The following is a 72,089-nucleotide window of genomic DNA, read 5'->3' on the forward strand; positions in this document are numbered from 1 at the left end:
ATTGAATGGTAAAATGCCATGATACAATGAATGTGGAGAGGATGTTTCCTATGGTGAGAAAGTCTAAGATTAGAGGACGCAGCCTCAGAATAGAGGGGCACCTTTTTAGGATGGAGATGATGAGGAATTTCTTCAGCCAGAGTGATGAATCTGTAGCTAAAGAAATTTCTGTGCTAGTGAGAGGAGTCTTGATGAATGTGAGGACAATGCAGAACAGACTACTATGCTGGAATATTTCAATGTTGAGGAAAAGGATACGGCAGAACTTTAGAAAAACATTAGGATAGATAAGTTCGCTTCCTGTAATAACCTGGGGTTGAGATTGCTGACCTTTTGGCATTGATCTTTGCATCCTCATTGGTCACAGGAGTAGTCTGAGGACACACAGTAAATTGGAAGTGGAAAATGTTACTCCTTTATTCAAGAAAGGTAATAAGGGCAATCCTGGAAATTGGGGACCGTTAAGTGCTAAGTGTGTGCTGGGCAAACTATTGGAGAAGATTCTTGGAGACATGATTTATGAGCATTTGGAGAAGCATAGTCTATGAGGAGAAGTCAGCATGGTTTTCTAAGGGACACATTATGCCTCACAAGCCTTGTTTAATTCTACGAGGAAATAAAACAAATTGATGAGGGTAGAGTAGTGGATGTGGTGTTATATGGATTTTAGTAATGTAGGCTCATTCAGTAGGTGAGGAAGCATGGGATCCAAGGAAATACGGATGTATGGATTTAGAATTGGCTTGCTTGGTGCTGTTGCTCCACAGGGATCTTCTCTGGGACCTCCTCTTTGTCATTTTATAACTGGCTCGTATGAGGAAGCGGAAGGGTAGGTTAGTACGTTTGCAGATGATGTAAAGGTTGGTGGTGTTGGTGATAGTATAAAAGGTTGCCATAGGTTGCAGTGGGATACTGATAGGGTGCAGAGCTGGGCTAAGAGGTGGCAGGAGGAGTTCAATTTGGAAAAGTGTAAAGTGATACAATTAGAAAAGTCAAACTTGAAGGCAGAGTCCAGTGTTGATGGCATGATTCATGTGGTGTGTTGGTGTTCATTAGGCATTGGACTATGTTCATCACCCATGAGTTAATGTTGCTGCTCTGTACAACTCTTGTTAGACCACACTTAGAGTATTGTGTTCACTTTGGGTCATCTCATTATAGGAAGGATGATCAAGTTTTAGAGAGGGAGCAGACGAGATATACCAGGATAGGGACCAGTTTAGAGAGCATGTCTTAGGCTTTTTTCTTTGGAGTGAAGGAAAATAAGAGGTGACTTGTTAGAGGTACAAAAGATAAGAGGAATGTAGTTAGTGGACAGGCAGCATCCTTATCATAGGGTGGAAATGACTAATTTTGAGGTGATTGAAGGTAAGTACAAGGGGATGTCCGAGATAAGTCATTTTTTTTTACACACCAACAATGGTGGGTGCTTAGAAGGCACTTCCTGGGGTGGGAATAGAGGCCATTTGAGAGCCTCTTAGATAGGTACATGAATGAAAGAAAAATCAAGGTCTATACGGAGGAAAGCGTTAGATTGATTTTGGAGTAGTTTAGAAGGTTATCACAACATTGTGGGCCAAAGGGCCTGTACTGTGCTATTCTATCTTTCTATCTTAAAGTGTTCTGACAATTCACATAAATAATAAACGATGTATTTTCTGTCAGCAGAGTTCGGGAGTAAAGCAATTTTAAAGAAAGGGGGAAAAAAATCACACAATTTAATTAATTTACGTAACAGTCTTCACAATCTGTCTCCATGACAAATTACCTAGAAAAGAGCACACGCTGTAACAATTATTCCGGGTATGGATTTAGATATTATAAATCATGCATGAAATAGTTGATACATTTCTGAGCTAATGGAAAATCAAGTCTTTAATTATTCATTCAAATATTAACGCATTTGTCTTTAAAGTATAGAAATCCACTCAAGTCAGTTTGAACATCTCATACAAACAGCACATTGTCCAATCAATGTAACACACATAAAATGCTGAAGGAACTCAGCAGGTCAGGCAGCATCTATGGAATCGAATAAAGAGTCCACTTCAAGTGGAGACTGTTCATCAGGATAGTCAATATAAACCATGCAGTTAATAAACCCAACATAGCAAATGGCTCAGCAATAATTACCTCCTGAAAGATTGCCGAAAAATAAAATGAGCCAAACTTACTTCAGCAGAATGCTTGGAGATGACCACCATTTGCTAGACAAAATGAACTAGCTATCTGGAAGATGTTGCTTGAGAAATTGTTGCTCTCTGATGCCATATTGACCGTAAGATAGACCAAATGTCCTAATTCTGCTGCTACATCTTATGGTCTAATCATTCTTTGTTTTTTTAGGAATCTAGTTTTCAGTCCTAAAATTGACTTGTACTAATTTGAGTCTATGCTGCAGATTCCCATTGTTGCTATTTAATTAAAATAACTTATTCCAAGCTTACCTGGAAATATTTCAGAGTGAAAGAGAATTCTCTTTGGATTATTCTATTTTAAGCGCAATTTATGTGCGCCTTCCTGGATTGTTCAGTCCACTAATTAATTGTTATCTCTCAAACATTTACTTTTGTATATATGGGGGTGATTTACTGCTGCAGTAGGCCATCCACTTCATGCTATGCATTCAGAGATAGTCTTTTTCACACCATTCTCTGTAAACTCTAAAGACTGTTGTGTGTGAAAATCACAGGAGGTCAGCAATTTCGGAGATACTCGAACCACCTTATTCCATGGTCTAAGTCACTTATTCTTCCCCATTCAGATGTTTGGTCTGAACAATAACTGAATTTCCTGACTATATCTATATCCTTTTACTTACTGATCTGTTGCACATGATTGGCTGATTAGATGTTTGCGTTAACAAGAAATGTACAAGTGTGCGGGTGTACCTAATAAAGTGGCCACTGAGTGTATGCTTTTCCAGAAATGAGTCAACATCATGAGACAAATTCGAAAAGCAAATCTGCAAATGCTGGAAATTGGAATTAAAAGCAGAAAATGCAGGAAATAACTGGTAGATCAGGCAGCAACTGTGCAGAGAGAATCAGGCGTAATGAGTTAGTCAATACGGAGGGATGGAGAAGGAGTGCAGAGAAGCTTTTACAGGACTGCTTTGAATCAATTGACGACCATATTCAGGGATTCATCTTCAGATTTGAATGAATATGCCACAGCTGTCAATACCGTGCCAAGATTCAAGATACATTTATTATTAAAGAGTGTATAAATTATACAACCTATTATATATATAAATATTTTTATTGAATTTTCAAATAGGTTACAGAAAGAAGATAATTTATCAACCCTTCCCCCCCCCTCCCCTTAACCCCTCCCCCCCAACATATCCCTATAGAAAAAAGAGAGAAGAAAAAAGGAAGAATGCCTGGATACTGGAAGATCCCCAGATGCTCCATGGAGTTCATAATAGCTTTAATATGTATATTTATTTCTTTCTCCAGATAACCAATAATTTTATCTTTGGAGCACCTTAATCCTATCTTAATCCTATCTTTTGTAAATAAGGCCACCAAATTTTCAGAAATACTTCATATTTATCTCTTAAATTATAAGTAATTTTTTCAAGTGGAATACAGCTAAAAGTTTCATTCTTCCAACTATCTATACTTAAGTATGAATCCGATTTCCAAATAACTGCAATAGCCTTTTTGGCTACTGCCAATGCAATTTTTGTGAATTCTTTTATTCAATTTGGATTTTGATTTTATCCCTTCAATATTGCCTAGTAAAAATAATGTTGGATTATGTGTAAGTTGTATTCCAATAATTTGTTCCAGTAAAACTCATAAATTTGTCCAAAAAGTTTGAATTTTAAAATAAGACCTAGTAGAGTGTAAAAAAGTACCAATTTCTTGATTACATCGGAAGCATTGATCAGATAAATTTGGGTTTAGTTTATTTATTTTTGTGGTGTAATATATAATTGATGTAAAAAATTATATTGCACTAGTCTTAGCCGGACACTTGTATTTGTCATACTGTCAAGACATAGTCTTGACCAATTTGTTTCTTCACTTTTAATATTCAAATCAGTTTCCCATTTTTGTCTTGACTTATGAATTCCTTGTTTAATTGCCTGCTTTTGAATCAAACTATACATACAAGAAATAAATGTTTTAATTTTTCCTTTTTGAATTAAAATTTCTATTTCATTAGGTTTCGGCAATAACATTGTTTGACCCAATTTATCTCTTAAATAAGCCCTTAATTGGAAATCCCTTCTGTTCTTCCGAATTCAATTTTGGAAGAGTTATTTGTGATAAAAACCTTTCTATCTCAACATTATCATTTTGTGATTCTGATTGATACAGTTCAGAATAAAAATTCTTAAAAATTTCATTAATTTCTAAAGGTTTATAAGTAATTTTATTTACACTTGTTCTAATTGCATTTATCATTTTGGAAGCCTGGTCTGTTTTTAACTGCCAAGCAAGAATCTTGTGTGATCTATCACCTAGTTCGTAATACCTCTGTTTAGTTCTCATAATTGCTTTTTCTGTTCGGTATGTCTGAAGTGTATTATATTGTAACTTCTTGTTAACAAGGTGTCTTCTTTTTTCTTCTGTCATACATCTTTGAGATTCTTTTTCTGATTTTGTAATCTTTCTCCAATTGATCTGTTTCTACCATATATTCCTTCTTAATTTTAGAAGTATAACTTATTATCTGACCTCTCAAATATGCCTTCATTGCTTCCCATCCTATAAATTTATCATCAACTGAATGTAAATTTGTATCTAAAAAAAACTGAATCTGCTTTTTCATGAAATCACAAAGATCTTGACGTTTTAATAATATTGAATTAAATCTCCATCTATAAATCGATTCCTCTTTATCCATCATTATCATTGTCATTATCAAGGGGGAATGATCCAACAATATTCTTACTTCATATTCCATATTTTTCACTCTGTCTTCAATATTCGTTGATAATAGAAAAAAATATATCCTTGAATAAGTTTTATGTCTATTTGAATAAAACGAATAATCTCTTTCTTTTGGATTAATTCTTCTCCATATATCAATCAAATTTACATCTTTCATCAATGATGAAGTTAATTTTGCTACTTTTGATTTTGTAACAACCTTTGTTGATCTATCTAAAACTGGGTTTAAACAAAAATTAAAATCTCCACCTATTAATATTTTGTCATATGCATCAGCCAAATTCAAAAAGGCCTCTTGTATAAATTTTACATCATTTTCATTTGGTGCATAAATATTCATAAGTCCACAGTTCTGAAAAAATTTTACAATGTATGATTAAATATCTCCCCGCAGAATCAATTAATACATTTTGTATTTTAATTGGTAAAGTTTTATTAACCAAAATTGCAACTCCCCTCGCCTTTGAGTTAAATGAAGCTGCAATAACATTTCTGACCCAATCTCTCTCTAATTTCTGATGTTCTATCTCTGTTAAGTGTGTTTCTAGGGAAAAAAAAGCTATATCTATTTTCGTTTTCTTAATATATGTTAAAGTTCTTTTTCTTTTCACTGGTCCATTAATCCCATTAACATTAAAACTTTAAAAATTCAGTAAATTAGTCGTTATTTTTAACAGGGTTACTCCAATCTAAAATAATACCTAATCTTTCAACTTTTGTAGTACCTTGGGGAATCTTTTTAAAATTCTTCATGTTGCTATGTGTCTCCCCATCGATCATCCAGGCAAAGAAAGAAAGATAAAAGAAAACTAGATTATAAAGAAAAAAATAACAAAATATCCCACTAATGTTGTGAATGAAAAAAAACACAACATTACCCCCCTCCATTGTACGGGTCATGGCAAATGCCATGAATACACACGTGAATCCCATAGCAAATGATCCGAAGATCCCCCAGCTCCCCGTAACATAAAAAAGTATATATAAGAGAAGAAAAAAATATTATCACTACTCTCGATTAATATTTCTCAAATTTTAATCTTTCTCCTCCTGTATCATATAATTAAGAATATATTTAAATATTCTTCTGTCCTTAAACATCCATCAGTTCCATTCACTGTCCCTATCTTCATCTTTAATCAGTTTCACTTTTAAATCTTTGACTGTAATTAGCAAATATTTGGGAGTTCTTGTGCAAATTCTTCTGCATTTTGATAATCAGTAAAAAATCTTCTTTTTCCGTCATCCAAAAAAATTATCAGGGTTGCCAGGTGGTGCAATATAAATTTATAGCCTTTTTCCCCATAAAACTTTTTTCGCTGGGTTAAATTCCTTCTTTCTCTTCAAAAGGTCATAACTTATATCAGGATAGAAGAGAACTGTTTTCCCTTCTATCATCAATGGCCTGTTTCTCTTTCTGGCACGTTGGGCAGCCGCCTTCAGGATCTTTTCTTTATCTAGATATCTTAAGCATTTTATCAAGATTGATCGTGGGTTTTGCTCAACTTGAGGTCTTGGTCTTAAGGCTCTGTGAGCCCTTTCAATTTCAGTTAACCGGGTTCCTTCTTCCATTTCCAAAATTTCCAGGATCCATTTTTGAAAAAAATTTATTGGATCCTCTCCCTCTATACCTTCTTTAAGTCCAACAATCTTAATATTGTTTTGTCTGCTAAAATTTTCAAGCACATCGACTTTTTCCAACAACTAGGCAGAAATATTATCTTCCATTTTATTTACTCTATCAATGGTATCTCCCATCGTTTCTTCCAAGTTTTTAATTTTCTTTTCCATTTTGTCCTGTCTGTTCATCATTTTATCAAACATAATCTTCATATTTTTAATATTTTTAAATTACTTTTAATGCTTTTAATTCATGCATTACTTGCACCAAAGTTTTTCTTATGTCTCCATCACCTCCAACCTCTTCCTGTTGCTCTTCTTTGTTTGCCTCTTCATCTTCATCTGATTTATCCAAAGAATCTGATTCCACCTCATCTTCACTTTCTTTCAGTTCCAATCATAGGTGGGATTTGTAGTTTGGGTTGCTCATGTTTGCGCATGCCCCTTCCTTCACGCATGCGCAATTCCTGTTGCTCTTTTTTTTTTTGGAAACGGTTGATGTTGCCGCAGTTTCCTGTTCTGTATTGCCAGAGGCAAAGTGCACTTGAGCCCGAGGCTCTTTCATAGCGACCAGCATTGATTCTTTTCCAACTTGTGTTGTCTTCAAAGTAGTAGTTTTCTTCTGCTTCTGTTTAGGAGGAATATCTTAAGACAATCCTGAGTAGCTTATAAGTAGTTTTTAAAAAGTATTTACTAACTTTTCTTCACAAACGTTATTTTACTGGTTTTTTATGGGAGAGCTGGATTTCCACGTCTTGATCCTATGTCATCACATGACGTCCCCCCAAATTATACAACCTTGAGATTTGCTTGCTCACAGGTGGCCATAAACCAAGAAACCTGAAAGAACACAATTAAAGAAAAAAAGAATAAAAATAAAAAGACCAGTACTCGATGCAGAAGAGAAGAAAATACAAATCATGCAAGAAATTGAAGCAAACAACAACATTCCGAACCAAAATTGAGTACTCAGATCCAAACCTCAGAGCAGCCTAGAGTAGGCCCAAAGCCTCACATCAGTTTATCATATTAGTGGGCACAGAGCACAGCAGCCAGGGCAGTCTTCACAGCCTCAGCACCATGGAGATAACCATCATGGAGAACAAGTGAAATTGGCTCTCATCCTGACTGACACCCTGTCTTTTCAGTCTATCTGGGCCAGCGTTTAAATTGACATAATGGCGGAACAAAAGCTTCACGCCCTGGAAAAAGGAGTGAAGATCACGGAGAGTGAGCAAAATCGGCTTTCGTCTCCAATCTGCGGCAGCATTTATTTTGACTAAACCTCGAACTAAGACCAAGGCACTGCTGCTGCAAAAGGCTCCAGGCCTAGACCACGCCACCCAACGACTTGCTGCAGGCCCAGATTTCACCACCCAGCCACTCACTCCAGGCCCAGATTTCATTACTCATCTTGAAGCCACTCTCAAGCTCTTCAGATCAGCTCCACACCCAGAGCTTTCCAACCTCACACATGAGCCAGTTGAACGAACATTGGAACTTCTCTGCTCGGGCCTCGACTTCTGTTTTCGGCACCCAGAGTGATCCAACCTTGCTCTCGGGCCAGCTATATGGGCACTGGAACTCCTCTTGCAAAGATTCTGCAACACACCATCTTGGCTCATCCCCTGAACTCCACTCGCCCTTGCTCACCTTTTCACTGTTTGTGACAGTAATTTAACACAATTTACCATCAAAAAGGTGTTTTAGTGACGTATTTAGTTGGATTTCTTAGATTTCTGACCACCAAAAGGCTGCTGCACATATTTGGTAATGCCATCTTAACTGGAAGGCCTAAATGGACAAGTGTGAGTTTTTCAGAATATATAAATTCTTCAAAACAAGGAGATTCAAGGTGAGGAATCCAGAACCTTTCAAGAAGTCTGGGGCATCTGAGAGTACACACAACAGTCCTCATTGAGGGGCCAGCTGAAGAAAGGGTGAGCAGCTACAAGTTCCTGCATGTCAACATCTCTGCAGATGTATCCTGGACCCAACACATTGATGTAATAAAAAAGATACTCCAGGGGCTCTACTTGAACCAGAAGACCATAAGGTATAGGAGGGAATTGGGCCATTTGGCCCATTGAGCTTGCTTCCCCATTTCATCATAGCTAATTCATTTCCCATTCGCCTTCTCCCCCTAAACTTTTATGCACTGACTAATCTAGAACAGCCTCCACAGCTGTCCGGCTGTCTGTAACAATGAATTTCACAGACTCACCATCTTCTCTGGCTAAAGATATTTTTCCTCATGTTTCCTATGCTGGGGGAGTCCAGGATCAGAGGCCACAACCTCCGAATAGAGGGGCATCCATTTAGAACAGATATCCCTCCATTCTGAGGTTGTGCCTTCTGATCCTTGGCTCCCCCTGCATAGGAAACATCCTTCAGCACAGCCACTCTATCTAGAATGTTTAACATTCAATAAGCTTCAATGAGATCCTCCCTCATTCTTCTGAGTTCCAGCGAATACAGTCCCGGAGCCATCAATCACTCCTCATATGATAACCTTTTCAGTCTCAGAATCATTCTCATGAATCTCCTCTGAACCCTCTCCAATGTCAGCACATCCTTTCTTAAATAAGGGGCCCAAAATGCTCACAATACAGCAAGTGTGGCTTCATCAGTGTTTTATAAAGCCTCAGCATTACATCCTTACATTTATATTCTGGTCCTCTCAAAATTAATGCATTTGTCTTCCTCACCACTGACTCAATCTGTAAATTAACCTTTGGGGATTTCTGCATAAGGACTCCTAACTTCCTTTGAGCATTAGATTTTTGATTTTTCTCCCTGTTTAACAAATAAACTATGCTCTTATTCCTTCTACCAAAGTGCATGACCATGCACTTCCCAGCACTGTATTCCATCTGTCATTTCTTTGCCCATTCTCATAGTTTGTTTAAATCCTTCTGCAGCCTCCCTGTTTTCTCAACATTGTTACATACTCGTGACACATGTCAGTGGGACCCTTGTCATGTGACTGGGGTTGAAGCTATACTGGACTTGAAGTAATGGTCTTGTGATGGTGGAGTGACGTCATTTTTCCGCCAGTAGGGATCATGTGACAGGTTTTATTTACAGGTTATAAAAGGAAGACCCCACCCTGTGAGGAGGGGCAGTTCGTGGCTGGATTTGCCATGTTGACTTCATGCCGCTGCGTGATTTAACGTGTTGACGCAGTTTAGTTGAAAAATGAAGTTTAATCTAATGCCTAAAGTTTAAAAGATCATTGCCAGCAGGTTCTTTACAATACTGATAGTTTGAGAAGCAGTGGAGAGTGAAGATCGGAGTTCGGGAGATAAAGATCGAGAAGAATCTATTTTCGACGGTGAAACGGGTTCGACCTTATTTAATCCTTATTTGAAAGGAATTCATTGACTGTTCTCGTGTTAATCTCTGTGGGATAGTAGAAGATTGAGGACAGTGTGATAAAGGAAAGGTCAGTGCCTTTAAGCCGTTTTGTCTCGTAAATTCTTTGTGGGAAGTTCGACGTCGGGGATCGAACCAAAACGACATGAAAGAGGATTTAAATCATCTTATAAAGTCTCTCCTTTTAAATGGACTGTGAGCATTTTTACCTTTTGGCAATACTACTTAAAAGAACTGTTTGAGCTGCATCGCTTTAAGAACTGTTTAAGCTGCCGCACAGCAGCTGATTTCTGGTTACGTTAGTGTTTGTTTCCTTTTGGGGGTTTGTTTTCTGTGTTTAATAAACGTGTTATTTGTTATATAAACCCTTGCTGAACTCATATATTTATTGTTGCCTGAATATGTAACACAAATATGGGGGCTGCGTCCGGATTGGATCGTTTGTGTTTATATGCTTGCTAACTTTTGCATCGGTGTTTTGGAAACAGGGAATACTCTATTCTTTTGTTTGATTGGCTTGTGTGTGGTATTCCGCAACAATGAATGTTGATGAGTTTCTGGCTTCACCAGATGCGGAGTTGTTGGCGAAGGCGAAAAAAACAGAGGTGTCTGAGATAGCTAGTAGATTGCAACTTAAAGGTATTTTGAAGACTACATCAAAGGCTCTAATACAGAGAAAAATCGTGTCACACTATGTGGGTTCGAGTGTTTTTGATTATTCGATTTTAGAGTCGTTTCCAATAAGTAATCTGGAGTTGCAGTTGCAAATCGAACAAATGATGTTAGAGCGTTGTAAATTGGAGGCGAATCAAAAGCAAAGAGAATTTGCATATGCAATGGAGGAATTAAGGTCTGGGAATCAGTCTTCTGGTGCCAAAAAAACATTTGTTGCTAGTCAAGAAATTAAATTGGTCCCTCCATTTAGTGAAACAGAAGTGGAAAGATATTTTCAACATTTTGAAACTATTGCTCGGATGTCAGAGTAGCTGAAAGATAAATGCTCAGTGTTGTTACAGAGTGTAATTAAAGGTAAAGCACAACAAGGTTACACAGCTTTAACTGCTGTGCAAGCACTTGATTATGATATTGTGAAAATGCATATTCTAAAGTCATACGAATTAGTCCCAGAAGCTTATAGGGAAAGATTCAGAAGTTTGAAAAAGTCTGTGGAAAAAACTTATGTGGAATTTGCCTATGATAAAGCTGTGTGTTTTGAGAAATGGGTTTCTTCTAAAAATGTAAATGGGGACTATGATACATTGAGAGAGCTGATTTTAATGGAGGAATTTAAAAGAAGCATTCCTGTTGAAGTAAGGGCCTACTTAAATGAGAGGGATACTGATAAATTGCAGGACTGTGCTAGATTAGCTGATGAATATGTTTTAATCCATAAGAATAAATTTCCTCAGGGCAGAAATTTTAAGAGGAAAAATAACATGGAGACTCAAGGTAAATTAGAAATTAAATCAGATGTTAATGAGAAAGGTAAGGAGGAAGGAAAGCCTGTGAAGGAAAGACAGTTTAGTCTTATTTGTTACTTTTGTAAGAAGCCTGGCCATGTAATAGCTAACTGTTTCAGATTGAAAAAGAAAGAGAAGGAAGCAGTTCCAGATACTTGTGTGCAACATACTGAAACACCTGTAAAGTTACAGGGTTTGATAAACACAAATGAGGCTTTGTTAGAGTCTTACCAGGTTAGAAAGGGATATGATCATTTTATAACTGAAGGGTTTGTATCCTTGAAAGAAGGATCTACTCTGGTGCCAATAAAAATCCTTAGGGATACTGGAGCTTTTCAATCACTGCTGTTAGACAGTGTATTGAAGTTTAATGAAGAGTCTGATGCTGGTGAGGTAAATTACATAAGAGGTGTTGGGATTGATTTTATGCCTGTACATTTACATAAAGTAAATTTAAATTCAGGGTTAGTTACAGGATTTGTTAAAGTAGGATTACAGCATAGCTTACCTGTGAAGGGTATTTCTTTATTGTTAGGTAATGACTTGGCAGGTGGACAAATTTTTCCTGAAGTGCATTTGACAATGGAGTCAGAGGAACCAGAGTTGAATTCTAACACAGATTCTTCCTGTGTTGTGACTAGAGCTATGGCTAAAAAGATTGATGTGCAGAATGAAGTTGTTACTCAGGACTTTTCAACTCAGGATTCGAGTTTTGAGGATGTGTCAGAGACTTTCTTACCTTCATTGTTTGAACAAGATTCTTGGAGTAAGTCTGACTATGAAGACTTATCTCTGTCTCGGAAGGAGATGATAGCAGAGCAGAATAGAGACCCTGAGATTATAAAATTAAGGGAACAAGCTCTACTAGATAGTGAAATTGAGAAGGTGCCAGTAGGATATTACTTGGAAAAAGGAGTGTTGATGAGGAAGTGGAGATCACCTACAATTCCTGCAAGTGATGAATGGAATATTGTTTACCAGGTAGTTGTCCCGAAAGTTTATCGAAATGAGATTTTGACTTTAGCTCATAGTGTTCCTTTAGGTGGACATCAAGGGGTAAGGAAAACTGTGGACAAGATTTTAAAACATTTCTACTGGCCTGGTCTAAGAAAAGATGTGGCGATGTTTTGTAAAACGTGCCATACTTGTCAAATTGTGGGTAAACCAAATCAGGTTACACCAGTAGCTCCATCACAACCTATTCCAGCATTTGGTGAACCGTTTTCTAAAGTTATTGTAGATTGTGTTGGTCCATTACCAAAGACAAAAACTGGTTATCAGTATTTGTTGACTATCATGTGTGCTTCATCTATGTTTCCAGAGGCAGTACCACTTAGGAATATAAAAGCTAAAACTGTGACAAAGGCTCTTATAAAATTTTTTACTTATTTTGGATTACCTAAGGAGATACAAACTGATCAAGGCAGTAATTTTATGTCTGGATTGTTTCAACAGATAGTTTATAAATTGGGAGCTAAGCAAATCACTTCATCTGCATACCATCCAGAATCGCAAGGTGCCTTGGAGAGGTTTCATTCTACCCTCAAGAATATGATTAGGACGTGTTGTGTGGAAAATGAAAGTGACTGGGATGAGGGTATAAACTTACTTTTATTTGCAGTAAGGGAATCGGTACAGGAATCTTTAGGTTTTAGTCCATTTGAACTTGTGTTTGGGCATAGAGTTAGAGGACCTTTAGCTTTATTGAAAGAACAGTGGATTAGTAAGGAAGTACACACTAATTTGTTGGACTATGTGTTGAAATTTAAGGACAGGTTACATAAAGTTTGTAGCTTAGCCAAGGAAAATTTAAAGTTGGCTCAGGAGAAAATGAAGACTTGATATGATAAAGAAGCTAGGATGAGGATGTTTAAGCCTGGAGATAAGGTGTTGGTTCTTTTCCCAGTGCAGACAAATCCTTTACAAGCTAGATTTCATGGTCCTTATGAAATTGTGTCTAAAATCAATGATGTGGATTACGTGATTAAAAACTCCAGATCGTAGAAGGTCAACACAACTTTGCCATATAAATATGATAAAACCATATTTTGAGAAACAATCTGACACTGTGACTGTTGTGGTTAGTGAGAATGAATTTGATTTAACTAGGAACATTATAGATGATTCATCTGAATTTCATTCTAAATCCAACATTGTTTCTGTAAGGTTACCAAATTCAACCATTCTGGAAAATATTGATGAGAAATTAGCACATTTACAGCTAGAGCAGAAACAACAGATGAAGGAATTAATTTTTAAATATAAGGAGTTGTTTCCAGATGTTCCGAGAAGGACTACTATAGCTTCACATGATGTAGATGTTGGGGATGCTAAACCTATTAAACAACATCCATATAGGATGAACATAGAAAAATGTGAACTTGCTGAGAAAGAAATTGAATACATGTTAGAGAATAATATTATTAGACATTCTAACTCGAATTGGAGTTCACCATGTGTTATGGTGCCAAAACCATATGGTAGTATTAGGTTTTGTATGGACTATAGGAAGGTGAATGCTGTAACGAAAAGAGATGCATATCCAATTCCTAGAGTAGATGATTGTGTAGATAAAGTTGGAAAAGCAAAGTTTCTTACAAAGATTGATTTATTGAAAGGGTATTGGTGTGTTCTATTAACGGACAGAGGTAGAGAGATTTCTGCATTTGTAACTCCATCTGGGTTATATGAGTATAATGTTCTTCCATTTGGGATGAAGAATGCCCCAGGTACTTTCCAGAGGATGATTAACTCTGTGATTCAGGGATTGAAAGATACTGATGCTTATATTGATGATTTAGTGACAGGAAATGATACTTGGGAAGCACACATTATTGAGATGAAGAAATTGTTTGAAAGGCTTTCAAAAGCTAACTTAACTATTGATTTAGCTAAGAGTGAATTTGGACATGCCACTGTGACTTACCTTGGTTTTGTTGTGGGTCAAGGTAAGGTAGCTCCTGTTCAGGCAAAAATTCGGGCAATTTTAGAGATTCCCACTCCAATGGGGGAGAAAAAACTCTCAGAAGATTTTTGGGAATGGTAGGATATTATCGAAAATTTTGTAAGAATTTTGCTAATGTTGCCCTTCCATTAACTAAGAATGTGAAGAATGTGAAGAATGCGGAAGAATGTGAAGTTTGTGTGGACAGTGCCTTGTCAAGAAGCATTTGAAAAATTGAAAACAATGATATGTCAACAACCTGTGCTTAAGGCACCTGACTTTGAAAAACCTTTTTCATTGGCTGTGGATGCTAGTGATGAGGCTGCAGGAGCAGTATTAATGCAAAGGAATGAGAGTGATGAGGTTGATCGTCCAGTAGCTTACTTTTCTAAGAACTTTAATAAGCATCAAAGAAACTATTCGACAATAGAGAAAGAATTGTTATCTCTTGTTTTAGCTTTGGAATATTTTGAGGTATATGTTGGTACAACTCAAAAACCACATTGTTTACACTGATCATAATCCATTAGTTTTTCTGAGTAAGATGAAAAGCAAAAACAGAAGATTATTAAATTGGAGTTTCATGTTACAAGAGTACAATATTGTGATAACTCATATTAAAGGTAAAGATAATGTGGTTGCTGATTGTCTATTTCGATGTTGAATGTACAATGCAATTTTTTTTTATGGAGTGTTTTTTTTTCAATTGTAACACTCCTACTGTATTCTGAGTTATAAGCTGTTATAAGATGGTATTGTATATTGAGTATGTTATAATATTTATATATTTGTTTTTCTTGTAAATAATTGTTAAAAATTTTTGTTCTTGTCAGACCAAAAATGTTTTTTTTTGGAGGGAGGTGTTACGTACTCGTGACACATGTCAGTGGGACACTTGTCATGTGACTGGGGTTGAAGCTATACCAGACTTGAGGTAATGGTCTTGTGATGGTGGAGTGACGTCATTTTCCCGCCAGTAGGGATCATGTGACAGGTTTTTTTTTACAGGTTATAAAAGGAAGACCCCACCCTGTGAGGAGGGGCAGTTCGTGGCTGGATTTGCCATGTTGACTTCATGCCACTGCGTGATTTAACGTGTTGACGCAGTTTAGTTGAAAGATGAAGTTTTATCTAATGCCTAAAGTTTAAAAGGTCATTGCCAGCAGGTTCTTTACAATACTGCTAGTTTGAGAAGCAGTGAAGAGTGAAGATCAGAGTTCAGGAGTTAAAGATCGAGAAGAATCTATTTTCGACGGTGAAACGGGTTCGACCTTATTTAATCCTTATTTGAAAGGAATTTGTTGACTGTTCTCATGTTAATCTCTGTGGGATAGCAGAAGATTGAGGACAGTGTGATAAAGGAAAGGTCAGTGCCTTTAAGCCGTTTCGTCTCGTAAATTCTTTGTGGGAAGTTCGACGTCGGGGATCGAACCAAAACGACGTGAAAGAGAATATAAATCATCTTATAAAGTCTCTCCTTTTAAATGGACTGTGAGCATTTTTACCTTTTGGCAATACTACTTAAAAGAACTGTTTGAGCTGCATCGCTTTAAGAACTGTTTAAGCTGCCGCACAGCAGCTGAATTCCGGTTACGTTAATGTTTGTTTACTTTTGGGGGGTTTGTTTTCGGTGTTTAATAAACGTGTTATTTGTTATATAAACCCTTGCTGAACTCATATTTATTGTTGCCTGAATACGTAACAACATTACCTATCTCTCCACCTATGTCTATATCATCTCCAAACTTGGCCACAAAGCCATCAAATCCGTCATCCAAATCATTGACACACCAGGTAAAAAGAAGCGATCCTATCACCGAACATTGCAGGACACCAGCTGCCAATCAGAGAAGCCTCCCTTTATTCCCAATCTTTGCTTCCTGCCAATGCATTATCCATTAGTACCTTTCCTGTAATAACGTGGGCTTTTATCTTGTTAAGCAACCTCATGTATAGCATCTTTTCAAAGGCCTTCTGAAAATCCAAATACACAACGTTTCTCTAATTCTCCTTTGTCTATCTTGCTTGTTACTTCCTCAAAGAATTCCAACAGATTTGTCAGGCAAGATTTTCCCTTAAGGAAACCATGCCGACTTGGGACTATTTTAGCATGTGCCTCCATGCACCCCGAAACTACATGCTCAACTAGAAATTCCAACATCTTCCCAACCACTGAGGTCAGACTAACTGGCCTATAATTTCTCTACTTCTACTTCCCTTCCTCCCTACTTGAAGCATGAAGTGACATTTGCAATTTTCCAGTTTTCTGGAACCATGCTGTTAATAATGCCTCCACAATCTCTTCATCTGCCTCTTTCAGAATCATGCAGTGTAATCCATTTTGTCCAGGTCACTTACCTACCTTGGGACCTTTCAGTTTCCCCAAGCACCTTTTCCCTAATACTAGCAACTTCACTCGCTTTTCCCCTAACTCTCTAGAACTTCCAGAATGCTGCTAGTGTTTTACACAGTGAAGACAGATGCAAAATACTTCTACAGTTCATACGTAATCTCCTTGTCCCCCATTACTATCTCTCCAGCGTCATTTTCCAATATCTACTCTTGCCTCTCTTTTACTTTTGATTTACCTGATAAAACTTTTGGTATCCTCTTTGATGTTGTTGGCTAGCTGACCTTCCTGTTTCATCTCCCCCCCCCCACCCCCTTGGCTTTTTCACTTGCCTTCTGTAGGTCATTACAACTTTGAGGAGATTTGATATGCCATCAAAGATTGTGACAAATTTCTACAGCTAAGAACATGTTGACTGCTTGCTTTACTGCTTACTCTTAAGTTTCTATGCACAGGATCATGAGGCTGTGGAGGGTTGCACACTCAGCCAGTTCCATCCGGTGTACAACCCTCCTGAGGATATCTTCAAGAGTTGTGTAGATGCTGCCCATTTATAAGGATTCTCTCCTTTCGAGAGATACTCTCTTCTCATTATCATGATAATGAGAAGAGGTATAGGAGCCTGAAGACACACCCCCAACAATACAGACTCAGCTTCTTCTCCTCTACCATCAGATTTCTGAACAGCCCATGAACAATACCTCATTATTTCTTAAAAATTGCAACAATAAATCATCATGCAGAAATTATGTCTTTGCACTACATTACTTCCACAAAACAACAAAATTTAGATCATCTTCGTAAATCAGTGAAAACAAACCTGATTCTAATTCTGAAAGCAGGCAGCCAGCTCCATTCAGCTCACTCTACCACTTTACCTTAACCCCTGACTTTATTTCCATTAATAATTAATTGATTATTAACAGTAATTAATCCATTTCCATTCTGAGTCACTTTAATGACTTGGCCTTTATCACTTGACAGTAATCCCATCACCAAACCCACTGTTAGGTGGATTAAACAGGGATTTGGCAATTTAATCAGTCACTAACTGTTGCTTTTTCCATGAGATATTTTGGCTTTTGACTAATTGATCAATATTATTTCTGTTCGTTTTCATCTACCTGAATTAAACACATACAGAGATGATTATTGGAGGAATGGCAGAGCAGACTCAATGGGCCAAATGGCCTAATTCTGCTCCTATATCTTATGGTTTTATAATTACATTTAAGCCCATTTTGAAAAAGGTTTATGTCTAGCTAATGAAAAAAAGTAAAATTAGGTACTTTTTTGATATTAAATGGAAATAAATGATTGATGGAGAACGAGCAACCCGGGCTAAATTAGATTTATGTATGATGCAAGTGAAGCATGCCCTGCGTGTTCTCCCTACTTTAAAAATGTGATGTCAGTGGTGATTTTTGTGAAAATTCAAGGATTGCAGTCAAGAACTCTTACCTCTGCGTTTGAATGGAATACGAGCCAAGGCATTGAGTCATTTCATTGAGAGAAAGGTTACTGCAAAGATAGTGTTTTATTGCAGAATAAGTGTTGCCACATATTCCGACATAATATGCCCTCATTTTCAATGTGAAATCAACATTCAACAAGCAATGACAACAAAACAAAGCCCCTTTCTCACCCTCCCCTACCCACACTGGCGAGCTAACCCAGGCACATCCTCAGATTGCGTTGTTTGTTAATGTATACAAAGCATTTCACAATATATTTCAATGTACACGTGATTAATAAATATTCATAATATATAGAAAACCAAGACACACAGCATATCCACAGAGCACAATATAACATGAGGAGGATAATCTTAGAGTCTATTGAAAGAAGTAGAATGACTGATAACAGTAACCAGAAGGAGGAACGCAGATAATGACAGCATGATTTGTCTCCTGGTGTAGTTAAATAATTAAAGACCTTCTCAACCTGAATCTAGAAACCTGTAGCTGACCTCCTGAGCAAACATCAGCCATCTCATATTTGTTGGCTTTGCTGTGCTTTCTTCGTGATACTGGATAGGAGATCTTTCATCCCTGTAGGCCGTCTCATCATCCCCTCTGATCAGGCCAATCACCATGGTGTCATCTGCAAACTTGGTTATGGAGTTAGAACCATGTACAGGAACACAGTCATAGATGAAGAAGGAGTACAGAAAGGGGGTTCAGCACACAGCCTTGAGGCATGCCGGTGTTCAGGGTGAGGATGGAGGAGGAGAAGTTGTTTAACTTAACAGATTGGGGTCTTAGCCAGAAAGTCCAAGGTCCAATTGCAGAGGGATGAGCTGATACCAAGCTGGTGAAGTTTGGCAATCAGCTTGGAGGGGGTCACAGTATTGAGTGCCAAACTAAGGTCAATGAACAGCATTCTGACATAAAAGTTGGGGCTGTCCAGGTGGGTCAGGGCAGAGTGAAGTGCTGTGGAGATGGCGTCCTCTGTTGACCTGTTGGCATGATGGGCAAATTGATGGGGGTCCAGGGTAGTGGCCAGACAGGATTTCAGATGTGATAGAACCAGTCTCTCAAGTGCTTTGCAATAACGGGGGTGAGTGCAACTGGGCAGAAGTCATTCAGGCCTGTGGCAGTGGAATGAAAGGTGAAAAGTTTGAGAGATGAGCAGGGCAGGAACTTTTTTTAAGCAGAGCCAGGTACAGGCTGGCAGGGTAATGGTGGAAGTAGGATCCATAGTGGTGTTTAAGAGGGTCTTAGATAAACAAATAAAATGCAGTGATTGAAGGGATATAGAACAGATTGTGTGTTGGTCCAGACATTGTGGATTGCAGGGCCTGCTGCTTTGTTCTAAGTTTCACATGTTTCATCAGAAGAGCCAGAGAATTTAAAATTAGATCATGAATCATTAACATTTGGGATACAAAGCTGGTATCAAGTATGATGAATAGTTGAATAGCTGGTATGATGAATCTACTGGATTGTCATAAAAATCCAAGTGTTGTGCTCGCCTATCCCAAAAGCAGAAATCCATCGACATTGTCTGGACAGGCTGTTTAGCTGTTAACTTTCCACAGAAATTTCCAGCCAAGTCAATCAGTTCAAGGAAATAAGGAAAGGAAATAAACATACCAGTGATAATAACAATCCATGAATAAGGAAAAATATATAGATCAATCTTTTTCATCAGATAAAATAGAGTAAATATTGTTCAAAGCTATAATTAGTAATAATGTTGAATTGGTCTATATATAACAGTGGATTAAGTATGCTCATCTGGCTTTATTTTTGCCTTGATTATCTTTTTTCTTTATCCACTCTACCAGTAGTTCCAGAAATGCATCACTGGAAGTAACCCATTGAAAAATTCTTCCGCAACAAATGGCCTGAAAAATGGATGAGTTATTTATTAGATGATCTGATTTGTAGTGGATACTGTATGTTTCTATTACACACTCTTAAAACGATTACCATTGATCCATCAATAAATCTGAAAACAAGATGAACTCGCATTGGATGTGATTACCAGTATTTCATGCATCAGACAGCCACTGCATCGATCCCCAAGCAGGACACAGTTCAATGATTCTCTTGCAAATTGTTCAGCGCTCTGAACCATCAATCCAGGATCAGATTTTGACATTTGACTAGCCACACCGTAGGGCATTAAACACTGAAAAACAGATAATAAAAAGGATCACCCATTTTCAGAGTATTACCATGCTCCAGTAATCCAGGCACGAGCCTAACCTTCTGTGCTGTCTGTGTGGAGCTTGAACATCTTCTCTGTGACAGTTTCCCCCAGGTGTCCCAGTTTCCTCCTTGGTCAGTTAATTAACCAGTTAAATTACCCCTAGAGTACAGATGAGTGCTAGAATCTGGGGGCAGTTTGGAGGTAGTGTTAATGCAGATGTTTCGAGAAAAAACATTAGGAGGGATACTGATAAATTAGTGCACACTAGTTCAGTATGAACTAAGTGAACCAATGGACCTGTTTCTGTTTTGTATCTCTCTTTATGACTTTAAGATTTGAGACTCAAAATTAGAGTGAGACTTCAAATTAATTACGAGGAAATGTATATCTCCATCAAAAAATGGGCACAGAAGAAATTCCTAATTCTCAATGCATGGACTTGAACCTTGCTTAACCTTGGGCATCTTATATCTAATTGTTATCTTCGAACAGCCTGCTTGGCAAGAGGCTTGAAGATTGGGGACATATTGTAGCAAATTCTCAAAGGGAACAAAAAGTTGGAGACATCTGGGAGAGGAGATGATTATGAGGGGCGGGTAGAAGTTAAGGTCATAATGGGAAAGTGCGGTAGTTGTGGGGGGGGTTGAGGTGGTTTAGCAGAAATGAGTCTTAGTAAGCCTTGGTCCCACTGTTTCATGCAGGACACTGCATGAGAAATATTGCTGCCCTTGCAGGCTTTACATGCAGCTAAGTATTTTCAGCATTATTATATATTTGGATGGGATCTACCATGATTTTTATATTTCATGTGGATTAGGTTTTCCTTAATGCAATCGGCTTCAATACAATCTTCCTCAAGGCAAAGTAACTACTCTATAGATCAACAAATGTAAAATATTTCCGATGCAGGAAATCTAAAATAAATAAGAAAATGTTGAAAACACACAGCAGGCCAGACAGTGCAAATGGAGAGAGATGCACAGTGGGCATTTCAAATGTATGTCCTGTCATCAAACTGGCAAAACTTCTCTTTGCCTCTCTTCCATTTTTCTGGAAGTTGAATCTTCTTTAATCTCTATCTTTTTCTCATATCTAATGAAAGGTCACTACACTACAATGTAAGCTTTTTTTTTCTATCTATAGTTGCTATCTGTTCAGTTGAGTATTTCCAAAATGTAATAGAGTCAAAACGTTATGCGACAAGAAAATAGACCCTTTGGTCCAACTTGCTCATGTCAAGATAGATATCTATCTGAACTAGTCCCATTCCCCCGCAATGCACCCATAACCCTCTTAACCCTGTCTATCCACTTCTTTTAAACATTGTAATTATACACCTTCCCTGCACCTCCTACTTCCTGAAATTACCACACAGATCTCTTCTAAATCTCAGCTGAAACTTATGGTCTCTTGTTTTAGATTCCTCCTTCCCTAGGAAAGAGTGTAAACCTATTAAAGTCATTATTTTATAAAGTGAAACATAACTCAATATTTTATTGACCTATTAATGATTTGACTTCTCCTTTAGCTAGTATCAGGAGACCACCAGAATACTACACATTACTTCAGAGGCATTCCTGCGCAACGTACTGTACTTCACTGGTTCTGCACACATGATAAAGAGGAGCAGGCAGACAGCATGTCTGATCAAATCTTGATCTCAACACAACTTTCTTGCTCTCTTTTCCCATACCCTTTGAATTGCTTGTAGTTAAAATATCCGTCAATCTTCTCTTCTGGTAAGAGGCAGTGCACACAGACACAGTGGCCTCTTGGGGGCCACCCAAAGGTGTATTTTTTTTAATGTCTTGTTTACAATTGCAAGACAATGCTGGACTCCAAGAACTTCAGGTACTCCAGGTCTATCCCATCAGTGAGCTGCCCATTGGGGAAGAAGATAAACCAGGTGAAGATCGTGCTGCTGCTTGCTACAGGAAGGCATCGAAGACATTGGAATTAGAGGGCGAAGACAGCGTGCAGTATAACCATAGGTGGTAGTTTTAGGCATTTTTCTCTTGTGATTGCAATACCCTATTGGACATAGATAATGTAAGATACCACAGGCCTGTTTCTCTTGTTTGGTGACACGATAGATGGCAGGTGAACTGTCTGACCTGATACTTAACTGGGACTGGGCCTCAAGCTGCGGTCTTGGCTGCTACTGTAGTGCAGGAGAGGAGACACAGGAGGCAGTGTAGTGTGGTGACTACGCTCAGTTGGAGGATGGCCTCTCCCATTGGTGCTGCCGTCCAGTGCTCAATCAGTGGATTACAAGCATGTGTTTGTCTACGGACTGCCGAGAACTGCACTATCAATTTACAGGACATGTCACCCTGGGACTCGGACTGTATATATAATTTTTTTTTGCATGACTCTATGGGTGCTTGCTATCTTGATTATACTGTACACCTTGTGCTGTGTATGTTTTGCACCGTGGCCCTAGATGAATGCTGTTATATTTTGGTGTATTTATGTATAGTTGAGTGATAAGTGAACTTGAAATTGATTTGATTGATTTAAACATTCATTCAGTAGCCTCTTACCTTGGTACACCTGCTCTTGATGCAAATATCTAACCTGCCAAACAGGTGACAACAACTAAATGCATAAAAATATGCAAACATGATCAAGAAGCTGAGTGTTTGTTCAGACCAGGATGGGGAAAAATATGATCTAAGTGACTTTGATCATGGAGTAGTTGTTGGTACTAGATGGGCAGGTTTGAGTATCTTAGAAACAGCTGATCTCCTGGGATTTTCACGCATAACAGCCTCAAGAGTTTACAGAGAATGGTGCAAAAAAAAACAAAAGCATCCAATGAGTGGCTGTCCTGTGGGGAAAATGCCTTGTTAATGACAGAGATCAGAAGACAATGTCCAAACTGTCCCAAGCTGACAGTAGGGTGACAGTGACTCAAACAACCGGGTGTTACAACAGTGCTGTGCAGAAGAGCATCTCTGAATTCACCACACATTGAACCTTGAAGTGAATGGGCTACAATAGCAAAAGACCATGATCATACACTCAGTGGTCACTTTATTAGGTACAGAAGGTACATAATAAAATGGCAACTGTATGTATCCAATAATTTTGTCTCATAGCTTTCCAGGGGTGGAGTCCCAAAGATTCAAAACCTAGAGAGAAGAAACTCTTCCTTATCTCTGTCTGAAACGGGGAACTCCTTACTCTGAAATTCAGCCTGCTAGCTCTAAACGGTCACAGAAGGAGAAACAGTGTTTCAGCAAGTTCCTCTCAGAACCTGCTTACATACTATCACCTCTCATTCTCCTAATCCCCATTGAGTGCAAGTCCATTTTGCCTAATCTTTCTTCAAAGTGAAATCCTTTTATTCCAGGAATCAATTGCATGAGCTTCCTTCTAACACTAGTATACCCTTCCTTAACTACGGAGATCAAAACCAGACTCAGTATTTCAAGTGTGGTCTCACCTGCACCAGGTACGATTGCATCAGAATTTCACATTTTTAAACTCCACACACCCTGCAAAAAAAACTAACATTCCCTTTTTCTTCCTAATCATAAGCCATTCTTTAAAGTTTTATGCATCATAAAATACAGCAGATCACTTTGAATAACATATATTCCATTGGATAGCAACTTCCTATAGCTCACTCTTTAAATATTTGTGTTTTCTCAATCACTTCGCCAATGTAGATGCTCATGTTTTCCCACATTATATTCCATCCACTATCTCTTTACCCTCTCAATTATATCTATCATCAGGCTACATCTGTCCTCTTCACAACTTTTTTAAACATCAGAACTTTGTATCATAAGTAAATTTGGCTATAGTACTCTCAGTCCCTTCATTCAAGTTATCAATATAGACTTCAAGTAGTCAAGGCCACTGCAGAACTCACTAAGTACTGACTACCTATCTAAAAATGATCTACATATGCTAACCTTTTTCCTATTAGTTAGGCAATCCCTAATCCAAGCAAATGTATTCCCCCAATACACTTGGCTATACAGTAGCTTTTTATGGACACTTTATCAAAATGCCCCCTGGAAGTTAAAATAATGGTTCCCCTTATGTATGTGACTACAAGACATAGGAACAGAACTAAGCCATTTGGCCCATCAAGTAGGCCACACATTCAATCCTGGGTGATTTATTTTCACTCTCAACCCCATTCTTCTGGCTTCTCTCCATAATGCTTACTAATCAAGAACCTAACAGCCTCCACTTTAAATATACCCAATGATCTAGCCTTCACAGATGTCTGTAATAAATTCCACAGTTCCACCACCCTCTAGCTGAAGAAGTTCTTCATCATCTGCTGTAAATGGACGTCCCTCAATTCTGAGGCTCTGCCCTCTGGCCCTAGACACTTCCACGAATGGAAACATCCTCTGCACATACACTCTATCTCGGCCTTTCCATGTTTGATAGTTTTGAGAAGATACCTCAACTACATCAAGGTAGAGCATCTGTTTTGGATTATCCAGCCTGCTTGGTGCATCCTCAAAATCAAATTTGTTAAGCAGAGTTCAGATTCATAAAATTATGCTAACTTGGTTCGATTGCTTTATGATTTTTCAATTCTTCATAATGGATTCCAGAATTTTCTCAATCATAGGCCAAGTAGTTATTTTCATTTCTGTACTTTTTTAATCATGGTATTGCATTTGCATGGGAACCCTCCAGTATCTAGGACACTTGGACAGATTATAATCAATACATTCACTATCTTTGCAACTAGTTAAAGCCCCAGGATGCAGAACAAGAAGTTCAGGGGATTTGTTGAACCTAGTGTATAGAAACACTAGTTTGCCTGCTACTTCTTTCTCTAGTCATAGAAATTGTATTAATTTGTATTAATTTCTTCCCTTTCAACAACTCTTAAGTATTGGGATGTATTTAGTGTCTTCATCTGTGAACATCAGTCTAGATAGTCCCATTATTAATTCCGTACTTGTCTCATTTTTTAAGGCAGCAAAAATTATTTTAACCGCCCTCTTTTAAAATACAATATATAGTGGATTCTGGTTAATTGGGACACATCAGGACCAGTACATTTTGGCCTATTTAAGCAGTTACCCCAATTAGCCAAAGTTTCATATTTAAAAAGGTATAAAAAATACAAACTGAGTAACAAATTATGTATTACAATGAAATTAAGAACAAATTGGAACACTACTTATACTACTGCAGTACTATAAAACTGTATTAGTTCCTAATACGTGTACTTATCAACAGAGGAATTCATCCACACGGTGTTCTTTTTACTGTAAATTAACAAAATCAGCACAGGCACCTAGTGCAGGTAATGGACTGCCTTCATACAACGCTGTTGACAATTGCATCTTCCAAATCTTCATTTTTATCATAACATTCCAGATAATTGCTATTGCCTTCAAATCCTTCATAATTTCTAACTTGTTGCAGTAGGGAAATCCAATCCAGGCCATTTCTGGCATCTCTAAGCCTGAATGTTTAAAACCGCAGTGAGCAGAATTGTTCTGAATTGTCTTACTCCTTATTTCTGGTCAAATATCAGTGACCAAAATCAGAGCTTTTTGAACACAAAGGCATGTAACTGATACTATTTTAAAACTGTTTGCTTGAAGCAAATCATATATAATTTCTTCCTCTTCTCTTGCCAATCACTAATCTTTGCAAATTGTTTGCCTTTGCTTTCAATCCAATGCGTCCATTCTTCCTTAGTTTGGCACCATGATACATCCTTCGAGTTTCTTTCTCACTGGAAAATCGATTCCTTGAGGTTTATGAAATGTTTTGTTAAACATCATTCTTTTTACTTTATAAACTATTTCCTTGGTCCACTTTGACTAAATCATAGTCATGTAATTACCTTTATTTAAGTTAAGGGAGACAATTTCAGGCCCAACTTTCTTCTCTCAAGTTATACTTGGAAATTTTACCATATTATGATCACTCATTACCAGATGATTCTGGATGAGAATTATTAATTTAATCTGTATCCTTTCATAATAAGAATGTAACAAGTCTGGATTATGAGCACAACCTCAACGCTACAGTTGCCATTTAGATTTCTCTATAAGATCCAAGTTCAGAATTGTTCTGTGTAGAGTTTTAAAGTTCTCTGTATGACCGTGTGAGTTTTCTCCATATCCCAAAAACCTGCGGGTTGGCGGGCTAATTGGCCATTGTAAATAGCAACTGAATGTACTTTGTATCTGTATATCAATGCAGTAGTGAGTTGAATGGGAAGTCCAAAAATGGAGACGAATGACTGATGAGCCAGCACCCGATAACCAGCTCTGCTTATACTTCCAAGTGTGTCCACACATGAATATTACTCTGAGAGAAACAGAACCCTTGGGTGTTGGCACATAGTGTTTTGTCACAGAAACATCAGCAACAAGTAAACTTAATTCAAGCCAAAATAAGGCCAAAATCTTGTGCATTACTGTAGCTCTGCAGGGATGCTGAAGACAAACTGTTAAATTATCAAATAGAATGGAGCATGTTGCAAATTAATGTTTCTTTGTATGCTCACTGGTGCACACTGAGGCCAACCCCTTTTTACAAATTCTTGGGCAAGAAAGTGACCTCCAGTCATTGAGTTCTATATAGTGTCTTAAGTTCTAAGTTCTTGAAAAGAGAGTTTTGGTCATAAGCTCTTCAATAGAGAGTAGATGGAAATGAAGAACATACTTCAACAAATTGAAGGACCAGTCTTTCCAACTGGTACTAAACTACAGCATGGATTATCCTTCACCCTGACTGCCAGAGTAACTTCATGCTTTCTTTTAGCCATCCTGATCTCTTTCTTAAGTATTTTCTTACTCTTTTTATACTCCTCGAGCATCTTATTTCCCCCCATTGCCTATACATGTTGTACCTCTCTCTCTTCTTCTTTATCAGAGTTCTAATATCCCTCGAGAACCAAGGTTCCTTATTCTTATTCATTTTGCCTTTAACCCTGACAGGAAGATACAAACTCTGCACTCAAAATTTTTCCTTTGAAGGCCTCCCACTTACCAATCATATCCTTGCCAGAGAACAACCTGTCCCAATCTACACTTTTTAGATCCTTTCTCATTTCTTTAAATTTGGCCTTTTTCCAGCTTAGAACTTCAACCAGAGGACCAGATCTATCTTTATCTAATATCAAGTTAAAACTAATGGAGTTATGATCACTGGAACCAAAGTGTTCCCTACACACACTTCCATCACCTGCCCTAACTTATTTCCTAATAGGAGATCTAATATTACATCCTCCCTAGTTGGTACATCTATATATTGACTTAGAGAACTTTCCTGAATACATTTTACAAACTCTAACCCATTTAGACCTTTAACAGTATGGGAGTCCCAATCAATGTGTGGAAAATTAAAATCCCCTACAATCACAACTTTCTGTCTCCTGCAGTTGTCTGCTATCTCTCTGCAGATTTGCTCCTCCAATTCTCGCTGACTATTGGGTGGTCTATAATACAACCCTATTAATGTGGTCATACCTTTTCTGTTTCTCAGCTCCGCCCATATGTCCTCAGTAGACAAGCCCTCTAATCTGTCCTGCTAAAGCACTGCTGTAATATTTTCCCTGACTAGCAAAGCCACCCCCCCCCCACCCTTCATCCCTCTGCCTCTATCACGTCTGAAACATTGGAACCCTGAAACATTGAGCTGCCAGTCCTGCCCCTCCTGTTGCCTAGTTTCAGTAATGGCTATGATGTCATAACTCCATGTGTCAATCCAGGCCTTCAGCTCATTGGCCTTCCCCACAATACTCCACGCATTGAAATATACACACCTCAGAAGATTATTACCACCACACACAACCGTACTATTTGTGACTTTGCATGAACTACTAACATAATTTATTTTTACCCCTGTTCCACTATCTACTCTGGCACTCTGGTTCCCACCCCCCTGCAAATCTTGTTTAAACCTTCCCCAATAACACTAGCAAACCTCCCTGCAAGTAGATTGGTCCCCTTGTAGTTCAGGTGTAACCCGTCTCTCTTGTACAGGTCCCACCTGCCCCAGAAGAGGTCCCAATGATCCTGAAATCTGAAGCCCTGCCCCCTACACCAGTTCCTCAGTCACATGTTCATCTGCCAGCGCATCCTACTCTTACCCTCACTGGCACGTGGCACAGGCAGCAATCTGGAGATTACTACCCTCGAGGTCCTGTTCTTCAACTTCCTACCAAACTCTCTGTACTCACTCTTCAGGACCTCCTGACTCTTTCTACCTATGTCATTGGTACTGATATGTACCACGACATCTGGCTGATCACCCTTCCACCTCAGAATGCTGTGCACGCGATCAGAGACCTCCCTGACCCTGGCACCCGGGAGGCAACAAACTATCCAGGAGTCTCTGTCATGACCACAGAATCTCCTGTCTGTACCCCTGACTATGGAGTCCCCTATCACTACCACTCTCCTCTTCTTCCTCCCTCCCTTCTGCACTGCAGACCCAGACTCAGTGTCAGAGATCCGGCTGCCACAGCTTGTCCCAGGTAAGCCATCCCCCCCCCCCCAACAGTATCCAAATCAGTATACCTGTTTTGGAGGGGAATGGCCACAGGGGAACCCTGCACTACCTGCCCTTTCCCCTTCCCTCACCTGACAGTAACCCAATTACCTGTGCCCTGTTCCTTAGGTGTATCTACCTCCCAGAAGCTACTACCTATAAACTGCTCAGTCTCCCGAATGATCCGGAGGTCATCCAGCTCCTGCTCCAGTTCCCTAATGTGGTCTGTTAGGAGCTGCAGCTGGATGCACTTCTTGCAGGTATTGCTTTCAGGGACACCGGAGGTCTCCCTGACTTCCCGCATCCTGCAAGAGGAGCATTCCAACATTCTGCCTGGCATATTCTCTAGTCTGAACAAAGAAAAAACAAAACAGAAACTTCCCAGACCCTACCCTCGCCTCTGCCTGTTTCTTGCCGAAGCCTGATTGAGCCAAAGCCGTCCCACTCCGACTCAGTCCACTCCAACGATGGCCGCTGTATATGGTGGTCTTTCTTTTAAACCTTCGCGTGCTACGTCATGTGCCTGCACAGTCTAGCCTCTTTTCCCTGAGCTGTTAAAGAAAAATGACCTTCTCTCCGCGCTGCCTTGTCTTCCACTCACAAAATTTGTCTTGTAGCAGCTACAAATATACTGCTGAAATTTGGAGGCTTCCTTGAAAAAATATGATATAAAAACATCTGGAATATTTTTGGACCCAGACCTCTGCACAAATTACATCCTGTTGATTGGTGAACTCAATTAGTCCTTCTCTCAGCTGTGTTCTCAGCAAGTGCTGGCAGTAGAGGTTATAATCCATGTGGGAACGATCTCTGGCACTGATAAAATGCCAGAGATTTTATCAGGCAAGATAAAATTCTTGCTGAGACTCCTTTCAGATAAGGAATCGCACCTGGATGTGTTAGCCAGATGGTTTCTTTCATCATTTGTAATTATTTCAGAGAAGAATCGTGAAATTGTGAAAATTAATCATGGTAATAAAGTTTGAAGTTAATAACTCATCTTTCTACTGTAGGTTACAAACTTATCAATCACCCCGATGCGTTATTAATTGATGAGTTACTAACTTCAAACTTTCTGCATAATCACTCAAAGAGTTGATCTGCATGTGCATGTAACATGTAACTCATCTCCTTCTACCTTAAGGCCACAAACTTATCAACCACCCCTGCTGTGGACACTTTCTGGAGGTCGGAAGATCTGTATGCTTCATGACCGCTGGACTAAGTGTGTAATTGTAGGAGGGGACTATGTTGAAAAATAAATGACTCCTTTGACCTTAGGCCACGAACTTATCAGTCAGCCCTGGTATGTATTTGTCTACGGAGATGGAATGTGTGAATGGCACCAATACAAGGTAGGACACAACTTGTCTGAACTCAAGTCCACAGAGGGTGCGAACTGAGAAGCAAGGTGAGATAACATTGGAACAGACTGTTTCAGAGATAGTGCCCATATGAGGGTACCATTTCATACGAGGGTTCAAAACAAATTTGAGATTGGAATGTAAATAGCATTGTTATGTATAGTAACTGGAAAATCACCCGAGTCAAACATTTCACCATATATGTGAACAATTTGATTTGATTTCAGGTGTTTGTGGTAAGAAGGATTGATTCAATGCTGGGGCCTGAAAACAATTCCTTCAGTCATTTGGAAGGAGCTTCCAGCATCCACTCCTGGAGGTCAGATAGGGAATCTGACATTTTAAAAGTGTGGAGGGACCAAGGCTGGTTGGGAGTGGTGCTGTGCTGTTGGAGTACAAGCAGAAACTCATATTGTGTTGCTGAAGGCAACGTGTATAAGCAAAACAGAAGATAGTCACTTCCTCGGAGTTATCTATGAAACAATTGCACTGAATTTTCCTTCATAAAACGGGGGCTTCAGTATTATTTCCTATCTCACACCTGGGTTCTTAAAGGAAGATTTTTATTATGAATTTTGATTAATAGCCACATTTGTTTTTCTGAGTTGAAATTGTAGTTTTTGAATTGCCGTCTGTCTGATTGGGAAGTTGTTCAAGGGAGACACGTTCTTGCTTATCAACATTTCCCCTGTCATCCACCTCTATGCTGTGTCCAGTCTGTTAGTCTGAGGGATCAAATAGTTTTTGTTTTAGATTGAGCTCTCATTTCTCTGGGCCAGTACGATAGCTAAAGCAGAAGACGGAGCTCTGAATAGCACAGCACAATGTGGGGCTTTCAGTCCATAATGTTGTGCCGACGTGCACTCACTTTATAAGGTACACCTGCTCATTAATGCAGATTTCAAATCATCTAATCCTCTGGCAGCAACTCAACACATACAGACATGGTCAAGAGGTTCAGTTGGTGATGTTTGGAATGGGAAAAAAATGTGATCTAAGTGACTTTGACCAGAAACCGCTGATCTCCTGGGATTTTCACACACAGTCTCTAGAGCTTACAGAGAATAGTGCAAAAAAACAAACTTGAAGTGGATAGACAATAGAAGCAGAAGAGCACACCAGGTCTGCTCCTGAACACATTAAAGTGGCCCACTATATAAACCTACCCTACAACCAATCTAACTATTTCCTCCCACACAGTCTATACCCTCCATTTCTTACATCCATGTGCCCATCTCAGAGTCTCTTAAATGTTCCTCTTGTATCAACATCTATCACCAGCCTAGGCTTTGCATTCCAAGCACCCACCACTCTGTAAAACACCTACCTCCGACATCTCCCCTAAATTTTCCTCCATTCACTTTAAACACAATGTCCTCTGGCACTGGTTGCTGCCACTTTTTTTTTTGAGTTTGATCACTTAAAGCTGAACACAAATATAATTTCATACCACTTGTATCACATAGGAGTTTGCAGAAACAAGAAATTAACTATTACTGAATATAATGCATTTAATTGCATTACAGTGCTAACGATTTGCAATAGTTCAACTAAAATAATAATGTTTTGTAGATATTTTCATTTGTGCTCAGTATCTCAGGCTTCTCGCTTAAGTGTCAAACGATAATCAGCCAGCATTGATAGATTCCAGTTGCCCTGATACTTTCTCTATGACTGCAATGTCCTGGTGAAACCTTTCACCATGCTCATCACTAATAGTGCCAAGATTTTCAGGGAAGAAGTCTAAATGGGAATACAGAAAAAGGATCTATAGTGACATGTTGCACTTCATGGATTTGTATGCCTGAAGCATATTGTCAACCAGCTGCATGTAGTTTAGTGCTCTGTAGTTGCCATGGAAATTTTCAACAGTATCCTTGAACACCTTCCATGCGATTTTCTCCGGTCCCATTAGAAATTCTTTGAATTGCCTGTCATTGATGACCTGTTTGATGTGTGCACCAACAAAAATCTTAGCATCAGTTATTCTGGGAAACATCTGTCTCAAATATCGAAATCCTTCACTGAAATTTTGTGCCTGGTGGCTGTAGATTCCATCCTTGCAGACTTGATGGGCCAAATGGCCTACCTCTGCTCCTATATCTTATGGTCCTATAATCTTGCTCAGGTAAGCATGTTCAACAAACTTATCATTTTGGCAGCCATCTTCTTCAATCCCTGTAGGAAGCATTAGCCAGGGTGCATGCATGCCTTAATATGCATTCAGGCAGTCCAACCTTAAAGGGCTCAACATCTGTTTCAGAGTTGAAGTTTCATTCTCTGCATTTATCAACATGGTGGGTGAGGCACCAATGGTGCAGAATGGGAATTTGTTTGCCACCAAGCATCCTGTCTATTTATAATATGTATACATCAGTTAATTTCTCGGCTACAAGGTTCAGATTGTACACATTGCTGAAGGAGCTACGAATCAATATATAGAGAAAGTTCCAGAAAGATTGCTTTACTTTATGCACTATATTACTAAAGGCAGAATTGAAAACATCAATACAAAACAATTAAATTTAATCAATTGATTATGGCCAATAGTACAAAATTGTGGATAAATAAAGCAAGGCACATTTTTGTTGATTTGCCTCTGGATGAAACAAATTAGAAAATAGGGTTTTAAAATGGATAATGCTCAATTATTTAAAAACTAAATTCCAGATAAAATATAACTTTTAGTAGAAAATAATGGCTGCATTCTTGTTTCACATTATAACTCTCAGCTTCTAAAGTTGCAAAAGATATTGAAATTTGTCAGATACTGAGCAATTACATTCCAATGTCTGAACTTGCAGCAGGGAGAGAAATTATTAAATCAGCAGAACCAGTCTTTGCCAATATGTAGAAATAGAAGCAATGCCATCACCAGTATTACACAATCATCAATGTGCCCTCAACTGCAACTCCTCCATTTCCTGCACTTCGGCCCTCACCCCATCCTCCCGTCACCACAACAGGGACCGTGTTCCCCTTGCCCTCACCTACCACCCCTCCAGCCTCCGGATCCAACATATTATCCTCCGCAACTTCCACCACCTTCAACAGGACCCCACCACTAAGCACATCTTTCCCTCTCTACACCTCTGCTTTTCACAGGGATCATTCCCTCTGCAATTCCCTCCCCATAGATCTCCCACCTGGTACTTATCCCTCTAAGCGCAAGTGCTACACCTGTCCCTACACCTCCTCTCTTACCACCATTCAGGGCCCCAAACAGTCCTTCCAGTTGCAGAAACACTTCACTTGTGAGTGTTGGGGTAATCTACTGCATCCAGTGCTCCCGGTGCAGCCTCCTCTACATCGGCGAGACCCGACGCAGATTGGGGGACCGCTTCGTCGAGCACTTTCGCTCCGTCCGCAACAACAGACAGGATCTCCTGGTTGCCACCCACTTCAACTCTGCTTCACATTCCCATTCGGATATGTCCATACATGGCATCCTCTACTGCCATGATGAGGCCAAACTCAGGTTGGAGGAGCAACACCTCATATACCGACTCCAGCCCCTTGGTATGAACATTGAATTCTCCAACTTCCGGTAATTCCCTCCCTCTCCCTTCCCCCATCCCACTTTCACTCTGTCATCTTCTAGCTGCCTATCACCTCCCTCTCATGATTTTGCCTTCATAGTGCACTACCCATAGTGCTTTCCCCTTAGATTCCTTCTTCACCTCTCCTGCCTATCCCCTCCCTGCTTCCCCTCCCCCACCCCTTGATCTTTCTTCTAATTGGTTTTCCACCCTCCCCCCACCTTCTTTATGGGGCCCCTGCCTCCTCCTCCTTCAGTCCTGACAAAGGGTCTCGGCCCGAAACGTTGACTGCTCATTTCAACGGATGCTGCCCGACCTGCTGAGTTCATCTGGCTTGTCTGTATATATTGCTTACACAAGCAGATTAGCTGCTCAGAGATTGTGCAATTGTATTCAACAAACAAAGACAGAAATCAGCAAAAATTTACCAGTTGTGATGCCTCATACTTGTAAGGTATTAAGGCTGCAGTTCATTTAAGATTTGAAGTCAAGATGGCAAAAGTGACCATGAGGTAGCATTGACAGACAATGTAAAGGAGAATCTTACAAGATTCTGTAAGAATATTAAGAGCAAAAGGTGAGAATAGTACCCCTTAAGAATCAATGGGCGGAATCACAGGGGATGGGTGAGATCTTAAGTGAATATTTCTCATCAGTATTTACTATGGAGAATGACATACATGCTAAAGAATTAAGGAATTTGAATTGCGATGTCTTGGAACATATCCACATTATATAAAATAGAGTAGAGTCAGTCTTAATATCACTGATATGTTTTGAAATTCGTTGTTTTGCAGCAGCAGTACAGTGTAATACAATACATCATAAACAAAACTATAAATTGTAATAAGAATTTCAAATTAACAAATAAGTGGTGCAAAAAGAGCAAAAATAGTGAGGTAGTGCATATGGGTTCATTGTGGGTTCAGAAATCTGATAGTGGAGGAGAAGAAGCCATTTCTAGAATGCTGAGTGTGGATCTTTGGGCTCACATACCTCCACCATATTGGTAGCAATGAGAAGAGGACGTCCTAGGTGATGGAGATCCTTAACGATAGATGCTGCCTTATTGAGGCATCACCTTTTGAAGATGTTCTTGATGCTGGGGTAGCTAGTACCTATGTCAGAGATGGCTGAGTTTGCAACCTTCTGCAACTTTATCTGATTCTGTGCAGAGACTCCTCCATACCAGATGGTGATGTAACCAATTACAATGCTCTCCATGATACATCGGTAGAAATTGACAAGTCTTTGGTGACATACCAAATCTCTCGAAACTCCTAATGAAATATAGCCATTGCTGTGCCTTCTTTGTTATTGCATCAATATGTCGGGCTGAGGATAGACCCTCAGAAATGTTGACATACTTGGAAACTGCTCACCCTTTTACTGCCGAACCCTTGATAAAGGACTTCTGTGTGTTTCCTTGACTTCCCCTTCCTGAAGTTCATAATCAATTCCTTGGTCTTGTTGATGACATGTGGAAGATTGCTGCTGCAACACCATTCAACCAGCTGATCTATCTCACTCCTCATCACCATCTGAAATCCTGCCAACAACAGTTGTGTCATCGGCAAATTTATAATGGTGTTTGAGCTGGGTGTATAGTGAAAATAGAGAGAGAGTGGGTTAAACATTCATTCTTGAGGTGCATAAGGAGGAAATGTTATTTCCAATCCATGCTCTGACTGTAGACTCCCGATGAGGAAGTCAAAGATTCACTTGCAGAGAGATGTACAGAGACCCAGGTTTTGGAGCTTGTTTATTAGTACTGAGAGTTTGATGATGTTAAGCAACAAGCTGTAACCAATAAACAGCAGTCTGAAGTAGGTATTACTATTGTCCAGGTGGTCCAAGCACAGGAGCTCCACTTTTCATAGACATCTGTACCAGTTACATCAGCATGACAGACAGAATGCCAATGTTGAACAGAGTGATCATGATGAATATGCAACTATGGTTCAAAGACTGGAAATCAAAAATATCTCCATGATCCTCTCTGAAGTTGAAGAAAAATAGAAATGAAAATGGGGAGAACACATAGACCTCAAGGGAGAACACCAACAACAGTTCAACACAAACCAACAAGAGGAGTTGCAATCTCTGATACGCAGCCAACAGAAGGAGCATTATGAATTGAGACAGAATCAGTTGGAACTTGGGCAAAGACTCACTGATCACATGAATGTAGTCCAGGACTCCATTATGAGGCATGTAGAGCAAATAAAGGTCACACAGCAAGATCGAAAATAGAGACGATCAGATATGATCTTGGCAGAAGGGTGTGAAAGAAAGGAATACGTTGATCAGAGTTCTCAGAAAGACACTAATATTAACACAGCAAATGAAAGCAAGGCATTTATGGAAACAAATAGCAAACCAAAAGGGATTAAACCACCACAGAGAAAGATTAGAAGTAGTTGAGTGAATAAGGGACTATGGTTGCTCATTACAATTGGTTGATGTAAGTGTCTTTGTTGGAAAGCATTGTTGTTTCTTGCAGGTTTGAGGATATAGTATTGTATTTGATTTTTCTTTAAAGGGGACTATGTATTATTCTGTGTGTAATAAATAATAAATAACTGCAGTTCCCAGTGGGCGATGCAGTCAGTTCACCCAGAGCCGGAAGTGAGGTTGGTAAGGTGGGGTTGCATGTGCTCATATTGAGCTGGAAGTCTTTAACTGTAAATAAATATGTTAGTGTTTTTGCTCGTGATGTTTGTCTTTATTAAGACAAACAACAAAACACCAACCTCTAGGCATTTACTGTCACTGTCTGCCTTACATGGGCAAGCCAATTCCAAATCCATGAAGCCAAGTTTCCCCCGATCCAATGCCCCCTGGCATTCTGAATGAGCTCACCATAGGGAACATTGTTGAATACTTTACTAAGTCCATATATACCACAGCCACTGCTCTACCTTCATAAATTATTGCCTGCAATAAGTGGTTAAGTCCATTACCTACTAGGAATCCACCTGAGTAGGATTCTATCTGTTGCTTCTATGACCTTGGACCTGGTTAGGCAGGTTTCCTTTGAGTTCCATTAAAGCAAATCTCACATTCATTGCAAAAGTCTGTTTCTTAACACATGTGACATAATGCTGAGGAAGAAACATTCAAACAATTTGGGTGCCACTGAACGTGATCAAGTGCCCTTGTAGATAAGTATACAATATATGTAAAGCACCAGAATTAATTTGCTGACCACAGCAAAATAATGGTAAGTTTTCAATCACCTTTTGTGATTGTTTTCCCAGTTAATTTCTGTACTATCATGCACGTAAACATTCAACTGCATAACAGAGTCTCTAGCCCTTTGTGTTCTAATAAAATTTATGAGGAATTATATGAAATTATCTGGAATATATAGTTGATATGTCAAAACATTTTCTGACCATATTTGACTATGTCTAGAAAAATACTTCAAGGTACACTGAATATCCCAAATATTGTCCTGCAAACCAAAATGCTAAGAATTCACATAGTGAAAATTAATCAGGTATAGATTTTATGATTTTTCATTTTTAAAGACATTCCAAAAGACAATCTATTCTTACCTGTATAATAATGTCCTTTGATCCATATTCTGCTTGACAGCCTCTAGAAAATCTTTCGATAAAGATCTAGCAAATAATTTAATAAAAAAGTGATGATTTATTAATTTTAAATTATCCAGAATTCTTGGAACAGAAACTATTTTAAAGATCTCAATTGATTATAATTTTAAGACATCTTTAAAAATTTACAATATGCATACTACTATACATTCAGGCTCAACATTCACAAGGACATAAAAGGTACAAGCCTGATAACTCATTGTTTTTTTTAAATTAACATTACAGCAAAGATAATAATCATTTTCTGCAGTATAGATTAGCACCTTCTGAATCTCCTTTTCACTAATTCATAGTATCTTCAATTCACTGTTCACTGAGCTAAAAAATGATCATTAAGACGAAAAGATAATTTGTTTAAAGGCCACAGACCTCATTAAAAATGCTTGGCATCATTTCATTCTTGGCCCAATTTGCATTAAGGGAGACTTCAACTTTTCCATTATTAAATGTGATGGAAACAATGAATGAGGCATTTGTTGATTATATCTTTAGTGGTCAGGTAAGACAACTAATGGTAGTAAATTCTACATCTGATTTTCAATAATGATTCTGATATACAATTTCCTTGCAGCTGATGAGTCCAAAGGAATGGCCAAGACCAATACAGTTTGGAACCAGTGGCGTTGCAGGAGTTGCCCAATCAGCTTTGAACTCAACATAGGACTGCCTTAGGGACTCCTGATCCGTACTTTTCCCTTGTGGTTAATCCCAAAGCTTTTCCAGTGGAGTTGGTACAGCCGCAAGACAGCGGAGGTTGGAGATCAGAGTTTTCCTTCTCCGAGGTGTGCTGCCAACCACAGCTGATGAGCCCTGACTGCCCAAAGTGTCTGGTTTTAAGGTGCCAGTAACACACCTTTGCCCCTTTTCCTGTTAGAAATGGTTCCACTTGGCCTAGTGGCAAGCTACACATGAAGGTCAGGAGCTGGACTTGAGGCTATTTGAGATGCATGTCATAGAGAGCATTTAATAGGTAGCGGGAGGTTATCCCCACTACCTCCCCCAGCTATGACAATCTTAAGGAAGCTAACTACAGTACAATAAAACTTATTCCATTCAGAAATCCTGATGATTCAGTGTCTGGCTCATAAGGTAACATTTGCTGTACTGCCTTCCAATTCACTATTTCCGAGTCCCAAATTTGAATCTAATTCACTGTAGCCCAATTTCTCATGCTCCCTTTCAACTCTCCAGGGATCTAGTTCCCCCAGTTCCTGTGCTCTATTTCCACTCAATAAAGTTCCATTTCCCAGTTTCCGGTGACATCATCATCGAGAATGGCAGCTTAAGTCACTAACTCCTCTGGAAAAACACGTATTAAGCCCCATTAACCTGTCAAATATAATATTTTTTGAAAAATATTTGAACTGAAAAGAGGGGCAAAAATGGGGAGAAGAAATGGAAATAAAAAAGCGACACTGCGGAGCCTGCGTCCAAGAGGAGTGCAGCGAGCGGCTCTCCAACCCGATCGCGTGCTGGCGAGGCAGCTGCTGGGCCTCGTTCAGTCGAAGCAGCGAATGTCTTTGCAATCCTGAAAGAAATAATGGAGGTTCAGAAAGAAATAAAGCAGCAGCTCCATTTTAAATCAGAGCTTGCCAGCGTTAATCAAGAAAATAGCGGTGGCAGAGACTCGCATTGAGAAGGTGGAAGATCGCGTTCAGAACGTGGAACGGATACTGAGCAAGACAATAAAAATATTACATCACCAGGAAGGTAAACTGCTTGACCTGGAGGGAAGATCACGGCGGAATAATATCAGAATCTACAATGATCCCGAAAGAGCGGAGGGCTCGTCTAATAAGGAGTTTGTCCGAAAGTTACTGTGGGATGCACTGGATCTTCCCCCGGCTATGGAGCTGGATATTGAAAGAACGCATCGCGTCTTAGTCCCGAAACCTACCCAGCATAGAAAGCCATGCTCAATAATAATTAAATTCCTTCGGTACAGCACCAAGGCGGAGATTCTACGAAGGGCCTGGGGTAACAAGAGAGTGTTTTTTGGTGATAAATTAACATATTTTGACCAAGATTACCCCCCCCCCGCAGTCCTCCAGAAATGCAAAGAATACTTTGAAGTAAAGCGAGTACTAAAGCAAAATATGATTAGTTTTCAAACTCCATACCCTGCTAAACTTCGAGTGTTTTATGACAACGGGACACGGTTGTAACAGACAGTGGAAGAGGCGACTACAGACATGAAGGCCAGAGGGTTGCCCGTCAGCATGACCAAAACGAAGGAAAGTCTGACTTAGGAATTATCTCGTTCCGCTTGGGAAATAGTGCGAGAATCGAGAAGGCAGGAGACGGGAGGCCGAGAGAAATATATCAGGAAGGGACCAGGGGTTTCCCAAAGACAGTCCTCACCCCCTTCAGAAGAGCCACGAGGTTTGGCTAACTTTAAAAATGTTGAGAAGCTAAACAAAAGTACATGGTGATATACCTATCTCGAGAAACACTTATTATCACACACACACACACACCTTTTCTGTGTAATGGATTTGTTCACTGACTTTTATGAATACTGCAATGGGGGCCCTCAACTCACAAGTAGGAGGGGTTATCCCCCACTGCTAGACATTTCCTCTAGCTCAACGCAGGGTCATCTACTAGAGACCTCAGCCTTGGAATCACACATTCGTTGCCATTTTTGTTATTATTTGCGTTTCTTGGTTCTTATTTGCTCAGGGAGCAGATCTATTAAGTTTTATTCTAATTTCAATGACACATTGACAGATAAATACAGATGGCTAAGGACAAGGTAAAATTCATTTCTTTTCATGTAAATGGGCTATTAAATCCAATCAAACGCAAGAGAATTTTATCCAAAATGAAAAAAGAACAAGCCCATGTAGTATATTTACAGGAAACTCATTTCAGTGATAATGAGCCTAAAAAATTAAAGAGAATGGGCTTCACTAATCTGTTTTTCTCCTCATATAAATCAGGGCATAGGAGAGGAGTTGCTATTCTTATCTCAAGTAAGTTAAATTTTGAAAAAGTATTCGAAATGGGAGATAAAGAGGGCAGATATATTCTGGAAAGGGGGAATATAGACAGCAATTCAGTTACTCTATTGAATATATATGCACCACTGGGAAGTGATATTGGTTTCTTTCAGAAAATTACTGATATTATGGTAATGGAAACAGAAGGTCTCCTGATATGTACGGGAGACTTAAATTTACAATTACAACCAAACTTAGACTCTTCCAATAGAAAAACCTATGAAACAAAATCTTTACACAAGGAAGTTAATACACTTTTTGAAGATGTTGGTTTAATTGATATATGGAGGGACCTTTTCCCTGACAGAAGGGATTACACTCATTATTCTGCTCCCCATTCTGTATATACAAGAATAGACTATTTCTTAAAATTTGGAAAAGACAAAGACAAAATAAACACCTGTGGAATTGGGACAATAGATGCAAGTGACCATGCACCTATATATTTATCTGTTGATTTTGACCTACAACCAAAGAATACTATTTGGAAACTACATTCAAGTCTACTTAATGATCTGTACTTTAAGGAACAAATTAAAAAAAGAAATTGGTCTCTACTTAGAATTTAATGATAATGGAGAGGTTTCATCTCCCATGTTATGGGCTACTCTGAAGGTGGTCTTAAGAGGGAAAATTACAGTGATATCTTCATATAAGAAAACAAATAAAGAATAAAACATTAGAGGAATTACAAAATAGGCTGAAGGAACTAGAGAAAAAACACAAATTGAATTTGGCACAGGATACATTAGGGGAAATTAAAAGAATTGGGGATGAAATAAATAATTTGGCTACGCAAGAAATCAGGAAAAACTTAATGCTTCTGAAACAGAGACATTATGAAAGTGGATCAAAATCTGTGAAAATACTGGCGTGGAAACTGAAAAAAAAGATAGTAGAAAATATAATTCATTGAATTAGGGACCAAAGAATGAAAATGATAAAAAATAAGCTAGGTGAAATTCAAGAAGCTTTTGAAGTGTTTTACAAAACTCTATATTCCGAAGTTCCAGGGGGAAGCATAACCCAAATTGACACCTACTTGAATTCTCTGGAGTTACCCACTTTAAGTGAAGAACAAAATAGAACGATGACTGCTGATATAACTGAAGTTGAATTAAAAGCTGCAATTAATAGGCTTAAATTAAGCAAGTCACCAGGATCAGATGGGTTTACGGCAGAGTGGTACAAAGAGTTCAAAAATGAGTTAATACCTGTTTTACTCCCCACACTGAACTGGGCTTTTTAAAAAAAAAGGCACAAATGCCACCCAGTTGGAAGGAAGTGATAATCTCAGCTATACTGAAAGAAGGCAAGGATAAAATGGAATGCAATGGCTGTTCTTAATGTAGATTATAGATTATTTACCTCCATCATGGCCAAACAATTAGAGGAGTTTGTACCCGTACTGATACGTAATGATCAGACAGGTTTTATACAACAATGCCAGACACAAGACAATATACAAAGGACACTTCACATTATGGATCATATACAAAAAAATAAAATCGAAGCAATAATAATAAGCGTGGACGCTGAAAAAGCATTTGATTCAGTTAATTGGAATTTTCTTTGCCGAGTTTTACATAGATTTGGTTTCCAAGACAATTATTAAAACTATACAGACATTATATGACAATCCTACTACTAGGATTAAAATCAATGGATATTTATCAAATAGTCTTACCCTAGAAAGGGGCACGAGACAGGGTTGTACATGGTCACCACTACTCTTCGCATTATATCTGGAACCATTAGCTCAATTACATCAGACAAAATGAAGATATCAGGGGAATTACTATTACATTGGCTTATGCGGATGACATCTTGATCTATCTAGGGCAACCAACATACTCTTTGCCTAAATTGATGTGTTATGAGTGATGAACAGACCTGATGGACAATGGGGTACAGAGTTAACTATCCCCCCCCCCCCCGAGAACCACGAACTATTACTGTTGCTATGCTGTCCATGAGAAAGAGAGACGAAAAACAGGCAAGAACATCTGCAATAGATAAGAGAGAGGGAGATGGCTGATTAACTGGATTGTGACTCCTTTTGAATTATTTACTGTTTCACTGCAAGGACAATAGTTTGCTCGTTAACATTCCTCAGTGGACTGTAGGAGTGGCATGATTTAATGGACACAGTCATTCAGGAGTGATGGATAGCTGAAACCCCGTGAGTTGGGATAAAAAGACAGGTCTGGAGAGACACCCTCCAGACACGCCAGTGGACACTGTGAGTGTTGGAACCCACAAGAAAGGTGGGAGCTTCGGAGACCGAACCAGGAGATCGGTCAGTAAAGCTCACAGTGTTACAGCAGGGCCAGTGGGGACTTGTGTGTGTGTCTACTCATGCCAGAATGATGAGTCCACCACAGAAGAACAGCCTAGCTGAAGGACGGAGGGGTCATAGCTGAATGACCACAACGGTGCAACGGAATCGAAAGGCAACAGGAAGGTTTGTTGACTGCAGCTGCTTAATCTCTCGCTCTCTCTCTCTCTAATGATTACAGCTCAACAAGCATCAACAAGTTCTCAGCACTCATGAACTGAACTTTATATTCCATGACAATTCATTTACCTCTAGACATCGACAGAGTTTGTTTATTATTCCTACACTTTTAGGTTTATTAATGCTACCTTGTGTTATATGTATATTTGCATTATTGATATAGTTTTACTTATTTTTATTAATAAACACCTTTAAATATTGTACCACCAGACTCCAAAGGATTCTTCTTTCGCTGCTGGTCAGACACCCAGTTACAGGGTACGTAACAAATTGGGGCCTCGTCTTGAGATTTGATTACCAAATTAGAGGGCCAGTGAATTGGGATAAAAGTCCCTTATCTGATCTGGTTGTGAGATGAACCAGACGGGAAACCAGCAGAGATGGAGATTGTCAAATTTTTTAAAGACCCAACTTCAGGGGCATTAGAGTTTGCCAGGAAGGCTGAATTGGTGAATGTTGCGAAATGATTAGATCTCCCAGAGGTGAAATCGTCAATGAGAAAGGTGGATATACAGGGAGAAATAGCTATGCATTATGTATCCAAGGGTGTGTTCACACCAGATGTATTGGACCTGTTCCCTGAGAGGAAACCAGCCGAGGGTGAGGTTCAGTTAGAGATAGAAAAATTAAGGTTGGCTGAGAAGGAGAAGAGGGAGCATGAACTTTGGATAAGGTGGCTGGAACCAGAGAGAGGAGCTGCAGGGAGAAAAGAGGATGCTGAGAGGGAGGCTGAAAGGAGGAGAGAGGAGGCTGAAAGGGAGAAGGAAGAAGCCGAAAGGCAGATGGAGGAAAGGGAGAAAGAGAGGCAGCAGGCGCTGGAAATAGAGAGGTTAAAGGTACAGCAGGGAAGAGACCAGGTGGCAGACCCAAATGAGGGGTTCAAGATTGGTTAGGAGATCCAGTTGGTACCTCCATTTGAGGAGATGTATGTCGATAAGTTCTTCCTCCATTTTGAGAAAGTGGCTGTGAATCAGAACTGGCCTGAGAGAAAATGGGCTGTTCTAGTACAGAGCATACTTAGGGGGAAGGCTCAGCAAGTGTATTCGGCATTGTCCATGGATGAGTCTAAGGATTACGAGGAAGTAAAAAGGGCTGTACTGAGGAGTTACGAGTTGGTGCCAGAGGCATACCGGCAGAAGTTCCGGAACTTGAGAAAGCCCTGGAACCACACGTATTTAGAGTTTGCCCATGAGATGTAAATGTATTGTGAGTGTTGGTGCGCTCACAAAGGGTTTGATGAAGATAATGATAAACTGTTACAGTTAATTCTGATGGAGCAATTTAAAAGTTGTATCCCCGAGAGTATGAACACATGGATGAGAAGGAGACAGAGACTCTGTCTGCAACTGCCAAGTTAGCAGACGAGTATGCTTTAACCCATGAATCAAAGTTTTCCTCAAACAAGAGCTACCAGAGAGGCAGTAGGGATGGTAGAGAAAGCCCACCGGCTAAGGCAGAGAATAAGCTGGGAGCTAGTGGTAAAGGTAAGGAGGAGGAAATGCAGGCTGGCAGGAAGGTTCCTAGCTTTACCTGTTATAATTGTGGGAAAGCTGGTCATATCGCATCTAAGTGCTTTGTTCCAAAGAAGGAGACAGGAAAAGGGAAAACAGCAATCCCCACAGGTTGCATTGAGTCGGTCAGCAGATCGATGAGGAAGGCAAAGGTAGATAGAGCACAAGAGGGGCGTGAGAAGTTTATCTCGGAAGGGACGGTGTCTGTGAAGGAAGGAGAAACCCCAGTTCCAGTGCGGATCTGAAGAGATACTGGGGCTGATCAGTCATTGATTTTAAGGAAGGTATTAGATTTTGGTTCTGAGACCCAGACTGGGGAGGCTGTGTTAAGAGGTATCGGAAGAGGGACAGAGGCTGTACCTTTGCACGGGATATTTCTGAAATATGACCTGGTATCTGGACCTGTCGAAATAGGGGTGCGGTTGAAACTAGCGATGGACGGCATGGACGTCCTACTTGGTAACGATCTGGCAGGTGGTGACGTATGTTCAGCAGTGAAGCTGACAAGCAAGCCTGTGAGTGCTGAGGACCCGCCCGTAGATTCCAAGATTTATCCCGCTTGCGCAATCACTCGCAGCATGTCTAGAAAGGCGGCTGAGAAAGGAGCCAGTTTAAATGAGTCCAGTGTTGATTTGGCGGAGACGTTTTTACCGACCCTGTACCAAGAGGGGTTAAAGGGTGGTAAAACAGAGGATAGTGGGGTGAAAGAGAGTAAAGGAGAGGAAGTAGATCTACCCTTAGCCAGGAGGGAATTTATAAAGGAACAGAGGAGGAGCTTGTGGCGTTGAGAGTCAGCTCTTTCTGAGGCAGAAATTGATAGGGAACCAGAGGGCTACAACCTGAAGGAGGAAGTGTTAATGAGGAAGTGGAGGCTGACCACGGTGCCAGTCAATAAGGACTGGGCGGAGGTAAACCAGGTGATGGTTCCGATGGTCTATCGGAATGAAATTTTTAATTTGACTCACAAGATACCCCTAGGTGGACATTTCGGAGTGAGGAAGCAGGTTATGGAGGCACAGAGTAAAGATGAGAAACAGATATGGCAGTTAGCAGGTCCAGGGTTGGACACGGATGAGGGATAATTATATCTGAGGAAGAATGAACAACAATATGAAGATATCAATGGAAGTGTACCAGTTCACAGAAATGGAGGGAGTTTGGATGGAAAAACTTGATAAGATATTTTATTACACCCTCTCAGAAATCCCATTATGATAGTAACCTCCGTTTGCTGGAGAAATTGTGGAAATCAAAATGCAAATCATTATCATATTTTTTGGGACTGCCCTGTTATCAAAAACTATTGGAGGGGGATACACAATGCCCTACAAGACATCCTTAAATGTGAAATACCCTTAAGAGAGTAAGACCATACATTTTGGATACATACCTCAAGAATGGTTGAAAAGATAAATATTTAATGAATATACTGTTGGTGGCTGGTAAAAAGACTCTTACTAGGAAATGGTTATCACAGGAGAGCCCAACTTTAAATACATGGATGGAAATTACAATGGACATTTACAAAATAGAGAAGATAACAGCATCTGTTCATCACAAGCTGGAACAATTTGATTCATACTGGGGAAAATGGTTTAACTACATAATGCCTCATAGGCCCAATTTTATTCTCACACATCAATGAATCTGTTGTAAAAAAAGATCACTCCCTACTTGTACATAGTTCCTTCCTTTTGCTTGTTTTTTTCTTTCCACTCTTTTCTATAAGTGTATACCCCAGATAAATACTTTGTGATCTATGATATATGATATATATGTACAATGTCTGAAATACATCATATGGAAATGTTTGTTTGATGATGAATGTCAATAAAAAAATAAATTACAAAAAAAGGTTCCATTTCCCAATCTCCCAAATCACAGAGTCCCCGATCCCTATACTCGCTCTAAGATTACTAGTTTCAATGGCAAAATCTATTATAATACTGTGTAAAAATAGTGAATTAAAATGTGTTTTAATAACATCTAATGATCTGATAATCTGTTATTTTGACAAGTCAAGAGCATGAAGTCTTCGAAGTATTATTTAAGTTTCATGTGATATTTTTCATCAGTCCAAAGCTGCAGTCAGATTTTGAAATCCAGGAAACAGTTTCAGCATGTCTTTCAGAAAGACTGAGTTAGTTTTTGTTTAGAGCAAAGATAACTTAATATCCTTAAAAGTAATGTTGGTCTAACTAATTAGATGGGCTGCTTCTGATATTAGAATACAGTTATAAAGAATGATTTTACCAAATTGATTTTGGGATTTTTCTCATCTCTTTCAGGAGATTATATGGCTGGGATGGCAGGGAAGGGGAGTGAAATTAGCATTTAATTTATCCCAAACTGGGAAAAAAAATGGAGAATTTGTTTTAAAACTAGAAACAAATTACCAATTTTACATTTGGTTTTGCTTACACTTCCTGTATATTTCTGAATCAAAATAACTTGAAATCAGAACCATTAAGTTCTTCAGAGCTGTTTCTGTTCCACTGTCACAGATTGACCAGTAGAATATCTAATTACCTGGTGATAAAGTTACCAGGACAGAGCAGTAGATTTCTGGAAAACTCAGCCTTAATTACGCATTCTATATTCTTGCGTGAATGACCACACCAAGTTCAAAACAGAGGAATGCAAAAAAAAAAACCACAGCTCATTTTTGAATAAAAAGCATGGAGTAAACTGTGTCAAAGTGATAAACGTACCTTTGTAGATGAGTACAGACAGTAGTAAGGACATGGGAAATTAGCAGTTCCAGATGAAATGTTCAGGATCAAACCCTTTTTTCTGAAAGTATAATATATCTGAATATACAATAGTTACATGTACTTTTACAGGAATATTTCACTGTGTTTCAAAATATAAAAAGGCTAACATCAGATGGGATGTGGAATATCTGGTTATCTGCTGTAAAGACTTTTTCAATCCCTATGGAGGGGGGGAGAGGGGGGGACTGCTTGAAAGATTAATGTTATGGTTTCTTCTGCCAGCTTGTTTACCTTTTCCCCAAGGACACTTTGCCTGCTTGTTAAGGTTCCTGCAGAAAGAGCAGGGCAGAGCTGGTTGATGGAAAGCCTGTGTCCAGCATGTGGAGATAAAAAGCAGGTCCACTGTGACACAGACAGGCACACCACGAGGCACACACAGTGTTGGACACTGAATGAGCTTTGTGCACCCATGTGAAGGTGGGGTTTTGGAGGATCGAGTCAGGGAAATCGATCAGTGGCTCACAGTGTGAAGAAGTGCGACTGGTGGGGAATTATTTGTGTGTCCTCCCTTGCCTGGGTGATACTTCCACCACTGAAGAACAGTCATACGTATCATGGTCGTAGTTGGTGACCACACCAGTACTTCGGAAGACAACGGGACAATCGACGGCAACGGCTCACCTCTCATTACCTCTCTCTCTTTCTTTCCCCAACATCACTCAACAAATTACCTTGACCTGAATTGAACTCCCTTCATCATATCGTAAGACTGTATCCATTTACCCCTCGGTTTGAAAGAGCCTGATTTTAGTTCCTATTTCCACACTTCTGTATATTATTGCTAACCTGTTTCATATGTTTGCATTTTATAGTACTGTATTGTGTAGTTTACTAATAAACACTATTAGTTACTAGTATTACCAGACTCTAAAGTTCTTTCCATTTCTGCTGGTTCTTTAACCTGGTCATGGGGTACATGACACATGATAGTCTTGTTGGATTTTGTACTGCTCCACTAAGACATGAACTCTTATAAGAGTTTAAACTTTAACAGGAATCTTTCACTGTGTTTCAAAATATAAAAAGGCTAACATCAGATGGGATGTGAAATATCTGGTTACCTGCTGTAAAGACTTTTTCAATCCCTATCTAGAGCAAATCCCTACCTCCTTTCACTCCACAGCTTGTTTCTCAACACAGCTACTTTGGCTAAAAATTCACTTCTCTGATGTTGCCTGATCTGCTGAATTGCTTCAACCTGTTCTCTATTTTAACATTAAATTTCCAGAATCTGCTGTATTTGACTTTGCAAAAACACTGGTGCAGGTCTGGCCATTAAAGCTCGAGACCCATGCAATGTGCTTGGATCTTCTCTCTCAAGCAGTTTGGAAAGCCAACAAGTTGCACTCTGGCTCTGTGGCAAAATACAACAAGCACAAAACAATCCAGCGTTGAAATGGGCAACCCATTCAGACACGGGCAAAGATATATCCAGTCAAGTCCAATTCTCTATAATATTGTTCAAAAATTACAAAAGCTCTCCTGTCAATTAATCAAGCATTAGCAATATTCTTGCAGAATTATATCTTTTAGTCAATATGCCAGACTCCACCATCATCATCCATAGATATATCCTATCCCACTGCCAGAGATGGTAGCAATGACTATTTACATTTATACAACACTTTTTAACAGCATAACATTCCAAGTCTGTCCAGCTAAATTATTTTGAATAACATATGGAGACTTCGGACCAAAGATTTGGATAAACAAATAGTTTTCAAGTAGAGATTTAAAGTAGGAATAAGAGATAGAGAAGTTTTAGGAGGCAGTTCCAAAGTCTACAGCAAGAGTGGAGCAATTAACTCTGGATAAAAAGAGAGCCAAAGAGGAGGAGTATTATCATCTTAAAACTGGATTATGTTATACAGATTAGGAAGGATGAACTGATTTAAAAGCATGGAGTAAACTTTAAAACCGGAAGCAATCCTTAACTGGGCCCAGGATAGTGAGCATAGGATGAATGATCAAACACAAGTTGGGGAATAGGGAACAAAGAGAAAATCTGCAGATGCTGGAAATTCAAGCAACACACACAAAATGCTGGAGGAACTCAGCAGGCCAGGCAGCATCTATGGAAAAGAGTACAGCTGATGTTTTGTGCGGAGACCCTTCAGCAGGACTGAGGACTTAGGGAATAGGGAGAGTTTTGAGTGGTCTCTAGTTTTCAGAATACATAAACAGAAATAACTTAGTCACATACCACCATGGGAAAATGGGCCAAAAAGCACTCAACATTGACTCAGGACCCTGTGAATTCTCATGATATCAGGTGAATTCAGGCAAGAAAATCCTCCTGCTAATATTCACTGAATACTTTATTTAGCCCCATCAAAGGACTTGTGCTATTGATTAATTAGACCCGTCAGCTTACGTTTGAAGTTTTTGGTCTTACCGTTCTCTCATCTTTGGCAGGACAATTTGAGTCATCTACAAATTACAGAAAGATATGACTACATAGTTACACTTGATTATTCCAGTTTAAAGAGTACAACTTTCTACCTTGTTCACCAAAAACTCAAACTACAAAAGTACATGCTAGTGATATTAATTTTTGTCCAATGAATATTAATATGTGCAGTTCAGTGGGGCTGATACCTCACAGCTTCGGTGAGATGGGTTAATTTCTGATTTACAGTAACAGTTGTGTAGAACTTGCATCTTTACCCTGTTTTCTCTGGGAAGACTCAGGTTTCCTTCACAAAACCCCATTGCAAATGACTCCTTAAGCAGGTGGCTGAGAGGAGGGTTAGGAGATGTTAGTGGACAAGTGTGAGAGAACCAATTACAAGGAAATAAATAGGGAAATGGGACTGGTTGGTCTGTTCTGAGAGACCAGTATAAGCTTACTAATCTAAATAGCCTCCATCTATTTCATGAATAAATATATAACATTTACCTTATTCCAAAAGTATATGAGATGGGCTAGGAATTTAGAAGGGAGATATATATTGTCACATGTACAAAATAAAGACCATAAGACATAGGAGCAGAACTAGGCCATTCAGTCTGTTCTGCCATTTGATCATGGCTCGCTTATTTTTCCTCAATCCCATTCTCCTGCCTCCTCCATATACTCTTTGAAGCCCTTACTAATCAATAACCTATCAAACTCTACTTTAAATATACCCAATGGCTTGACCTCCACAGTCACCTGTGGCAATGAATTCCATAGATTCACCACCCTCTGGCTAAAGAAACTCCTCTTCATCTTTTTTCTAAAGGTATGTCTTTCTATTCTGAAGCTGTGCCCTCTGCTCCTAAACTCTCACACTAATGGAAACATCATCTCGATGTACACTCTATCCAAGCCTTTCAATATTTGGTAGGTTTCAACAAGATCCCATCTGCCCATTCTTCTAAGTAAAGACCCAGAGCCATCAAACGCTACTCATATGATAATCTTTTCATTCCCAGATCATTCTTGTGAACCTTCTCAGGGTCCTCTCCAATGTCAGCACGTCCTTTCTTTGATATGGGGTCCAAAACTAGTCACAATACTCCAAGTGCGGTGTGACCAATGCCTTATAAAGCCTCAGCATTGCACCTTTGTTTTTATATTGAAAAAAAATGGCAGCATTGTGTTTTCCTTCCTTACTACCAGCTCAACCTGCAGGTTTTCCTTTAGGGGATCCTGCACTCAAACTCTCAAGACCCTTTGCATCTCCAGTTTCAGAAGTTGCTCCACATATAGAAAATACTAAATGTCTGTATTCCTTCTACCAACATGCATGACAATACACTTCCTTTTCAACTGCCACTGTTTTGCCTTCTTTATTCCCACCCTCTGCTTTCTGTAAGTCAGCCAATTCTGGTATTTCTTCTTAAATACCATGGGTTCTTATCTTGCTCAGCAGCCTCATATGCAGCAGTTTGTCAAAGGCATTGTGAAAATCTAAGTAACGTCTATTGACTTTCCTTTGTCTATCCTACTTGTTATTTCCTCAGACTTCCAGCAGACTCCAAAAGACCTATTTCTACGCAGTACGATGCTATTTACTCAGATACTACTTTCATCTATTCTAGAGTCATGCATTCATTTATAAAATAAATTTACCAGTGGAAGATTACATACCTTGACCACAGCCACCACATTAACAGAAATCATATCATTGACGGTCTAATGTACAAAGACAAAATAATATTACTAATATTGTAACAGCAATAATAAGTTTCTTGAAACAAGTTTTAATTATCCATACAACAAAACTAACTTTGGGTTCTCAAAATTATACTGTATAAAATTAGTTATAATACATAGTTGGTTTGAAAGTAGCCTTTCCATGGTGAAACTACACTCCATTTAATATAATGGCCTGAGGGCAGAGGATTAGAGACAGGGAGGTGATACAATTCTGCCACAAAGCAGGAAGTCAGCAGTTATGCTGGTGGTCAGTTTAACAATTTTCAATGTAATGATTGTGATTATGAAAAATCAGATAGTGCATTCGGAATATTATCAAAAATATTTATTTTTTTTAATTTAAAAATAATTAGATAGCAACATGAAAAGAAACCAATTTACATTGGAGTCTGCTAATACTTTCTCCTAATGTAGATCATATTAATGTAATTAATAATATGGTCCATTTTCTCCACTTAAAGTTCACTCCCCTTAAGATCTCGATCTGTTGGGGCATGGGGCCACTGGTATCAGTGGCCTTCCATTCCCTCACAGAGTTCATTCAATTTATGGCATCCTGTCAGCAAGTGGTGAAATTGGACCAGGGGAAAATGCACAGGAGCAAAGGAAGCTCAGATTCTTCCACTGGCACGCTGCCAGGAATTTACCTCTATCCATTGCCACGTCTGCCTCTGCCAACATTCCAGGCTCCAACCTTGATGTCTCATTAATATTGGGGATTGCAGGATGCCTTCTATATCAAGTACCAACGAATTTGAAGGAGGGGTAGTACTGTATATTGCAATTGCTAACAAGCTACTGAGAGCAAATATTGGAGGAAGAAAATGAGCTCTTGAGAATCTCTCCTTCTTTACAAGACCTTAATTTCTGGACCGATGGAAGTTTGGTAAGAATCTCTTTTTGACTTGAAGATCACATATTATCTTTGCTATTTGAGCTATCATGTATTAGTATATTCAGTGATTATACATATATAAAAAAGAGAATCTCTGCTTTTAAATACAGTCATTTTCTGTATACTGAATAAAATAGTCATTTACCTTATCCAGATCGTTCATTTCGAGAAATTTACATGGGTGTGATTCCTGTATAATTCCAACATTATTTACTGTAAGAAAAAAGTAGTGTTTTCTTTTAAAATAGATACAGATCATGCAATTTTGTATGTACATCTATCCATCCATTCAGCCTCAAAATAGGCCTTTGTATCCCACCTTGCCCATGTTGACCACGATCCCCATCTGTGCTAATCTCACTTGCCTGAATGAGATCTGTATCCCCTGCACATTCCTTATCCAAGTACCAGTCCTCTTAAATGTTGTAATATTATCTGCCTTCACTGTCTTCTTCAGCAGTTCTTCTCTCTAAATGCAAAACTTAGTGTTCAGATCTTTAACTTTCTCCCTTCTCACCTCAAACCTGAGCCCTCTAGTTTAAGGGGAATACCTTTGTATAATTTACAAACTCAAAATCATTCTCGACAGAAAGTGTGCACAAACTAGGACACTAACCAGCCAGTTTATGATAGAGCCAATCACCATGTTAGACAAAGCTGAATCATTGTACCATCACTTCCCTTAATCACAGCATGTACCTCACCCTGAATAACAGAACTGGCAAACATGGTTCACTTTGCACACCTCAAGATCCATCAATGTGCTAGTAAAGCCTTTGGCTAACTGAGGAAAAGGTATTTGAAGATCAAGGGCTCAGACGTGGAGCAAAATTTATAGTCTACAGCGCAGCAATGATCTCCATCCTCCAATACCTTTCTAAGGCTAGGACTTCCTAGAGCAGACATCAGATGGCTCTGGAAAGATACTACTAACATAATCTCCACAAAATCCTTGAGCTCTGACAGAAACAGGCAATATCATTACAGAACTCATCAATTATTGGCGATCAATTATGGGGATAGTGAGATGGTTATCAGCATCTTTTGGGTAGATAGATCAATCATTTGCAGCGTCAGAAAGCAATTACTTTACAGTATTGTGTTGAGTTTTGTGTACTGAAAATGAGAGTTGCTCTGGCCACGTCACAAACTGAACCACTGACAACTCGTTCTCATTTATGAATTACACTTTATTTACTTGTGCACAAGGAGAACAGCTCAGACAAGGTCACTGAACTGCTCTGAAGCTTGAACAAAGAAATACCATTTTTATACAGAAATTGACTAGCTGGTTGCAGATATTGACCAATTGGGAACCTTGTGTATGTTCAAATTCATTATTTGCATCATCAATGACTATTCACTCTATGATAATACGGGTGTTACTAGCCAAAGGAAACTACAAGCTACTAGCCAATAATGCCTCAGAGTTGCCCAATAGTCAGTGTATGCCTTGTACTTCTGTTTGCATACTTATCTTGGAACGTCAAATGGCATTGCATCCCATGCTATGCAAAGGGGCACTATGGTCTCAAAAGACCTTTCTCACATTTGTTGATCCACACAGTCTGTAAGCTATCCTTGCCTGCATATTATCTTAACCCTTGCCTTGCCACAGCATCCACAGCCTCAGAATTGCTCATCTTCACCAAGCTCTTCACAAATGAAAAACCCAGTAAATGGATGCGATAGAAGGTTGTGATTTGTCACCCAGTACAAATTTTACCCCAGTTTCCATTTGACCTATGCAGTCGTTTTCATAAATATCTGTGCTACAACTGAAATCAAGAATAACTTCCACCTTCGGACTCTAGTTTCTCCATGAAATTCTAAAAATCACTTCTCCACTTTCTCACTTCCATTTAAAAAAAAATGATAAACCACTTAGGTCACTCCTCTTAGCTCTAATTCCAGTTTCTAGTAACATACATGAATTCACAATATGAAGCCAATTTTGTACTGCAATTTTGTACTGAGAATCAGCACCCACAATCCAAAGCAAGACAGTATCGTGTCAAAGAGTAAATTGTTTTAACTTACTCAGGATCCCAATATCAAGGCCTCTCAGATTTTTTTCAATGTGCTGATAGATGTCCGTATTAATAAAGTTTGCCTGAATTATTTTTACATTTCTTCCTGTGGCTTGCTCTGTCAAGAAGATGGAAAAATAAATCATTGAAATAAAGTGATAAAAATCACTCTGGACTCAACCAAATTTTATTAAACACAACATTATCATATTACTTGATTCCATTGCAGTAATCAATTTTATATTGTCAGGATTACTCATGATGGCACGCACTTGTTAGCAATTTTTACATTCTTATAAACAAGTGTCTTAATGGTAAATACTTGTTTTCAAATATTTCATGTTGATAGTCTGAGAAGCCTGTTGGTTATCTTTCAAAGAAATACCTTCTCTGTTCTATATAGCTACTATCAATGTATTCCCATCATTTCCAATCAATATACTTCCTATCTCAGCTACAAAACACCTTCCAATCAGTAACCATTTCCTTTGATGTAATTTCTGAATAAAAAGTTAATAGGCTATAAATTCTATGGCGGCCTGCAGGTGCGCTATGAACTGTTTTTTAGTTTAAATTTTTTTTTTCAGTTCTCAAGTGTATGTTGGAACATGCTTGTTGTAACTGCACTCTCCTTTCTTGGGAAGATGCAATGCTTCAAAATCTGCTCAGTCCCCAGATTTCATATTCTACCATCCAAAAATACTCCAGTCCAAGGTCTGTTAATCAGTTATCTCCAGGTGTTTTTTTTTTGCCTGACCGAAATATGATGTGGATCATCTGTTGTACCATCCTGATGATGCAGCTATGCCAGAAGTCAGGAGCAGTACCTTCCGTGATTATATTTTTGTTCCAAACACTGGACCAGAATAAGTACAAGCTAAGCTTGTAAGCACGGAATGACGAAGAAATACAGCATCATAAGCAAATGAAAAGGCAATATAGGCTCTGGGATGATGCCAAAAATTATTCAAGGATTACTGGAAGGTTGCTTAGATTGAATGCAGGGGCACAGGGATGGGAGAACCATAGAACATCACAGCACAGAAACAGGCCTTTTGGCCCTTCTTGGCTGTGCCAAACCATTTTTCTGCCTGGTCCCACTGACCTGCACCTGGGCCATATCCCTCCAAACCCCGCTCAACCCGAGAGTTTCTGGTTGTGCTCTTACTTGTAAAAATTAAGTAGAATTTATATTTGTTTTTCTTGTGCAGGTTGCCTATCTAATCTTATGTGCCTGAGATATTTCTGCAAGTACGTTTTTCATTGCACCTGTGCATACATGTACCATTATGTAAACTGAGGTTAAGCCCAATTTTTGTCTGTCTGCTTAGCCTTCTATCCCAGCCAGCCAACAGTGGGAGTTCTGAATCAAAAGGCCATTTCCAGTATAATTTTGAAGTTGTCGAAAGCTATGCGACTTTTTCCAAAGCAGTTGATGCTCAGATTTTCAACCCACAAAATATTCAGTTATTAAGTGGGTCCTCCTATCAAGCTGGCAAATGTTCTTACTCACAAACAAGAGAAAATCTGCAGATGCTGGAAATCAAAGATTTCAATGTCTTCCAAATATATCACAGAATTTTGAACAATATGATTTTTAAAGTTCCTTAAAATAATCCACAATTGTAAATATATCAAAGAAGAACTAGAAGGCTTTTGATCTGGAATGTTAACTCTTTTTTCTTCCATGGATGATTCCTGATCTGCTGAGTGCTCTCTGCTTTAACTGTCTACATCTCAGATTTCCAGCATCCACAGTTTTTGATTTTCAATAAATTCATTATGATCCCTACTAGACATAACTAAGCCTCGACTTTCCCATGGTTTGTCCAGAGTTTCTGTCACTCATTCATCACAGTTGCAGAGAAAGACTAAAAAAAATTCCCAATGTTGACAATTGTAAAACTGAAAATTGTGATCTTACCTATTTCATTTGCAACCTTTTGTAACTTCTCTGTAGACCTGCTTATGAGTAATATGTTTAAACCACGCCTGGCCAACTATAGCAATGAGAGAACAAAAATAAAATCATCCCACTGTATTGTAAAAAAAAAGATTAAAGTTCTGTTAATATTGATCAGTTATAGATGGATAAAAATTGATAGAAATTCTGTCTGAAAGAGCCATGCTACAAGGATTCAGAAGTAAATACCCAAAGGTAAATCAGGATAGTAGCGTAGAAATTAGCCTAATGATATTACAGAACCAATGACTGAGGTTCAATTCCTTCACTGTCTGTAAGTAGTTGTTTGTTTTCCCTGTGACCATGAGTTTTTCCCTCCTGTTTCCTCCCACATTGTGAAGATGTACAGGTTACTAGGTTAATTGGTCATATGGGTATAATTAGGCAGCACGGGCTCAAAGGCTGCAAGGGCCAGTTACTAGGCTGCATCCCTAAATGAAATAAAAATAAATTATTCACACAATCAGTTCTTTCAGTGACCTAGGAGTGCATTGCTAATTAGAGAGGAAAAGTGCATGCAAGGGAAATTTTATATTTCCATTCCATTTAAATTGAATTGGAGCATAATAATTGTAGAACTATAATTCAGAAAGCTCCTGGAGACTGTTTGTCATCTCCAATTATCTGGACTCTTACAACTCATGCTCATCCATCAATCACATTTCACTTACTTGTGCACCAGAGAGGACAGTCCCTGTCACTGGACTTCTCTGAAGTTTGAACAAAGCTATTCCATCTTTATACAGAAGTTAACAAATTGAATATAGATATTGACCAATTGGAAACCTTGTGCATAATCAATTAACAATCACACTACAATAATACAGGATTCTATGGCCAATAGGTGGAAGAAAAGTTTCCAAGTGTCTAGTTTCTGTCCACACAGTACACAGATTCATTTATTTATCCCATGTACATCAAAGTATAGTGTTTGCATGAACAACCAACACTGCCAAAATAGAAACTACAAGCTAATGACCAATAATACCTTGGAGTTAGTGAAGTGATTATCCAACAATTAACAAGTCAGACAGTATCTATGGAGAGGAATAAGCAGACAACATTTCAGGCCAATACCTGTCTTCTAGATTGGAAAGGAAGGGGGCAGGCACCAGAATGAGAAGGTGGGTGGGGGGGGGGGGAGAAAGAGTAATACAAGCTAGCAGGTGATACCAGGGACCAGGTGAGGGGAAAGGTGGATAGGAAAAGGAGGGCATGAAGTCAGAAACTGGGGGAGGGGAGGTGACATATGGAACAGGCAAAGGACTGAAAATGAGGAATTTAACAGGAGAGGGCAGTGGACCATAGAAGAAAGGGAAGGAGGAAAGTAACAAGAGGGAGGAGATGGGCAGGTGAGGAAAAGAGAAGTGCTGAGAGGGAAGGCTTCTGCCCTTTCTTTTCCAGTCCTGATGAAGGGTCCAGGCCTGAAATGTCAACTGTTTATTCACCTCCATAGATGCTGTCTGACCTGATGAGTTCCTCCAGGTGTGTGTGCGTGTGCACGTGCGCGTGCACACACGCCTTGCATTCTTTGTTTGCATCCTTATCTTGTGTTGTTAAGTCAATTGATCACATATCTCATGTTCTGCAAAGGGTGGCTGGTCTCCTCCAAGAATTTGTCTCACCTGACGTAATCGCACACTGTAAACTATCCTTATCACAATCAACTTGCCAAAATATGAACATGCTAAACAGCTCGTCTGGCCTTCGGATCATTAGACAAGACTGAAAAAGCAGGCTAGAATAAAGATAAGTGGAGCTCTTTACAAATAGCTCTCCAACACGAGTCCCTCCATGTTTAGTGGGCAATATCGTCAAGTTGCACTTTCCATATTTTGAACTAATCCACATCAACCATGACATTTCTCATGGTTCAGTCAGGGTGATCTGGACCTTCACTCATAATACAGATTCTGAATGCAAATCATCCTCAGTCTTATGAAAAAAGGCATTGACTCAACCTTAATGCATCTATTTATGAAGAAATGGCCTAAAATCTTTGCACACAAATATAATCAGGGAGTAATCAGAATCAGAAGAAATATACAAAGATTTACATATTATAAGATGTGCATTATTAAGAAGTCCTGGCAATATCTTACCTCATGTGCATATGCTTTTCCAATACCATCTGTTGAGCCAGTGATAACTGAAAATAAATATAATTAAAAGCCATGTATAGTAGGTGAACTTAAATACCACTTTCCTGAAACTACTTTTGTCCCAAAAGGCAAATAAACTGACTGATAACTCACAATTAACAACTAAGGTAGGAGAGAATCACCCACCTTCTTGATTCTTAACATTGATTTGTCCCTGTGGAGTTCTGCATAAAGTGAGCATTAGGAGGTGACATTGTGATGCAAAGGAGTTAGAGGCTGTAAGTTTCTTTGTAAAATATAACTTCCCCTTATTTGCTGCTTTTCTTTTTGGTTATTTAGGTGTTGAGTTAAAACTTTATGGTGGAGCTTTTCCCTAAATGAATTTTATTTCCACATAAAAATGTTTCGATTATCTACAGCTCCCTTTCTATTCGGGCTGTGATCCATCATTTTGTGCTCTTTTCTGCCCGATTTATTCACTATTTTTTTTTTAATTTCTCTAAGTGGAGCATTCGCATGCAATTCTAAAAACTAGTACTGCAGCACAGCTTTCACTAATCAGGGAACTTGAGCTAGCGAGAAACACGGCGAGATTGGTGATGTGGATCGTTTTATTATGGAATGTGCTGCATTTTTCAATGAGTCCGGTAGTCGTTGAGAACTTGCTCAGGTCTCTCTGAAGCTGGGTTTCAGTGTTGGGGATTCAGTCACCAAACTGAACAGGAATTAGTTATACTTTTTATTTGTGGTATTTGCTATATAGTCAGAAAAGTCTTAGAACGGCACAAAATCTAGTTATAAAATCATGTTTGAATATCCGTGAATTATATCAGGTAAAATAGTTATTTATCATTAACAAGTTTGGCATTGTACTACCTTCCCATAGCAGTTCGTGTACTTCCGTAATGCTTTCTAGCAAGGAGCTGAACATTTCGATTGTGGTAATGCCTGATCAGAACGTATTTCCTACACAGTATCTTACATGCCTGTTGTCCTGTTAGTCAAGAAAGTGGATTTATAGATGGCCGTGAGGGTGAACATCTCAGGCAAGTGTTTAAACTCCAGCTGGAGATAGTTTTGAGTTGGTTTTCATTTATATGACACATTTCAATCCCAGAATATCCAAATGCAGTCTACAGCCTGCTAAATTCTTCTGTTCTGAAGTATAGTACATCTGAGGCACTCTAGGAAAAAAGAGGAAGGTGACTTGCGGTACAGGGATACCAGATGCGCTCCTAAATCCCGAAACGCGCGCAACCCGACTCCAGACCCCGCATCGCGACGCGGAAGTTCTCAGAACCAAAAAGCCAGCTAAGTACAACAGTGCGCGGAGATAATGGTCGATTGAACAATATGAAGAATGCTTCTCCCGGTACCCTTTGCTGTTCTTCTGTCACTGCCGGGCCCCTAGCTCCGCAAAAAAATAATAACACCGTATCTGCCGTAGCACAACACAAGAACGCTGTCAATCCAAATCCCACCACTGTGAACACTTCCCTAAAGAGGAAAGCACCATTTCGGATCTTACTGCCCCAAGATTAAATGTCACCAAGAAACGCGATTGCTGTCGCCGTTAGTGGTAATCCCCCCCCCTTGTCCATTCCCAAACAAAACGTGAGAATTTCCTAATGCCACAAGGACGACAGATCTTTCAGTAACTTTGCTACCATTTTGCAATGCTGTGTTAGATTAACAAGTATTCAACCTTCTTTTAAAAAAAAATTCTGCTAATCTTACCTGCCCATTCCCCCATGGAAGTGAAGAAAGAGTTTGGTACCCCATGCCATTTGGTGAGTAGGAAATACCTAAGGCATTTCAGAAGGGGTATTAAAATAACTAGAATCCCGATGAGAACCCAGAGCTCTTCCATCTCAGCAGTGAATCAACGCAGGCACTACTAATTGTTAGACAACTTCAAGGCGAGTTGAAAATTCTCGGATTACGTAAATCACCCGTGGCCTCGAACGAACGTTTGGGAGAATTCAGTGCGTCAGGTAGCACGCGTGGAGGAAAATGTACTGTCGATGTTTCAGCTGGAGCATAAAGGAGGGCTGGATAAAACGATAAGTACCTCCAGGCGAGGGCGAGTGATAGCAGATGGAGGAGTTAAGCAGATAGGAGAAGAGTGAGTGGGCAGAAGTCAAAGGTGACAAAGGGCTGCCAATGATGGAATCTGACCGGAAAGGAAGAACGTGGAATCGAGTAAGGGAGGTGACATGGGCAGGTGGGAATACTGCGGCCCGGGAGAAATGAGAGAAGTGAGTGGGTGAGGAGACGAGAGAAGCTGAATGAGGACGTATCCGAGGTTTGCGTGCAAAGAAGTCTGCAGAAAGTACTGGATACAGCCCAGTCTATCACAGGCAAAGCCCTCCCTCGATTGAGAACACTTACAAAGAGCAACGATCATCAGGACCCAGGCTATGCTCTTTTCTCACTACCACCCTCGAGCAGGAGGTACGGATGCCTCAGGCCGCACACCAACAACTGTCAGGCTGCTGAACCCGCGTTCAACTATGAACTGATTCAGCAACCCACACACTCACTTTTAAGGACTCCACTATTTGTGTAATTTTTGCACAATTTCTCCTCTTTTGCACATTGGTTTCTTGGCACTTGTTTTGTGTCACAGTACATCAATATTTGAATTACCTCAAAAAAAGGAATAGAGGGAATTGCATTAATAATAAGATTTCCAGCTTTATAATCTGCCCACATAGGAGTAGCATATAATGTCACCAATGGCATGGTGCACTCACAGACCAAGTTTAATGAAAGAACGTTGTACAGGTATTGTTAGTTAGTTACTGCCTGTAACACAGCTGGTATTTAGGGCAGCAATGAAGGTCCTCCATCTGTCCGTTCTTGCCATAAGTCGGGTGTTGAATCAGGACCCAACTGCAGGACACAGACACTGGAGTCCCGGAAACGGGACGCAGTCTAGGCAGGGGAAGCAGGACCCGGACGAGGGACTGGGAACAAGGAGGCTGGAGTGGACTCCGAGCCCAAGACTGGACAAGGACCCAGACCCTGGGTCTTGCCTCGGGCTCGAACCCGGACCCCCAAACCCAGGCAAAGACGTGACGAGGCTTGAGCTAGGGGCAGACTAGGAACTGTACATCACAGAGCCGGGACTCATCTATAACTCCACACCAATGTGGGGCAAAACCATCCGTCGGGTAACGGCAAAACAGCCTGACCTACCCGACGGAGGCAAAGACAAAACAAGACAGATTCCCCCACAGGGCAACGGCAGAACGGCCGGACTTACCCCATGGGGGCAAGGACAGGAAGAGACAAACGCCAAGAAACGAGAGACAGTTCCATCTCTGCATCGGGGTAGCTCCGAATAGCCGTTACGGCCGGCAGCCCTGGCTGACTACGGAAGCAACCGGATCCCTACCTGGCTCAGAGTGGCTGATGGCCACCCAGCTGGCCTGGGAGCAGCTGAATCCATACCGCAATGACCGCTCCGACTACCACCAGCAAGGCTCCCAGAAGCCATGGCTCTCCAACGCGGCCCCAAGGATGGCAAGAGTCCATTCTCACCTTCCACCAGCCATCTGTGCCATGATTATCAGACCAAGACCAGGGCCACTTATATTCCCAGTTCCAATATGCGCCTCAGGTGTTTCCAGTTAAGTCCAACCGCAGCAAGGGACCGCCGGAAAACCCAGAGTCCGTGGACCACACCACGGGCTTCGGACTGAACCGCCATAGTCCTGGCCATCTTCTCTATTGTGCCTCTGTGTCATAAGGAGGCTGGACCCAAGTGCAGGATGCAGGCACTGAAGTACTAGGGGCAGGATAGAAACAATTAAACGATAGACAAGATGTGGTGACCGTGGTGTGCGTGAGGGACCTTACGTTCAAGGTGATTCTGGGGTTCCGGGAGTCTTGGAGTTCAGGCAGGATCCCTGATTTCACTGGGCAGGCCACATAACTCCTGGACAGGGCCCAGACCTCCCAGGCAGGAACACAGGGGCCTGAGTGGGTCACAGGGCACCTGGGTAGGTTGCAGGGCACAGCCCATCGACAACAAGAGATAGGTAGGGGCAGAGACCTCTGGACAGGCCACATAACTCCTAGGCAGGGCCCAGACCTCCCAGGAAGGAACACAGGGGTCTGAGCAGGTCACTGGGCACCTGGGTAGGTTGCAGGGCACAACCCATCAGCAGCAAGGGATGGAAAGGGGCAGAATCCCCCACCAGGCAACAGCAGTCTAGCCAGGCTTGCCCAACAGAAGCAAGGGATAGGAAGGGAACTAGGTCCAGGGTGACTGCCAGATTTACTCAAAGAACTCATCTTTAACCAGGGCAACACCTCAACTCCACTCAGTCCCCAGAGCCCCCTATATACACCGCCGGCCGATGGGCATCAGGTGTGCCTCCTTGAGCCCCAACAAGCCACGATGATCTATAGGTGTGACTAATTGGGCTGAAGGGTGAAAGGAGGGACAGCTACAAGACTCAGAGTCCAGAGTCCACGGACTGGATCAAGACCCGGAATGCGGGCTCCAGACTGGACCATAACACTCTGGTGTGGTTCAGCGTCCTCGTTTCTGCCTTTATGGTACAGTGCCAAAATGTCTTAGGTCCCTTTCATTTCCTCCACCCTTCAGGGGTCCAACAAAATGCTGTCTTGATGATGGATTTGACCTCACTTCTCGTCGAGTGTCTAATCCATCTCCAGTGTTTCCTCATGATGATTGAGGCCATGCCCTCTTGATGACACTGAAGGAGTAGGACATGGTTGGAAATCTTCCTTCGCTAGAAAATACAGAGGATCTTCCGAAGGCTTGTGTTGTGGGATGACAACAGCTTGGCAAGGTCATTTTCTGTCTTGCACCAGCATTCTGACCCACACAAGACTGTGGACGGAACACAGTTCTGGTACAGCCTCACCTCGGTGTGGACGCTGTACTTGGTTGATCCCCTATGTTACTCATTGATCTGAAGACATTTCTAGCTTTGTTGAGTCTGCACTGGACGTCATCCTTCGTCCCACCATTCCGCTGAATGATGCTGCCCAGGTAGGTGAACCTGCTGGTGCTGAGTATGCTGATACTCTATGCCTCGATGAGAGGAGGAGACTCTACATCAAGGGCTATGGTCTCAGTCTTTCTCTGGTTGGCTCTGAGTCCAACCTGTCCACCAAAGCTACACAGGTGCTGAGTTTTTGCTTGAATGTGCTGGTAACGTGAGGTCATCCACAAAATCAAAGTCTTCTAAATAAGAGAATAGAGTCCGTCTAATGCTCCTCTGCTTATCTTAAGTTGTTTGCCTCATAACCCACTCAGTCACCAGGTTAAATAATATTGCTGTTATCATACAGCCTTGCTATTGTATTCTAGACCTCTTGAAATGACTGCTAACATGGCATTTGCCTTCCTCACCACCAACTCAACCTTCAAGTTAACCTTCAGGGTGTTTTGCACAAAGACTCCCAAGTCCCCCTGCATCTCAGATCCCTGGATTTTCTCCCTGTTTAGAAAATAGTCCACACATTTATTTCTACTAACAAAGTGCATGACCATGCATTTTCCAACATTGTATTTCACTTACCACTTTCTTGCCCATTCTCCTAATCTGTCTAAATCCTACCTGTTTCATCAACACTACCTGCCCCTCCACCAATCTTCGTATCATCTGCAAACTTGGCAACAAAACCATCTATTCTGTCATCTAAATCATTCATATACTACATAAAAAGAAGTGGTCTCAACACTGACTCCTGCAGAACACCACTAGTCACTGGCAGCCAACCAGAAAAAGATCCTTTTATTCCCATTCACTGTCTCCTACCAATCAACCGATGCTCTAACCATGTTAGTAACTTTCCTGTAATACCCTAGGCTCTTAAATTGGCAAGCAAACTCATGTGTGGCACCTTGTCAAAGGCCTTCAGAAAGTTGAAATATACAACATCTATAGTATCCCCTTTATCTATCCTACTTGTAATCTCCTCAAAGAATTCCAACAGGCTCATCAGGCAGGAATTTCCCTAAAGAAAACCACACTGACTTTGTACTATCTTGTCCTGTGTCACCAAGTACTTCATCACCTCATGCTTAACAATTGATTCTAACATCTTCCCAACCACTGAGGTCAGGTTAATTGATTTCCTTTCTGCTATCTTCATCCTTTCTTAAAGAGTGGAGTAACATTTGCAATTTTCCAGTCCTCTGGCACCATGCCAAAGTCCAATGATTATTGAAAGATCATTTCTAATGCCACCACAATCTCTAATGTTACCTCTTTCAGAACACTAAGGTGCCATTCCTCTGGTCTGGTTGACTTATGAACCTTTCAACTTTTTGAGCACCTTCTCCCTTGTAACAGTAAACTGCACCCACTTCTCTTCCTTCACACAATAGAACATCAGGCATACTGCTAGTGTCTTCCACAGTGAAGACTGATGCAAGATACTCATTTAGTTCATCAGCCATCTCCTTGGTCCCATTATTAATTTTTCTGCCTCATTTTCTAGCAGTCCTATATCCACTCTCATTTCTCTTATTTTTAACGTACTTGAAAAAGATTTTACTAGACTCTTTAATGTTATTTGCTAGCTTGCTTTCATATTTCATCTTTTCCCTTCTAATGATTTTTTTAGTTGCTCTCTGTAGGTTTTTAAAAACTTCCCAATCCTCAATCTTCCCACTAATTTTTGCTTTGCAGTATGCACTTTCTTTTGCTTTTACAATAGGTTTGACTTCTCTTGTCAGCCACAGTTGTACCATTTTACCATCAGAGTATTTCTTCATTTTTGGAATACACATGTCCTGCACCTTCCTTGTTTTTCACAGAAACTCACACCATTGCTGCTCTGCTGTCATCCCTGCCAGCATCTCCTTCCAATTTACTTTGGCCAACTCCTCTCTCATACCATTGTAATTTCCTTTACTCCACTGAAATACTGCTACATCAGACTTTACTTTCTCCCTATCAAATTTCAAGTTGAACACAATCGTATTGTGATCACTGGTTGCCAAGGGATCTTCTACCTTGAGCTCCCTAATTGCCTCCGGTTCATTACATAACACCCAATCCAGCATAGCTGATCTCCTGGTAGGCTTAACAACAAACTGCTCTAAAAAGCTACCTCTCAGGGATTCAACAAACTCACTCTCTTGAGATCCATTATCATCCTGATTTTCCCAATCAGCCTGCATGTTAAAATCTCCCATGACTACCATAACATTGCCCTTTTGACTCGCCTTTTCTATTTCCTGTTGTAACCTATGGTCCACCTCCCAGCCACTGTTGGGAGTTGTGTATATAACTGCCATCAATGTCCTTTTATCCTTGCAGTTTCTTAACTCAACCGATAAGGATTCAACATCTTCTGAGCCAATGTCACATCTTTCTACTGATTTGATACCATTCTTTACCAGTAGAGCCACACCACCCCCCTCTGCCTAACTTCCTATTCCTCCGCTATAACATGTAACCTTGGACATATTCAAGATTTATCCAGAATTACTTCACTGCTCTAATATCTTCAGTATAGCACAGTGAAGTGGCTTGGAGTATTTAACTCTGCTAGAAGGGTGATATGAGGTTTTTTATTGAAAGTGGTTAAATAATTAATAAAGCCTGAGGGCTAACAGGTTTGAGAATAGACAAGTTTTTATTGGTGTTTGGGCTCTGATCATGATATGAAAGTGTAAATAATGAAAAACTAGAATTATAGAAAACAAAAATGCTTTGGGTTTTAGCAACCAGTCCCAGCGTTCGTCATACTGTTGTGACTGTTGTACACAATATCAGTGAGGTTTTTTTAAATCCTGTCAGAGAACCGTCCATAATTTTATCACATATTCTACTGTGCTTTGAATCTGTTGCCTCAGAGTATTTAGGATGTCAACCTCTCCATTCATTGTAGTTATACCAAGGGATCACAAACATGAGAAATTCTGTAGATGCAGAAAATCCAAAGCAATACATACAAAATGCTGGAGGAACGTGTCCACTTTTTCCCAGCATTCCAAAATTTGTCAAGAACCGGTTCATATTCTCCTTGGGGGTGCAATTTTTTCTAATGCAGTTCCACAAAAGTTTTGAGGTCAATAGCATTAAGACTTTCACCACCTATTGTGCAGAAGAAAAAGACTAGAACTGCATTATACATTAACATCAGCACCTTCTGGTAAGATGGCAACTTCTACGGGGCCAACTAAAGGTACTATTGTCTTTTTTAAAAAAATTTTTACAATTTCAAGACCCTGTTGGACATTAAGAACTTAAAGAACTTCAGATCTACCCCATCAGCAAGTTGCTCATTGGTGGAGAAACTGAAGGAGCTGGACTTGATGCAGTCTGCTACAGCGAGGCATCGGAACTGGTGCGCAGTCAGACAGCAGCTGATTGTCTTAGTCACACTTTCTTGTGATTACAATCTATATTGGACATTGATAATGTGGAATAGTGCAAGTTCAGTTCACTGGTTCACTAGCAAATGGTGGGTGCTGACACCGGGGGATCTGTAACGTCTCAGCTGTAGTTAGGACTAGACCTCATGCCGCAGTGTCCCAAGGAGAAGCATCAGAGTTATCACCAGAGGGGCGTCCATGCTGCCCTCCAGTATTCACTTGGCAGAAGCCAAGCTGTATTGTGTTCAACTGCAAGCTGCTGCATCAGGGACTAGGACTATATATATTTTTTGTTTCACTGTATTTTACAGCTATCTTACATGTGCTATATGTGCCTTGTGCTGTGTATGATTGTTGGTACTGTGTTTTGCACCTTGGTCCCAGAGCAACGCTGTTTCATTTGGGTATTTGTGTATGGTTAAATGACAATTAAACGTAAATTTAATTCCTTTTCCTTGTCATCCTGTGTTTCAGCTGGATTTCAATTATTGCTGCCTCATTGCCTTTCAAAATGGTGCAGCCTCATAGCTGCATAGAACGTGGAACGTGAGGATGATATAGATGCAAGATGGCAGTACAGACAGTTTCCCACTCCATACTAATTGGTATCCAGTAGGAAAGAGGCGTGAATGAAGCCGAGGGTAGTTTTGGGCTGCGAGGGGAAAGGGAAACAAATTGGAGAAAATGCGAGCACAAGAAATGAGACAAGCTAGGCAGGGAAGGGGCAGGATGGAAAGGTAAAGAAAGGATGATGTACAGGATCAAGAAAACAGACCGAGATAGAAGAGAGCAAAGGAAAGATAACAGTGAAAGAGTAGAACACACCAAAATAAGGAAACAACCATAGAGGAACAGATATATGAGGAGTGACTTGAAACACTAAACATATGGTAATAGAATAGAAATGGTAATATTATTTGCAGGTTTGTGTGGATCATATCTCAAATAATGATAACAACCTTTCTCTCAACATCAGCAAAACAAAAGAGCTAGTCATTGACTTTGGGGGCGGGGGTGTGGAGGTGATGGGCAGTGCTCCTGTTCCTATCTACATAAACAGTGCTGAGGTCAAGAGAGTTCAGAGCTTCAAATTGGTAAGAGTGATTATCACTGATGGCCTATCCTACACCAACCGTGCTGACGCCATGGACAAGGAAGCTCACCAGCGTCTCTGCGGCCCCAGGAAGCTAAAGAAATTTGGCATGTCCCCTCTGGCCCTCCCCACTGTTTACTTATGCACCACAGAAACCATCCTCTGCCGATGCATCGCTGCTCGATATGACAACAGCTCTGCGTGTGACTGCAGCTCGGCACAGCACAGAGGCCAACCTGTGGTCTCTGTCTATAGTTCTGAGTGCCTCTGCAACACAGTCAATGTCATCAGAGGCCCAACCGACCCGGACATTCTCTCTTCCATCAGGCAGAAGATAAAAAAGCCTGAATTTATGTATATTTTTATCTTCTCTTTTTAAGTGAATGTGTTTTTTTTTCTAATTATCCATTGTCATCCATCAGCTTTTTTCTTTGGTAGTTAGTTGGTAGGGGGTTGACTTTTTTATATAAAAAATTTCTTTTATTATGTATGACTTATCTTTAAATTTTTGATTACAGAGTGGTATACCTTTATGTGTTATGCTATAACATTTTGATCAATTTTATTACAATATATGAATGTACACAAGTTATGTTGAGATGTATCTATGTGTTGCACTCTGTATATCTTTGAATAAAAATATTGTAAAAAGAAAGAAGATACAAAAGCCTGAAAAGATGTACCATCTGGCTCAAGAACACTTTCTATCCCATTGTTATAAGTCTATTGAACTGTTCCTAAAAATGAACTCTTGACCTCACAATCTACATCATTATGACTTGACACCTTATTATATATTTGCACTGCACTTTCTCTGTAACTATAATACTTTATTCTGCACCCTGTTATTGTTTCACCTTGTACTACCACAATGCACTGTTGTAATAAATTGACCTGTATAAATGGTAAGCAAGACAAGATTTTTACTGTACCTTGGTACATGTGACAATAATGTTCTTATAATAAAACATATTTACCAAATAGAAAATATACAAGATTTTTATGTAAAGCTTATATACTGTGAGGCTAAACAAAATGGCATTGAAAATGTGCAACCACTTACAATATACAGCAGCCTGACACACTTAATGATTTCTAACACTGGGCAGTTGTGAGCTGATGTGGGATGCTAAGGTTTGGGAGTAGGGTTGGGCTTCAGGTGAGTGGTAAGGTTGTGAAGAAAAATAGGTGGACAGTTGTCTTATTATGGAGGAGACCGCTTCCAATAGCTTTTCTATTGCCAAACCAACACCTAAAGTTTGGTTTTAAATTAGGATATAAAATTGATAACTGGTTACTTTCAAGTTTAAAGTAATTTTATTATCAAAGTACATATACCTCACCATATACAAACCTGATACTCATTTTTATGTGGGCATACTCAATACATCCAATGGCCTTAATAGAATCACTGGAAAAACACACCAATACAGCAGGCAACCAGCGCGCAAAAGACAACAAGCTGTGCAATTGCAACAGAAAGAAAATAAATAAATAACTGAACAAAAACTAACTAGCATCCAAGCAAGCAATAAATATCAAGAACATGAAATGAAGAGTCTTTGAAAGTGAGTCCAAAGGTTGTGGGAACAGTTCAGTGATGGGGCAAGTGAAGTTGAATGAAGTTATCCACACTGGTACAAGAGCCTGGTGGTTGAGGGGTAATAACTGTTCCTGAACCTGGTGCTGAGGGTCCTGAGGCTCCTCTACCTTCTTCCTGATGGTAGCAGCAAGAAGATAGCATGACATGGGTAGTGGGGGTACCTGATGATAGATGCTGATTTCCTGTGGCAATGCCCTGTGTAGATGTGCCCAATGGTGGAAAGCTTTACCCATGTGTACTGGGCCTTATCCACTACTTTTTGTAGGATTTTCCATTCCAGGGCATTGTCGTTTCCATACCAGGCTGTGATGCAGCCAGTCGATATACTCTCCATCACACACCTTCAGACGTTTGTCAAAATTATAGATGTTATGCCAAATATTCACAAACTTCTAAGGAAGTAGAAGCGCCACTGTGCTCTCTTCATAATTGTACATGTGTGCTGGGCCCGGGACCTCCACCTCTGATCCCCCGATGAGGACTGGCTCATGGACCTCTGGTTTCCTCCACCTGAAGTCAATAATCAGCTCCTTGGTCTTGTTGACATTGAGTGAGAGGTTGTTACTGTGGCACCACTCAGCCAGATTTTCAATCTCACTCCTATATGCTGATTTGTCACAACCTTTGATTCAGCCTACAACAGTGATGTCATCAGCAAACTTAAATATGGCATTGGAGCTGTGCTGAGCCTCACAGTTGTAAGGGTAAACTAAGTAGAGCCGAGGACAAAACATACAACCTTGATATGCACCTGTGCTGATAGAGATTGTGGAGGAGTTGGTGCGATTCCAAACGGACTGACGTCTACAAGTGAAGAAATTGAGGATCTAATTGTACAAAGAGCTATTTGAGGCCGAGATCTTGAAGCTTTTAGATTAGTTTTGCAGATATTATGGTATTTATGTATGCATCTTCACTGTCCAGATGTTTCAGGGTTGAGTGAAGAGCCAATGAAATGGCATCTGCTGTGCACCTGTTGTGCATACCTGGAAAGGGAAACTTCCTTTAAATTCATTAACTTGTAAATAATACAAGTGAAACACAATTATAAATAATTATTTTTCTCACCTCTAGATTACTTAATGTTGTCAATGTTTTGTAACATTTGGAAGAGATGCTGGAACCTGGAGCAAAAGACAAACAGCTGGAGGAAACTCAGCGGGTCAAGCAGAGAAATGATCCTTCCACAGATGCTGCTGACCTGTTAAACTCCTCCAGCAGTTTACTTTCTGGAACAGTCTGCAATTGTTTCAGTAATAAACTTAGTCATTTAACATATAATACGACTGTTAGCTTGTAAAGCCAGGTAGAATGACGTGAGAGAAATGGGTGCCTACAACATCTGCAGCAAGACCAGCTGTACAGCCAGTGCCAACAGAAATCGCTTGTCTGTGTCTGCTTGTTCTTATCATGGCTGATGTGTTTGTTTTCAAAGAATCAGGAAGAATTAGTCCTTTCTCTAAGAACAAATTGTAGCTTTCTATAACAAGTGATCTTCCCCTCAGTGATAGATAATAAGCATTCTACAAAATATGGAGAAAATATTACTAATAGTGGACTATGCACAATGCTGTATCAGATGTGAATTGTGATATTGACAACTCAGTTTAATCTCACTTCTGCTTTTTTTATATTTTTATTCTTGACTAAATGCAAATCACCTCGGCAGCATTAAATTAAGCTAATCTCACATTGGCTGTATGGACCAAGGATATTTACACAGGTGCACTTCCTTAATAAGTAAGCCACCTGCAGAGAATGAATGAGCTGAGATTCTCTCTTTACGCCAGAGAAATGTAAGTGCATATCTGATAATGGTGCTGTCCTTCAGTCTGGTGGTACATGTTTTTGTATGTTCTGCCCGGTGGGAGAGGGGAGAAGAGATAATGTCTGGGGTGAGTTGGGTTATTAATCGTGCTGGCAGTCAGAAATATATAGAGAATTCATAGACGGGAGGCTGGTTCCTGTGATGGACTGAATTTATTATCCAGGAAGTGGCACCTGGGCAACCTTTTCTATTCCACTATAGGCTCTCATTAATGTGCAGGGCTACTGATTCCTCCCAGTTCAAAGCCATCAATGAAATTTCAGAGTTGATCTCTAAGCAGCCAGTGTGAAATTAAATAACGGTAGATTCATCATCTTTGTCTCTTACTTTTCCTGTGCTGCCTGGCCAGGCCACAGTTCATCAGTTTCTAAAATGTTAAGGTTGTGATTCAGGCAGTCAGAATGAGTAGAAGCTACATGCTTACATCATATATGTCTTGTACATTGGAGACCAATAGGAACCAGCAGAAGTAACAGGGTTTGCAGTTGACCAAGCCCTTTTGCAATGCTGCAATTACGTGGGATATTTCCGATACCCTGTCTGGAGAACTCTGTCCAGTGTTGCTCTCATTATCTCAAAAAATTATAAACTTGCCACAGAGAAAGTGGAATTTCTAGACTGGTTAATGGCATTGCAGGTCACTACTTAAGGAGAGTTTAATTAAACTAAACCTACATTCTCCGAAGTTTATAAGAATGAGAGAACTATACTATCATTGGTACAGATAATAGAACAGCTGCATCTCTGCTCCAGTGACTGACCTCCAGAACCATTCATGTGGAATTTTCACTTTCTTCCTGTAACTGAATGAGCTTCCTTCTACATCCCATGCATGGCTTAGGAAGTTAATTGCCCACTGTACGTTTCCCCTTGTGCATAGAATCTGGAGGGAGGTGTAGGGGAAGTTGACGAGGGGGCATGGGAAT

General features: G+C 39.9%; 1 protein-coding gene across 1 annotated transcript; it reads right to left on the minus strand.

The window, feature by feature from the left end:
- Nucleotides 1-7,316: 7,316 nt before the first annotated feature.
- On the minus strand, nucleotides 7,317-60,138 carry hsd17b3 (hydroxysteroid (17-beta) dehydrogenase 3). Its single transcript, XM_059971158.1, has 10 exons — nucleotides 60,006-60,138; nucleotides 58,269-58,315; nucleotides 56,128-56,203; nucleotides 54,214-54,321; nucleotides 52,319-52,386; nucleotides 51,210-51,254; nucleotides 47,072-47,170; nucleotides 37,270-37,335; nucleotides 20,146-20,292; nucleotides 7,317-7,367 (listed from the first exon to the last, which is right to left on the minus strand). The coding sequence occupies exons 1-10, from the start codon at nucleotides 60,136-60,138 to the stop codon at nucleotides 7,317-7,319; spliced, it is 840 nt and encodes a 279-aa protein (XP_059827141.1).
- Nucleotides 60,139-72,089: the final 11,951 nt, after the last annotated feature.

Source organism: Hypanus sabinus, chromosome 5 (assembly GCF_030144855.1).
Source record: "Hypanus sabinus isolate sHypSab1 chromosome 5, sHypSab1.hap1, whole genome shotgun sequence".
Taxonomy (NCBI): domain Eukaryota; kingdom Metazoa; phylum Chordata; class Chondrichthyes; order Myliobatiformes; family Dasyatidae; genus Hypanus; species Hypanus sabinus.

Coding starts and splice junctions, on each gene's coding strand:
- hsd17b3 (XM_059971158.1), bottom strand. CDS start 60,138: ATGGAAGAGCTCTGGGTTCTCATCGGGATTCTAGTTATTTTAATACCC. Junction 47,171..51,209: donor ATGTGGTGGCTGTGGTCAAG/GTATGTAATCTT, acceptor TTGTATATTCAG/ATATATTATACTTTCAGAAA. Junction 7,368..20,145: donor GTCTGATGCATGAAATACTG/GTAATCACATCC, acceptor GTGTTCTTTCAG/GTTTCTTGGTTTATGGCCAC.